This window comes from Aulonocara sp. 'chitande type north' Nkhata Bay, linkage group LG3 (genome assembly GCF_057382095.1).
Source record: "Aulonocara sp. 'chitande type north' Nkhata Bay isolate Kocher_YH1m ecotype deep benthic linkage group LG3, A_spYH_male_GT1.1, whole genome shotgun sequence".
NCBI classification, from domain to species: Eukaryota; Metazoa; Chordata; class Actinopteri; order Cichliformes; family Cichlidae; genus Aulonocara; species Aulonocara sp. 'chitande type north' Nkhata Bay.
In genome coordinates this window covers 24,366,789-24,437,158 of record NC_141346.1, presented here as the reverse complement: position 1 = coordinate 24,437,158, position 70,370 = coordinate 24,366,789, and the positions used below count along the sequence as shown (strand labels likewise).

Here is a 70,370-nt window from a genome sequence, read left to right as displayed (position 1 = left end):
TCACCCGTTGCCTACTGGTGGTGGTCAGAGGGCCCGGTGGCGCCTGTGTCTGGCAGCCTCGCCTCTGTCAGTGCGCCCCAGGGTGGCTGTGGCTACAATGTAGCTTGCCATCACCAGTGTGTGAATGGGTGGATGACTGGATATGTAAAGCGCTTTGGGGTCCTTAGGGACTAGTAAAGCGCTATATAAATACAGGCCATTTACCACAGCTGATGAGCTCTGATTGTTTTTTGTTTTCTTTCTTTCATCTTTACTGTCTGAGAGAACCTGAGCTATAAGCTGATTACTTTAAACACCCTTCGTTAATCATCTGCTGCACTTTATAAACATCCAAAACAAGGTGATTTACATCTCTGGATTTTTAAAGCTACAAATAATTCATTAAGTTTAATGTTAAACTTCCTGCTGGTCAGGACTCGATGTTCAGTCTGTAAAGTTTAGTCTGATTTGTGATCATGTTTTCAGTTTAGTGCTGAGAGTTGCGAGTGTAAAAGTGTCCAACGGTTTTGTTAATTTTTATTAAATCTTTGGATCGTTTTTAAGTCTTAAGTTTTACATTTACAGTGTCTTCACTGTGTTGCTGAACAGACAAACAGGAACTTTAATGCTCCATGTTCATTATGTGTCACTGTAATTAAGTAGAGATGTCTTTTACTACCGAATGTAAGATAGAAGATGTAAGAAATTATAAAATAAAATGAGAGATGATAAAAGCTTCACTTGTTTTACTGGAGATGAAATGTTGATGTTCACCTTAATTCTGACTCATCTTTTCAGTGCAATACCAGAGCTGGACACTAGAGGCCACCTTCTGATTTCTGTTTTAAAGCAGTAAACGTTGTCACTGATTTGTTCCACACATGAGTGTGAGTCTACGCTTCCTACGTACAAACACGTCTCTGCAGCCTCTTTGACTGCTGCAGTCAGTGGGAGTTATTGTTAATGTCCTGCAGGCCTGTAGGGGGCGACAAACAGACTTTAAAAGTAGCTACAGTCCTCGAGGCCTGGAGTTCGACACAGTGACAGTGATCAACTTCCTTTTAAAGTGTTTTGAATGAGCGTTTTGTCCATCACCATCAACAGATACAGCAGTCCCCTGTCAATCACAAGTTAAGCAGGCCTGTCCTCATGCTCTTTACTCTGATGGGACCATCGTTACCAACTGAAGGTCATGTTGTATCAAATGCTCCTTTTATCTGTTGCTCATGAGGAAAATAAATTACCAGACAAACTAATTAAAAAAAAAATACAGAGAAAATGACTCTTCTCTCTTTTTTAGAGTCGAGTCTTCAGGATCTAAAGTTTGGAGATCAGTGACAGAGATTTGATTTTGACAGTCTTGAGTTTGCATTCATAAACATTAAAACAAATCTTCTTAACGATGCAGAATTCACTCGGCTCCACAGCTTCAGGAATAATACAGGATGGATCTGTATTAGGTTTGTTTACAGCTGGAGCTGCAGAAACCTATTTGCTGCTTTTTTCTAGACTTGGGCATCACAGTTTGATCAGAGTGTAACTCTGACTTGTTGAGATATTAGCATTACTTCTGTTACAGTCTTATTTTATATTCATGTCGCACAATGAGTACTGTATTTCCATATTACATTATTAGTCACATGACGTCCCAGCTGTCACAGGTAGGACTTGCCTACATGTAGCTGCTGCCTCAGCCTGAATTGGCTACACTTTTGTTGATTGGTGCCACTCATGTTTTGTAAAGATCACGTGCAGATTATTTCCCTGAAGCCTTCAATCGACTCCTCATATTTTTATTTTGTGCCGTACCTTTATTATTTTACTTGGTAGTAAACAAGTGTGTTTGCAAATTTGGTGACGCTGTTTGTTCAGCATGTAACTTTGATTTGTTACGATCTTAGCCTTACATCCATTATTGTATTTTTGCTATAAATGCTAATTGTATGATACATTGCAGGAAGTCGGGGCCGAGCGAGCAGCTGATAACTTTATAGCGAGGCCGCCGCTGCTTCTCTGGGCTACGTTTACAGAATATTCCTCTTTGCCTTGTGTTCATTTTACTTTTGCCTTTTTCTTTGTGCTTTTTGCTTTGTTTGGCCTTCTCACTGGAAGTTGGAAGTTTTAGAATAGCGGTTGAGCCTTACATGCAATATATGGAAGCCTGTTAATGTATTAAATTATTAAGTTAGATTCAGTGAAGCTGTCTGCTCTAAACTGAAGGAATTTTTTTTTTGTTTGTTCATTTGCTTTCTGAATGTTTTGATTTGTAGATTCTCTTTTGTGTGACACCACTGAAGACTGAAGGAGGCCCTTTTTCTAGCTGCAGATTACCAGTGTGTTTCTGCAGTACAGTTAACCACAGAGGGTGCATTTGCTTTGGAGTTTAATTACTTTAACAACTTGTGTTTCTTTTATTCAGAAGCTGAAGGCCAAAAGTGGAGGCAACTGTGTGCCTTGGTGGTGGGACCACCTGTGCGCAGTGCTTATTTATGCACTCTTGGTTTGAGTGTGTGAAGATGAGCTGCATGTATGAGTTGGTGATCTTTCTGGACCTTCTCATCTGGTAATCCACAGCTCGGAATTGTGCATGTACAATCAGTTCATTGGTTCACTTATTTCGTATTTTAAACAGCTGTCAAAATGTTTATTTTACACTGAACCACATCTGTCTCAAGTATAACTGACCTGTGTGCCTACTGGCAGGTTTTTGTGCAGTTTTGTTTATTTATTATCTATATTATCTTTAATTATAATTTGCACAGGACATAAACGTCCAGCATTTTTCACCAGCAGTAAAACACCTGTGAGGAGTTTCCTCCACCAAAGCTTTTGTTTTATGTCAAATACAGCTTTTCTCCAATGCAATCATATTTGCTGTGTCAAAAAAAACAAAAGGGGAATAGATTTAATAATACTAGTGACTCAGTGGTTAGTAAGTGCATCAAAGCAAGAAGGTCCTGCAGAGAGATAAAGAGTGATGACATTTAACTTTAAAATTGTTTCAGTAAATGACACAGAAAGCAGCGGCCTCGATCATCTACATCAACAAGATGAAACATGTGCTGCTGTAACGTTTTCATTCCTGATGAACACAAACTCTTTCCAGTCTCACTGACCCTCACACAGTCATACAGCATGTTTACTACTAACCTGCTGACTGTGCAGAGCTTTTCCTCTCACTGTTACTGTCAGTCTGTGTTGTGTTTGTAAACTCTTTATATTGTTATAGTTTTACAGTTTTATGTTCTTTGTCTCGCTGCTGTCAACTTTAATGTTCTTGTCTGTGATTGGTCAGTTGCTGCCAGCTACACCTCCTTCATGTAAATGTGTTTGCAGCTACACTGACATCAGTGACCAGCTTAATGTCACTTCTCATCAGGAAGTGTAACTCTGACTTGAGTCTCAGTGCTGTTTCTGTTCTCTGTGTTTTTTCAGTTTTTGGGTTTTTGCTTGTATGGTTTAAATAAGTGAATTTTCCTAAAATTCAGACATGATGACAGCCTAACATTGACCATCACTGCAGGCAGGAGGAGATTATTGCTGCAGTCTAACTACAGTTTTTTGAGGATGATGTTTGTCAGAAAATCCACTTCTGCTTCACTGACTCAGCAGACTGACACACTTTTTAAATTGAATCAAACATGTTCTGGTTTTCAGAGACAATAATAATAATAAAAAAAAACATTATCAAAGATGAATCATTCAAAGTCTAAGATCAATAAGTTTTATATTCAGACATTCACACCAAGAATCTGTTTTTATCAACACAAACTAACAAGCATAACTCTTTACTGATAACTTAACAAGCAGTGAAAACTAAAGTAAAACTATCACATTTCTCAGGACTGAAGAAATGTAGACTCCACTCAGTCTCACATTCAAACCACCAAAATCTCAGTTGCAGTAATGTGGGTGGAGCAGTTCAACAACAAACTGCAGGTTGGTACCAGAGCCAAAGCTCCGTCCCACAGTCATTATGTTCTTGTACTGATCTGTGTCGTGTCCTTAAACTCGCTCTTCTGCTTTCAAGGTAAACAGCTTTTATTTAGAATCACTCTCAGTCACATTAGCAGCTGTGTAGATTATAGACTATCACAGCTGATCAACTAGATTGAATCACATGTTGGTAAATTAATTAAATTCACTGTGAACATTTCTTCTTTGCTGTTTGATGTGTCAGTGACGACAGCTGTCAGCGAATCACTTAAACGGAGCTGAAAGGAGCTGAAAACTGTTGCCTGATGTTTCTCAGGCAAGTTCTGCACTTTTAGGAGCAACTTAATTCTGTTTAACACTGACATTGAATTTTATTTTCAAAAATATTTCTAGAAATTTGAGGTTTACATCTGTGTGTTGAGATTTCATGGAGTGATTAACTGTCTGCAGGCTGATTGTGAAGAGGAGACGTGTACTGACTTCAGGCTTCAGACTGTGGGCTCGTTCTCGTCCATCATCTGAGCAGTCATCATGGACTGGTTTCACTCTGTTTCTCTGTGGAATTTTATTCTCAGCTTGGGTTTTGTTAAAGGTTATTTGTTAAATAACTATAATTAACTGATGAGTAGGTTTTAAGTATTGATTCAGTTTCATGTGTTGAATATTTCCAGTGTGACTTTTTTAATGTTCACATGTAATTTAGAAACCGTTTATTTCTTTAGTTTAAAAAAGCATAGCAAGTTTCCCGTGACAACGAGTAGAGACACTTTAACTTCCTTTAACTAAAGACCTCAGCAGTCATGCATGTAAGAGGAAACAGTGAACTCCCTCAGTTCACATAAGTGGAAGTGAAAATACTGATCAAACCATAAACAGTAGTTTCCATTTTTCATGTCCACAGTGAAGAGTTTTGCTTTGTTTCTCCAGCAGCACAATCCTGAAACAGTTTCAGAGTCTCTGTGTTTCCAAACTGAGCTGATAAATGTTTACAGTAACATCTGTGTTATTAGTTGATGTTGAGCTCCATCTGCAGGAGGGACACCGTTAAAATGTCACCAGTGTTTAGTTTCTCTCACATTTATCATGTAGCAGATCTCAGTGGGAGTGGATGTTTGCTGTGGATGTTTATAGGCTGAAATAAATAAAATAAAAATAATAAAATAAAATAAAAAAAATCTGATTTGTGGTTAGAAACACTTCGAGTGGGCAGTAAGACTGAAATGAAAGCTGAGCTCATAAGATCCACCTGAGCAGCCATTTTTGTTTTGTGTTTTAACTGTTAATGCTTAGTTAATACTGATCATTATGGTAGTTATAAGGATTTGTTATGATACAGCAGTGAGGATAGAGTTTAAAATCTCTCTCTATATAAATTATAACTGAATGTTTTTTTTTCACATTTTCACATTTGATATAAAAAATATATTTAAATCATCATGAAGCTGTTATGTTTTCATGTAAAACAGGACATGATGTCATGTGATAGTATGTTTGGTTTTTTGTTTTTCTCGAAAAATGAACCAGAGTATTAGGAGATAAAATAATAAAATAAGGATTAAATAACAATAATAAAATCCAGAAATATTCATACTGTATCAAACACTCGCCTGATTGTTGACTTCAGTATTCCCTACAAAGGTGAGCTGTCCTGCTTCTTTCTACTTGTTAAACTGCAACTCAACACTGGAGCTGCTGTCTGCAACATCCCGTGGCTATGAAGGCGTCTCTGAAGTCTCTTTGTTGGCCTTACAGCTGATCGAGAGGAGCAGAGACACTGTTGTGTAAAAACTCAACTCTAATCTAACCATCATTCTGTGCATTGTTCACAAGTTAGAACTGGTCTAAGATGCTGCAGATACTCTACAGAGCTGAGTTAACATAACAATATATATGTACTAATCCTCAACCTCTGACGGTCTACTGTTGATTACAGTAAATGGACAGTGTGACTGTCCCTGAGACAGTTAAATAAAGGTGTTTGTTTTTTATGTTTCTGTGATAGATTCATGTTTAAATTAGCTCATTTATTTGTTGGAAAATGTTAAGATTTATTGGATAAGATAATAAAAAAAGGTATAATTGATTAAAACTTGTCTAAAATATGTGGCAAAATAAGGGTTTTGTTACAGGTGTAAAGTGCTGTAAAGTTTGTCTAAGGTAGAGTTTCTAATGGTCACATGATCATAGTTTAGCTGAGAGGACAACCATGGCAATTTGGGTCTGAACAGAAGTTTTTTCTTCTGTTTCCACAGTCTCTGAAGAAGATGAGAGAGAGAAATAAACTAAATAAACATCAGTATGATGTGTGGCTATTGTTTGAAGGAGCCCTGCATCCCTGTGATTAGATTTGCAGACATGATTAAAGAAGTTATGAAGCTTTTGGTTAGAAAAAGCTGCTGAACTGATAAGAGATGAAGCACGTCTTTATTTTAGACAAACTGATTACACGTGTTGTCTTAAGCAGGATTTGTGGTCCAGCAGAGGCAACACTGTTGGCTCTGCCTTACAGGGCAAAGTTACAAAAAAACTCATTTTTTTCTGAATTGTTTTTTTTATTTCCTTTTAGTTTCAATTCACATCCAGAGCAGATTTTCTTATTTCAACTTAGTTTTTATTGCTTAAAAATCTTTCATTTTTATTGGTTAAGTGCTACTTTTATTTATTTTAATTATTTTAATTTATTGTTGTATACAGGGCAAATGTCAGAGACAAGATATAGGTAAACCAGTCGAGGTGCTACAATAAAAACACTGAAGTTGATTTCACTATAATAATCCAGGATTGTCCAGGCCGCCTGCAGTGACATTAGTTCTCAGCAGAGCTACGCCCATTCTGTGCTAAATGCGTGTCCTGGAAGAGGAAGTGAAAGTGAGTGTTTATCCCTATTGAATGTCATCTGCTTACAGTCAATCACAGATTAGACTAGTTCTCAGTCTGAGTCATTAATGACACAGCACGTTTGTGTTGTGTCATTAATGCATTTCATGTTTCTCCATTATGAAAGTTCAGAGTCACCTACTTCACCTGACAGCTTAGCTTGTTTTTATTTGTCATCAGTCAGACACATTATAATGTCTGAGTCTTCAGTACTGAACAGAAAGTAAGACAGAGCAGATTTAGTTACATGAAGCTGAGACTTGGAGTTTCTACAGAAATAATTCAAATACAAAGTAATTTAGGTGGTGCATTAAAGCACGACAGGCAGGAGGTCTTATGCAACAAAAATACGCTTTTTATCAATTCCCGTCATTACCTAATTCAGTATAAAATTGTACACAGGTTACATTACTCAAGGGAAGGAATTCACAAAATTTATCCAGACTGCTCTCCCTTCTGTGAAAAATGTATGACACATTATGGAAATCTGTTACATAGTTTTGCACTTTGTCCAAGGCTTCAGAGTTTTGAGTGTAACATCTTTACCTATCTGTCTAATATTCTTAAAGTCAAGATTGATCTAAATCCAACAGTAATTACCTTTGGGATCTTTAAAGAAACACAAAGCTTTACAACATGTTCAAAAAAGTCTTATGTCATATGCACTGATCATTGCAAAGAAACTGATCCTGCAGCTTTGGAAAGGCAAAAAGGTTCCTGCACTTCACCTTGAAAAAACAAGATATACCATGAATGGCAATGTTGTTTTGCCTTGTTTTGTTTAGGGAAGGGGGGGGGGGGCATATGTTCTATTAACTTGTAACAACTGTGATACTTGCTTCTAATAAAAGATATTTGAAACGAAAAAAACAAAAGGAAAGCATGACAGGCACGCAAGCGTCACATTGAGATTTTCCCTTACTTATTTAGGGGGACTTCATAAGCATCTAACCCCACCCTGAATGCAGTAGGCGGAGTCTGTTTTATATAAAGAGCGAGTGAGCCTCAAAGGTCATTCATTCAGAGCAAAGCAGTCAGGGACTGATCGGACTGCAGCTTTCCAGAAAACTTTCTTCAGTCAGAAAACGGAATTTTTAATCATCGATCATGTCTCTGAACAACTTCTACTTTAAGGACTCTTCCTTTTTCTCACTCCGGACTTTTCTCCTGTGCTCGACTTTGTTCGTCTGGACCTCTGCACAAGGTTACACTGAATTTTAATCACATACTGGGGGGGGGGGGGGGGGGGTGAAAAGCTGAATTGAGTATTATCAGCTGTGCTGTGTTGTCCGTCACTAACAGTGTGACAGCTGTCAGTGAGTTACTTTAAAACCGGAAGAAGCTTAAATCGAGAAGATAGTCAGGCAGGTTCTGACTGTGTGAAGCGACTGCTCTCAGTTTACAGGTTTGTTTATAACGGACACGATGGAGATGATTTATGGCATTATTTTATGCCATTGTTTTTGTCCCTCTATTCTGAGTGCATGAGTGCAAGTGTTGCATTTTGAGGAGACAATTATTTTTGAGTGAAGAAAATTCATTTCTGCGTGCAAATAATGTATTTCAATGTTTGTTATTACACACACAGTAACAGCCCCTCTCACTTAGTTGTTGGCATTTGCTCTGCTCTGTGCTGACAGACATTAGTGGACCTGGTCTCAGTGTGTCCTTCCCGCTCTCAACATCTGTGCTCCCTGCACGCTCAACTCTTTCTGTACACGTTATAAATGCTCCACAAACCAACCAATCATAGATTTGGATGCAAAATTTCTGGTTGGCTCTTTTGGTTTCCAATCAGCTGGCTAGCTACTGAAATGATTTCAGTACGTTTAACTTTTTGTCTGTTTCCAGGTGAGGTTCTGGTGATTGGTTCAAATCTTCCAATCATCGCTGCTCCGGGTGATGATGTCATCCTGCCGTGTCACCTGGAGCCCACGTTCGATGTCCAGGGTCTGACGGTGGAGTGGTCCAAACCCGACCTGAAGCCCGACCTGTCAGATGAGTACGTTCACCTATACAGACATGGAAAGGAGGTCCCCGACATGAAGATGGCCTCGTACTTCAGGAGGACGGAGCTGTTCATGGACGACATGAAACACGGGAACATTTCACTGAAGATCCTGAACGTGTCGGAGGAAGACAACGGCAGATACAGATGTTTCATCCCCAAGCTGCGGAGCAGAGTGAAAGCTGCTGTTGTTGAACTTGTAGTCGGTGAGAAGATTTGTTTTGGTCATGTTTGGGGTTGAAAAGTCAAAGACTCTGATTTGTCTTTTAATTTTTTTTTTGACTGTTTTGTCTTTTAGATCAAAACTTTGCTAAAACCTCAACAACAGAGACGCCGCTGCAAACTCCAGATCCTCAGGACACGACTCCAACAAATGGTGAGAACACAGTCTGTTATGTTCCCCTAAAAAGGTCCAGGGGATGAGGGGGAAAGTAACAAAAGGTGTCAAAGTTGGGGGGGAAAAGGAGACAGGGAGGCAAAATGCTCAACGGGTTTTATTAATGATTCTAATAATAACCGAACTAAAAGAGATGGACAAGCTGCTATCACCTTTTAAAGGAAGAAAACAACAAAACTCAGCTGTTGGTCAATAAACTGAAAAGCAAGTTAAAAAAAAAGGTTAGTTACCAACCTGCCTGTTTGGTGCCCTGGGTGAACACACCCTCTACTTATTCTGATATTTTATTGTGAATCCTGTTGTCAGAACCATACTGAATTTAACCAGATAAATATTTTATATAGTGTGTGTGTGTGAGAGAGAGAGTATGCAAATGGATAACAAACAGCCAATATAATTCATCATACATTGAGAATAGCAGACAAATCAACGATATACCTCTTCCAATAAATGGCAAATTAATATTGGGCTGAACACAGTCAAAAAGATTCAATAAGCCACATCAGTGTCTACTGTTTACTATCATAGCCAAGTGGCTAACAAAGGTTAACAGAAGTTTTCACTATTCCTACTAATGAATGTTATCTTGTTTCGGGATACATAATACCTGCAGTTATCCAAAGACACATCTTCTTACATTCATCTTTTGCTCGTTTCTCCTCTTCTTTTCTCTACTTTTCTAAACAGACCTGATGGCTTTGATCTTTTCTTGTCCATCTTTAATCAGTAATTTTGCAGTATCAACATCCAACCCCACAACACAAATTAACAGATCTACACCTTAGTGCACAGATTCGTTTTTTTTTTTTTTTTTTTTTTAACTGTTCAGGAGACACAGCACGGAGGAGACCATTGTTTGACAATCAGGATGCAGAATATAATACGCTGTTAAGAAAGAAAAAAAAAATCTGTGAAACGGCGAAGCCATGAAAGGTGAAGCACGTTATAGCGGGGGACCACTGTATCCAGAAATAGATGCACACCTATACGATTTATGGTAAAGTGAGCTGCCTTGTATGTACATGTGTTGAAGTTTCCTTGTTCATTTTCTCTGAGGCTGAGGTTGGGGATGGCTTTGTAAGCATCTGGAATGTTGGTATACCAGGTCCAGTGTTATAGTATATTACCTCATCGAAAAGCTCACAGAATCCAGGCAGGACAGCTTTCAGGCTTGCATGGTAAAAATCTCCTGCCACAATTACAGCACAGTACGGGTGCGTCGTTAACTGTTTATTAATGGCTAGCTTAGCGTCAGTTTGTGGTGGCACATAAACTGCTATTATTGTGATTGCTGTGAGCTCTCTTGGCAAGTAGAAGGGTCTACACCGGGGTGTCCAGGCCTCAAGAGCCAGTGTCCTGCAGGTTTTAGCTATCACCCTGGGTCAACACACTTGAATCAAATGATTAGTTCATTACCAGGCCTCTGGAGAACGTCAAGACATGTTGAGGAAGTAATTTAGTCATTTAAATAAGCTTTGTTGGATCAAGGGCACATCTAAAACCTGCAGGGACACTGGCACTTGAGACCTGGCGTTCAACACCTGTGGTCTACACCCTAGACCCCTACTCTGCTACAATACACTGTACCAGCATATATTCTATGTTTGGACAGCAGAGGGCAGCATTAACTGTGGTGTTGTTACACGGGTTATTGTTCACATACACTAGCAGACCTACTCCACGTTTCTCACTGGACTCTTTGTTCCTGTCCACTATGAAGGATTAGTTCATTACCAGCCAAGTCTCTGTCACAATCATAGCACAGTAATCCAAACAACGTGAGGTGATCCGCAGTTGCAGGTCATCCATCTTGTTGTTTACTGACCATGAGTTGGTGAGGAGGAGACTTATAATAGCAGGTCTGTAGGCGGTTAGTACTTAGCTCTCAGCCCCGCTCTCTCCCCCCTCTTCTGTTTCCCATGCCTCCCTCACCTGCGCCACTTCAGATGTTGTATTGTGAAGTTGGAGTCCCTATTCCTTTGGATCTCAGGGGGGATTGAGTCCCAGTCACTGTTGGGAAAAGTGTGCAGGTTTGTGTGATTAGAACCGTGAGCAGTTCAGTTTTACTGTACTGCTCCTGCTAATTGTGAAGTGTAAGTGAAATGAAATACACAAGATAAAAAGAAAGCTGCTAAATTGTGGAGAGTCCCAGGCCGCTGCAACTGCTCGCGCCACGATCTTGCAATTGTTATTTTTGCCACCTTTCTTTCATTTTTTGCCATGTTTTACTCTTAATATCTGTCCTACTAACACTGATATCCATATCCAACAAAGGTCGGTCTCTTTGTAGCTTCCTTTCCTGTTCTGTCTGCCTTCATCTCCCTTAACTCCATGATGCACTGGTACCCATAAGAAGGTGACCATAAGCCCCATCATAGTAATTCTGTATAATATTTGCTGAACGTCAATCAGAATGTCAGGTCTGCAGGTCTGAGTGACCGTCTTGCAAACTAGGCAATGATGAACTCGAGTTGGAGCATATCACAGATCTCAATGGTCTTTCATCTTCAATCCACTGGACTGTAAACTGTATTGAAACCCTTTTCCCCATGTATACTGATAAACAGTCACTAAAGCCTTTCCTTACTTTTGTGTTAAACTCAGGAACAATAAATGTTATCCCACTTTGGTTGGCTGTATTCCTTGATGCATCTGTGTATATTTTGACATAACTGTAACACTGATATGCAGTGTATGTGAGTTTAAGATAAAAGCCCTATCCGTGTTCTTTTGTTCAATAGTGTGAAATCTAATACCGCATTGGGGAGTATCCATAGTGATAGCTCTTCATAACTCTTCAATTCTCTTTTTCTTTTGCAGCAGGGTTGAAAAATTGTCCTTTATGCATGATCTTGACCATATCTTTGTAGACTTGCCCAGTGGCACTAGTTCACCTTTCTCTGCCCTTAAGTATTTTTAATTGCTGATAGGAGTCAGCTGTACAAAAAAGGTGGCCCCTAAGGCAGGCGATATGGCAGGACAAACCCAGACAAGGTCAATTTCAGGAGGAGACCTGTCTAGGGTCGTAACACAGTCCAACTTTTCTCTGCATCATTTCTGTTTAGGTTTTTGTGTAATTGTGGTGACCTTGTCTTTTTTTTACATCAGCAGGTCAATCCAGGGTCCCTGTGGTCGTCGTTGTCATCACCTTATTAATAGTTTGGGCTGGTTTTGCTGCATATTTCTCTCGCCACATTTTAAAAAAACGAAAAGTAAGAAAGAAACACACAACCATGTTGTTGCTTCTTGTGTCATCAGAATGACTCATCACTCAACTTCTTTCAACAGAAATATCCAGAGGATGAAGACACACAAAAACAATCACTACCAGTCTAGCTGCCTTGCTGAAAGGAATGGTAAATGGACTGGTTCTTGTATACTGCTACTCTGCTTGAGGAAACTACACACTTTAAACTTTCACCCCAGAAAAAGACTCAAGCTGCGTCCAAGTTATTTATTGAGCACTTTCACATAAATAAAGTGTTATACAAGAAATGATCCTCCCTGATCACCCACTGGACCAGCTGTCTCTGCGTTCGTCATGCTCAGGGTTTATCTGATGAATAGACCAATGAATGTGCAGCAATAAACATTAGAAACTGATCTGACCGGAATGTCTGGTTTGCAGTAACTTGTTAATCATTGTCTCAGTTTTTGTTTCCTGCTCGGCTCCAGCAACTCGTTTCACTTTGACAGCGACAGTTTGGATCACTGTGTCGGAGTCTGGGGTCTTTATCTGTGGTAAGTCTTCTTTTTATTTGTTTGCTTTTTCTGGGGTTTTTTTTTTTTTTGTTGTTGTTGTTTTTTCAGTCAGGTGACAAACAAACAAGAACCTTATAACAAAACATTAAAATTTGTGATGAAAGACTGGGATTTTTTTTACATGTTACTGAATGCATTCTGAATAAAGTCAAACTGTGAGCACATACACATGTCAGCACATACTGACAGGTTCTTTACTGTTTTGTGATTTCTAGTTCTTGGGTAAGTCATGTTTCATGACGCAGTTTGTTACTCCCGTCCTGTGTTCCCTCTGTTTAGTGTCAAGTCTGTGCCTGTCGTGTGTTTCCTGTTTTATTTTGATAGTCCCTGTCCTGTGTGCAGTGAGTGTTTCATGGGCCACCATTAAACACTTTTCTTTAATGTATTTGCCAAATAAAGATAAAACACAGAGCTGACTGCAGCGGCATGTTTCTTTCTGTCATGACAGCTACATACACACAGACTACTGCTGTTTACAGAGTGGGTGGAGTCAAATCACATGGATTGTTTCGGTTTCTCCTTTGAAAATGACTCTTTAGCACAAACTCAGGAGCCCAGCTGTCTGAAAGGACTAAAGATGAAGCATGTTTACTAAAGTTACTAAACTTATTCTAAGATTAAATTGAGCATTCACCTGTCTGTGTTGAACTGTGACAATCATCAGTTAACACGACTTTTCAGCTGTTTTGGGGGCAGAGTCAGTTTGGTCCTCAGAAATAATCCTTAAAGTTTGGAGGTGTTTGGTTAAACTCATCATTGAGTCATCTGGTTTGTTCTGCTCTCTGTCAATCAAAGCTAGAGAGCTCGCTTTTTCTACGTTCAAAAGAAAATATAATTTTGGCTCAAGGGGAGGGAGCACTATGCCAAAGACTTGTGGTTCATGCTGACATTTATGCTCAATGTTATATCACTTATTCCAGTAATGTTGTGTTGGTGTCTCATGGTTATTGTTCCCAGCTTCCAGTTCAGGAGACAGGATTGGATTGGATTGGATTCAGGAGTTTTAAGCCTAATCTTTCAAGATTAGGCTTAAAACTTTCCCTTTTGCTAAAGCTTATAGTTAGGGCTGGACCAGGTGACCCTGAATTGCCCCTTAGTTATGCTGCAATAGACGTAGGCTGCTGGGGGATTCCCATGATGCACTGAGTATTTCTTCTTCAGTCACCTTTCTCACTCACTATGTGTTAATAAACCCTGTGCACGAGAAAATGCTAACTTCCTGTTTTAAGACCAAATGTAGAGTTTTACATTTCCGGTAGCTTTATTTTGCGGTCAATCGCTACTGCAAAGGTGGACTCCAAAATCATGTCCAAAATACAAAAACGGAAAGATCGCATTAAGTTACAAAGAGCAGAAGGTGGGAACACTCACCATTGCTGTGTCATAAAAAAAAATCAAATGATTGATTTTGATATTTGAAGAGTGTAGATTGATTGGTTGTTTACATCACTCAACAGAAGCAGAACTGCATCACAGAATCAGAAGCACATCTCTGTATAGTGTCTGTGAAGGTTCTCAGTCATCCAGGTCATCGTAGTCAAAGGAGCTTGCAAAGAAAAGCGTCTGGACTTCTTTAAGTTGCTTGAAGACATTTCACCTCTCATCCGAGAAGCTTCTTCAGTTCTAAGGTCAAATGGTGGAGAGTCCCACTTCACAAGTGCATGGCACAACACAGAAGAGCCACCTCCACAGGACAAGACTCAGCAGTCCATCTGCATCTTAAGGATAAAGGACACTCTTTCGAGGATGCCAATGTTCGCATTTTGGACAGAGAGGACAGATGGTTTGAAAGAGGAGTGAAAGAAGCCATCTATGTCCACTGTGAGCGACCATCTTTGAACAGAGGCGGGGGTTTACGACACCAACTCTCTGCCATCTATAATCCAGTTTTGAGATCCCTTCCCAGACGCCTTAACGCCCACTCACATCCTGGGCCATCTGACCTCAGGAATTCGCATGATAAGGTGGGGCCAGGTTTCACAATGAACACACCCGAAACTCTGGCTGATTGGGACCCACACCCAGTTTCACACCTTGGCTCAGGCGATTAGAGGATCATCAGGGGGTCCATTTGTCCCTCTGTGGGGGGTCACTCCCACTAGGTTTATATCTGGGACTCTCCACCATTTGACCTTAGAACTGAAGAAGCTTCTCAGATGAGAGGTGAAACGTCTTCAAGCAACTTAAAGAAGTCCAGACGCTTTTCTTTGCAAGCTCCTTTGACCATCTCTGTATAGTGACAGTTCTTATGATTTAAACAGGCAAATGTTCAGGATTCAAACTACAGGTGAACATTAGTGAAAGCCAGATGTTTCCCCCGTAAAGTCGATATCAGCTAGAAATTTCAAGTACACACCTACACAGCATCAACAAACCATGAATAAAAAGCCACAGGATATAAAAAAAATAATAATGAATGATTGCTGGTAAGTGTCTCTATATATTAGTATTTATGAAGGGTATGTTGTGATTTACCTTCAAGATTATACAAATACTGAGAAATGTAAAATTTGAATCCTTTCTCTCTTTTGCTCTGAGGCGCAGGACAAAAAATATTGACAAATAGATTAACATCATGTACAGATATATCCGGTAAATGCCCAAGACATCATGAGAAATGTAAATCGCCGTTTGATTCATCCATTTAGTTGACTTGTTTTCGAAAACCCGACTGTAAACAAGGCGTGAATATCACACTAGAAACGAAGCGCCCTACAGGAGTTTCCCCACCGGAAGTAGCATATGCTAAGGCGCACAGACCTCTCTACACTGAATCCTACTTGTTATTAATCTCTCTTCCACAGCATGTCTGTTGTTCCTTCTCCCACCCCAACCGGTCGCAGCAGATGGCCCCGCCCCTCCCTGAGCCTGTCCTGCAGAGGTTTCTTCCTGTTAAAAGGGAGTTTTTCCTTCCCACTGTCGCCAAAGTGCTTGCTCACAGGGGGTCATATGATTGTTGGGTTTTCTCTGTATGTATTATTGTAGGGTCTACCTTACAATATAAAGCCTTGAGGCGACTGTTTTTGTGATTTGCCGCTATATAAATAAAATGAATTCTATTGTTTTGAATTGAATTGAATTGAATTAAATTCAATTGAACTGAATTGAATGTGTATGCAACACAGATATAAGTGAAAAAAGAAAAAAAGGTGGAGTCGAAAATAAATAAATGCAATAAAATATGTTAAATAACTGACATGTCAGCAGACAAAAAGCGCCAAGAAACACTGTAAACAAACATACACTATCTCACAGCATCTGTGGGTGTGGGGAGTTTTTGTGTCACAGGAATAAAAAAGAAACTGAAAAAATCCATTTGTCATGCAAATTAAAAAAAAAAAAGTTGCTTGCAAATAATGGATGTGCTTTATAGCTTTTCTTTTTACAGTATGTTAGAAATGGATTATAGTGAGAATGACGTTGCTTCTCATTGAAAGCAGATGTAGTTTTTAATTAGATATTAATAATTAGATATATTAGTTTGTTTGTTTGGTTTTTTTTTGGGGGGGGGGGGGGGGGGGGGTTGACAATGATGGTGATCTGCCTGGACAAAAACTTCCAGGCTGATTTTTTTGTCTCAGTACAAGCCTGACCAGAACACATTTAAAATCATTGCCCTCTGTTATGTAATCAGTGATGATCTAAATGTCTCTTTACATATAAACTATTTTTAAATCGCTTAAACACTGAAACAGCTTCTTGAATGTGACTTCACTGGGACTGAACCTGTTTTCCTGTTATTGTTACAGAGTGGAGGAACTCATTGATCAACAGTACATGATCTGCAGTCTGGAGATGATGTTCAGAGTAGACAGATGAAGAAACGCGCCACAGAGAAGCTCTGAACTTAAAATCCTCGAAGATATTTTCTCTTTTGTTTGTTTGTACTTGAACGTTTTTTAAGAAAGCAGCACTTATTTCCAGTGCTGACTAAAATATTTATTTGAGGTAAGATTTCTTTAATGTTGTTAAAGGATCAGAAACATTAACATTTAGAATAAAACACATGATGTTATATTAGACTGCTGGGCTGCTTGCTGTGAGATGCAGAGAGTAACAGGAAGCTTGTTTTGCTTGTTGATTTTCAGAGTAAAGAGTGATGGCTCTTCAGGAGATCAGTGTGATCTTCACACACAGACCCTCGGCCTTCTCTGCTGCTGTGCTGCTTCTAACACTCGTCCTCTGCAGAGGTGAGCAAAAACTGCTGAGCATTTAAACTCATCTATGATCAGAGCAGACACAGATCAGGGTATATGAATTATGATTATTTATATTTTGTACTGTTTACTTTTTGTTGTTTTGTGTAAACAAATAAGGAAAGATTGTTAAAAAATAAATGTGATTCTAGGCATCATGATTGTTGAAAACAAAATGTTGGAAACGTAAAGCATCTTTAGCAGGAGCCAAAACAACAAGGAGCAGATTATGGCGTTCTGAATAAATGGACAAATATGACAGGCTGTAGTGGGGGCCTTGAAGTTCTTTAGATTTATAAAAGAAATGACATTTAATTTATTCCTGTGTTTCACAGTTCTGAACTTGTATAAAGTTGTGAGAGTGTCTGCTCCTCTCTGTCTCCTCAACAGGATCATTTGTAGTGGATGTGACACAGAGCTCCTATCAGGCAGAGGAGAACCACAACATCACACTGGAGTGGACGTTCACCACCAAACCAGACACGTCCATCTCAACACTGGAGATCCTCTGTTACATGAATAATGATCATAAACACATAACTCTGTATTATCTTCGTGGTGGTGTCGAGTTCTCAGAGGATGAAGAGTTTTCAGGACGAGTCCAGAGTGACAAAGACGCCCTCAGAGAAGGACGAATCAGACTCCAGCTGTCCAGACTCAGGACTGAGGACTCGGGTCTGTACCTGTGTGAGGTGGACACAGGTTATGGCCGCGGCTACAACAGCTGCAGAGTCACCGTCTCTGGTAAGACAATTCATTTATACACATGTGATCACTGTGAGCTGTTAACGTCAATCATGGTTCAAATCTGAGATAAAATTGGTGTGTATAATTGTTACAGGCTTTCAAAGTGATGAACACAAATCTTTAGTTTCCACTTTCATAAAAACTGTGTCTTTATAAATATCCTGTTTGATTGATGGAGTTTCAGACACCAGCAGCTGTAGCCCCACTTTCACTGACTCGAACATGAACTGGATCTTCTTCACTGTTCTAGAGCTGATGTTTCCTTTTGGAGCATTTTTAATAGAATTACCAGAAAAACTGTGTAGTTAGAAAATTACATCCATAAACTGCATCACACAGACACACACCTGCTAATTAGTGCTGAGTACAGTAACAGACATATAGGAAGTCTACACAGAGATGATATGAAACTATCCATGGAGACCAATACTGGTTGATGTAGAAGACTGTAAACATGGTCATTTCTGCTTTAAGTTGGACTTTTTAACACAAGAGTCTTTGTGGCTTCCACACACGTGAGGCTAATTCTTCACGGAGCTGCTGGTCCAGGTAACATCCCTGAAGGAGGCCTCAGAGTCTGAGTCGACCACAGAAATCCACAGTGTCCAACCTCAGTGACACTGTTACTGAGCAGCTTCATCAGGACATGTGAGGAAACCAACACTGAAGAGCTACAAACTGTTTCTCTCATCACAACAGTTTGTTTGTTTTTTGGTTCTTCATTGTTGGTTTCTTGTTTCAGTTTTGTAAGTTTCCACTTGGTAGAAATAAAACTGTGAGCAACTTAATTCACTGTCATAATATTAGATCATTTTCCAATTTATTACAAAGAATTTTTATTTTATTTTATTTTATTTCAGAATCAAGACCTGGGAAGACAGAAACAACTCAGCAACCTGGAAGTCTCCAACCACCAGAGCTGAAGGACGAGACCAAAGGTAAAAACAAAATAACTTTACAGTTTACAAAATCACTCATTCATTATATTGTTTATATACAGTACAGTCAGGAGATATGGGCCAAATCAGAGAACTGTATTAATTTACGAGAACAGAAAACACTCCCATCCAGTTTTCTAGAAATGGATTTAGTTCAGTCTTAAAATAAAGAGAGTCTAAGACTAGGCCTTCATAAGTGAAACTGAGTCTATATGAATAACAAAGTAAAATCCTCCCATAAACCTGCAGCTCTTTCAGGTAAACATACTGAGGTTCTGCTTCAAAATGTCAAATATCAGTTTTATCCAGTTCTGGGTTTTGGGGCCTCGAGTCTTTCCTGGCTGTCATTGGGCAAAAGGCCCGATGTAACCTGGAGGTCACCAGACTGTAAGTGGTGATAAATTAAATTCTCTGTGCATCAGAAACATGTAAATAAAGTCTGGTGTTCACCTCTCACAGTAATACTGGTTATTTAATGGTTAATTCCACTTCCTGTTTTTAAAATGTGCTCGTTTATATCATTAACACTAAATTATGTGTTTACTGTTTTTTGCACCTTAGGAATTTCTTTGTCAGGCCGGCTAGCAATCGTCGGGGCTGTATTCATCTGTATCTCTCTGATCTCATGGGGATTTATGTTTTATCAGAATTGCAAAGAACACGTAAGTCTGTCAGAAAAAAAAGTATTGTCTTTTAAAAACAAATGTTTACAGTTTGTGTCAGAATCATTTGCTCTGTGACATTTTAAAGTCTCTTAAACTTTTCATATTCAGTATAACTCAGTGAGTCTTTGGATTTTCTTTCAATTTCAAACAGAGTTCTTGATGAAGACGTTGTCAGCATATGGACCTTCTAGTTCAGTTTCATGACAACAGCTGGAAACTGCAGATCTCAGACTTTGAACAGAAACTCTTCATAACATCATGATTATAAACCAGATTTGAAGTTTCCAATTCGATGCTGTTCAGTTGGCGTCAAGAACCAACAGAGGGAAAAACAACACAAACAACACAAAAAAGATTTAAATTCAGGACTTCAGTCCAATATTGAAATCCTTCAACTCATCTGAACTATAAATATCCTGAGGTGTTAAAATAAAAACAGGATGAATTGAATTTGAGGTAAAACACAAAACAGCATTAACAGGATAGAGCTTCATGTTTTGTGTTTACATTGTTTAATACACTCTTGTTGGCACTTTTGTTGACAGTAAAACGGTTTCTCTACTTTTTATTTGTCATGTGTGCTAAAAAAGTAAAGTAAGAAAACTAGTTGGACTGATATTTACACTCGTGTCTCGTTTTAATGCAACATCAAAGCAGCAGAAACCTCAGTGAGAAGAACTCTGACTCACATAAAGATTCATCAGTTTGTGACATTCAGAATACAACTAATCACCAAAGCTGCAGATTCTGTGTTATTAATGTGTGTTTTATGGGAGAAACTGGATTTTCTTCTTAGATTTTCCAGTGTCAGCTCATCAGTGAACTGTTCCTCTCACAAAGACTCCAAGACCTCGGTCAGGTTTATGTTCCCAATCCAAAGTTTTTCCCAGAATAGAGCTGCTCTCTGCTGCAGCTGATCCATGTCCTGTGTCTAACCCTCGATCAGAGTCCAGTGTAGAAATACTCCTGTTCTTGTCGTTGTATATAAATCTTTGTTCTATTTTTTCTCTTTTTAAAAAATGTTTACTTTTGTTCTGTTGCCTGAATTTGTCATCACTCGGATGTGTCCGTGTGTTTATTTCTGAGTAACTCTGTAAGTTTGTCTTTCACTGTCCAGCTCTGCCTCTTGTGTGCTGTATCTCTGCACTGCACACAGCTGTGACAACAACTCAGTGTGAAACACCTGGTTAAACGATGGACATGGAAATATTATCATTTATGCAAAACTATATATAATATATTTTGAATATGTAAACAAAATTAATATAAAAGAATTTAAATTGAATTCAACTGAATTCTGTGTCAAGAAGTTTTTACATCACATGAACATTTAAATATCACAACTCTGACTTCCTGTAACTCGTCCTCCAGTCTGGAATAAATACAACCAATGACAGACTTAAATCAGATTTACACTATGAAGGCTGATGGGGTGATGTCATAATTCCAGTGTGTCGGCTGAATGGACATCCAACACTGTGAACATGTTAATTTGAGAACGAGGAGATGTAGCATTCTCTGACTGATACCACAGGTGTATCTGTGAGGCTGAGGTGTAGCACTGACAGCTGTCAGTAATGTTTGTAAAACACTGCTGTCCTCCTACATGGGAGCAGCACAGACACAGGCTGTATCCCAATTCAGGGTCTGCAGCCTTAAAGGCCGCATTTTAAGGCCGATTACGTCACAGCGACGCGACGAAGGCTGTCCCAATTCGAAGGCTGCTCGAAATGCGGCCCGCAAATGCGTCCTTCATTTCCCTGAATTTTAAGGACGTGGCGGTGTAGACTTCGTGGCCCAACATATCCCAGAATGCATAGCGCGGCGGTGGGTGTGGATAATTTTGCCGAAAAAATAAACGGCAGATGAGGGGCGCCCGAAGAGTAAACTTTAAGTAAGTACTGGATATGCACTTATTTATGTGCAAATGTTTAATAACGAAGAACATTAAACATTACTGTTGGCCACATGCCGGCAAAGTTATGTGACATTAGTGACGTTTGTACTAACTTGGTTTTAAAGCCTTTACTTTACAATATACGCCGTTCAATAGCTGAGCTTAATCTTACAGAGAATGATCAAAGCTCATGTAGAAAGAAACAAACAAATGAACAGATTTTCTCCTTCATTTCTGTCAAACAAAGCTGTATGAAACGTTTCTAGCTGTTAGTATCATGGTTGCTAGGCAACCTGGGCAGCGCAACGGAGGCTAGACCGTCCCATTTCACAAGCCTCGCACTTCCGGCCTTAGCGGCCCTTGAGGATCGTTGAGGCTGCGTACTTTAAGGCTGCAGACCCTGAATTGGGATACAGCCACAGTCACAGGATAAAAGATGGATGTGAGATGATATTTATAGGTTTATATGAGAGTTTGAAGCTGACTTGGATTTAAAGAGGTTGGATGTGAGGAATTAGAAGCAGACCTAAAGCATCCTGACTTTATTGACTTATTTTGATTCTAGAGCCCATAATTTGCAAAATAAACAATTATAAATTTCAAAAATTTTATATAGCAGCACCTGGAGATCATGAAGTCACCTGGAAAGTTTATAATGAGGTCATAGTGAGATCGAGGCTCATTCTGTCATAGACTTCAATATAATCTGGTCTGTTTTTCAAGATAAAGGAGTCTCCCCCTGCTGGTCATTAAAACAAATCCAGGTTTAACCTTTCAGAGCTGAGTGTCAGTCTTTAACAGTGTAACAATGAAACAGACTGAAGAAATAAATCAAAACTTCAATTTCCTTCTAGAAATGTGTCCATGGTAGGAACTGAACACATTTCAGAGTTCCCACCATAAAGGCATATGCTAAAAAATATTACTATTAGTATTTTTTTTCCAATACCACATACACAAAGGTGAAATTCATGTGAACCCCGGACGAACTGCAAACGAACAGATACAGAAAAAGATTATTTATGTGAATATGAATTTAATCAGATTTCTGAGGAAAGTTTACACAACATGACACTGAAAAAAGGTTTTACCAGAAAACTAACTTTCATGAGGCTCAGATTCACGCATGCGCAGATCACCAAGTCCTCCACAAGAAGTTCTGATGTTTGTTTATAAACACTCCCCCACGTGGCTGAGAAAACACAGTCGTTACATCAGCTCCCATGGATACGTTCACTCACTTTTAATACACAGAACCTGACATTACAGGTAACATTCTCAGATTTTCATTAATGTGTTTCATTTATTCTGTGCAATAGTGTCATTGTTTTCTCTGTGGAGTGGAAAGTTTACATCATTATGAATATCAGAATGTAGTATGAAGGGAAATAAGTGTGCAGTGCTGAGCTTGAAACTTTAAAGTTTTCTGTTTGGTGACAGAGGCTGTTTTGACCTGTTTATTAAACACATGACCTGCCAGGACCAGGTTATGTCTGGATAAATGACTGGATAAATCCACATTGTTAGGTCTGTACTCGCAGACCTCGCTAACTCAGAGACTTATCCCCGTGAACAAAGCAAGACACTCAGAGCTCAGTCCATTTTAACTTGAAAAGGAAGCCAGTCCAGTCAGGATCCCAGAGCTTTAAGCTCCTCACCTGATCCCAGACAACTTCAACTCCAGCCTGTTATTCAGTAAAAACAGTTAGAGAAACACCCCATTGTAAAACCCATATGGTGTGTCGTAAAAGCTAAGGCACTGTGTTTGTGTGTATGTATGCATATGCGAGCATGTGAGTGCGTGTATGTGTGTTTGTATACGTGACTTCCTGGTTACACGTGTTTTAAAAACATCTAACAACACCAAAGGGTTATCTCCCTTCACCCCGTATATGGTTTAATCCCTTTAACGGTCTATACAAGGCACAGTTGAGCCCATAAATGACAGGAAGTGAACATGCCTTACCTACGGTGGCCCTGAGAGGCCAAACGGACTGCAACTTCAGAAAACACTTGCAAAAAGAAAAACACTGCAAAAAGAAAAATGCTGAGTGATACCAGTTGCAAAGAATTTTGGATCCACCTCCACCATCCAGAAAATCAACAACTGCAAATCATAGCATGCTGGGGGGAAAGCAAAAAGAAGTCAACTAGTATGTGTGTGTTTAGACAGATTTGAAACAAAGTAAGTTCCAAGGCACGTTGAGTCGGCGGGAAGCTGAATTACAGTTTTCAAAGACCTGACACGGTGCTTTGACAACTTGGCAATCCTGTAAAATGTTTGTCACAATAAGAATCCCCCCCTACATTACACAAATCAAGACTTAGATATAGATAAAAGTATAAAGTGTCTATACATTTGGATTGGTACATTATGAAGTAAAACAACAGGACCTGTTTAAAACAAAAATTGTCTTAATTCAGTTGCTTTCTACATGCTAAGTACAAGGAGAGACCTTGGGTCCTTGAAAATATTGCCTGAAAAAAAGCATGAATGCTGAAATCACTTTTACTTGCATAGACTGTCTGCATGTTCAGGGACCTTTTACCCAAAGATTAATAAGGTTACCCTCAGACACACAAGGTGCATATAGTCCAGCACAAAACCTGAGACTAACTCCACACCCAGCTCATTCAGAGGTGACACCCCAGCGTGGTGCTCTTTGTATGCTATAGCACGAAAAGTCAAACTGTACTTTGATTACTCCAGGCAGTAACAAACAATAAAACCACACAACCCTTGCTGCTACGCACTAAACTGTCTGACAGCAAAATTAAATCAATATACAGATATTAATAACATATTAATGTAATAATCTGACTTTTATAAGCAGCCATAGTCAGCAAATTCATAATGAAAGCAACAAACAGCTCATGTTTTGATGAAACTGCAAACCCTCCTGGCCATTAATCACATAAGCTGTACATGCAGGAAACAAAGGCTGTTAAGGAGCACAAAATTAAGACAAATCCAAGACATAAAACTAACTACAATAACAGGTTGTATGCACAAATAAGGCATCAGTGAACACTTAAAAATCTTTAGAAATACAGCTAAATAAAAAAAACGTTTTCTTCAAATAAATGTGGAGATTCTAGCTAAATATATATCACAGAAGGAATTCTGATAAACATTAACACCGCTTAAAAACAGAGGGCCACAGCATGAATGAACCTTAAAATGAAACTGAAAAATAATATTGAAACTGAAATAAATGTACTGAAAAGGTTTGTATTGAAAGTGAAAAAAATTGATACTGAAAAAAGATTAAATGAAAATGTGTTTTACAACCAAGTTTTCACACTTACATCTTTTTTATTCACTTACAATTCTTTTAAATCCATCACAGTGTGATATTAAACTGAACCATCACCTGATGGAAATGTTTATTATTAAACTTCATCTGTTTGAAGTTTAACAGGTACACGTCCCTCACTCAGAACAGAAAAGCAGATGCAACAGATGCTCCTGCCTTGGTTTGAAGACACCTGCATTCATACTTAGAAAATCCATCTGTACATGTCAGTAAGTGTCTCACATTATCATTATCTTCATTGTCTTCATAAACTAAGCAGAACAGCAGGAGACGCAGACCCGTGTTCGCGCCTGGTTCCGGTCTCCCGCGTTGGTGTATCTGAACCTCTTGATGTAGCAGAAGATGAGCCAGACGATGGAGATGATCATCAGCACGATGAAGAAGATCGATACGAACACCACCGACGTCCTGCTCACGTACTTCTGCAGGTTCCTCGTCCTGATGGTGATTGTCATGGTGACCGTCACATTTCGTTCCAACAGCGATACGATCTCGCGGCCTTTTGGCTCCGGGATCATGATGGCGACGACCTCGCTCGCACCTGAAGATGAGGACAGGTGAGAAGCACTTTGATGGACACTGTACTTTTTACATAAGCTATATAAATAAATATTGATTGATTGATTGATTGATTGATGTCATCATTTTGGCCTAAAATATTTGTCAATTAAAAAAAAGGAGTAGAACTCCAGGAGCAACAACCACCAATTACTAGGAACAGGAATAGGTTTCAAATATCAAGATGAATAAAAAATAAATCTACATTATTGAAGCAAGGATATTTAGTGGGCTTATATTTAAAAATCCAAAACACTTCCCTTCTCCTTTCTATGTCACTAGTGTGGCTTTGTAATGTAGTTCATGTGGCTCTAATCCAGCGGTCCCCAAACAACTCACGGACAGTACCGGCCCGTGAGTTGTTTGGTAGCGGGCCGTGAATTCATGGCATCTAAATGTGGGTGCCACAAACGATTATTTTGATAATCGACTAGTCACCGATTATTTTTGCGACTAATCAGATCATCATCCATTGGACATAAAACGTTCAGCTTATTGCACCAGCAGCATCTGCTCTTATATAACTATCATTAGCTTACAGCTTTAAGTGTTTAAGGTATGTGCTAACTAAAAAAAGATGATAGTTTATTAAATTTTAATGAAATTTGCAGATTGTTTCGGTGAAGTTTAATAAACTCCTTGCTATCTAAAATATAACAGGACACCGGAGTATATTCTCGAGCATCTCACACTTCTGATAATCAGCTGTCTGCTTGACGTTTATTCAGCTGTGTAAAAACTATAACTTTAATCTCAGCCAAACCGATTTACTCAGGAACAAATAAAATACTAAAAAAAGCCAAACAATAACATTTTAAGTTATCTAAGTGACTCATATATCATGTTTAACCTGAGCAGCAAAAGATGGCGGTGTGTTTGAAAACAATTTGCCGGGAGTCCGGTGTTCTCACGGCTCTAGTGACCTTGCCCCCGGCTCGCTATCGAGCTAGTGGGTAACAGACGTCTCCGAAAACATCGGAGCGCTTTTGAAAGTATGTGGTGTCTTGATAAACTGAGCCGATATTTGAGGTTTACACAGCTACATTCTCACCTGAAAATATGTTAAACGTTTAGAAGAAGAAAGTGTGTACATTATTGTACTTTATTGAGCCCCGTGGGGAAATTGCTCTCTGCATTTAACCCATTCACTCAGTGAAGCAGTGGGCAGCAGTGTGTAGGGACGGTACCTTGCTCAGGGGTACCTCAGGGTAGCTGTTAAGGGGAATCGAACCCCCGACCTTCCGATCATGGGGCAACCACTCTACCTACTGAGCTATCCCTGCCCTTGCTTTATTTTGTGACCCAGAAAGAATAATAAGAGTAAAGTTAAAACTAACTAGCTGCCGCCATTTTTGGAAACTGAGCTGGGCTGCGCTATGAATTCTGGGACACAGCTTCTTCTTCTTCTTCTTCTTCTTCGGGGTTTAACGGCAGCTGGCATCCTTGTATATGCAGTGCTGCCATCTTCTGTTTCAGTCCGTTATTACACTCTTAAATCCTGCTACTTATTCCTGCGTCTTTTGTGATCTTACAAAGCTTCAAACGACGCCTCGACTATTAAATTAGTCGTTGACGATTTTGATAGTCGACGTAATCGTGACTAGTCGACTAATCGTAGCAGCCCTAGTGTAGGCCTGCCAGGGATCCCTGAAGGAGTTTCCAGCTGTCAGAGAAACAGCTGTTACTTCACTCAGCAGCAGAGCGACTCAAAAGAACACCACTTACGGTGCTACAGAGCAGTCAGCCCTGTTATGCAACTCAGCGCTAAGTCGTGACCAACGTCAAACGTCACATGGAGTTTCTCTGGACATAATCGAATGACAGGAGCCTGTTTTCCATAATCAGTCACTGTGGATGCAGCGGGGCTGGGAATCCCTGATCCACACGACTGTTTCTGTCAGAGAGGCACTGTGTGGATGACGGCCACTGACAGCATCGTTTAACAAATGGAAATAAACTGATAAAGAAGCATCACAGACCTTCAGTCAGCAACTCTGAGAATATCTCTGATTTCTATCTCTTCCAATTCTATTTCTGGGAAAAAGTCTTCTTGCTGGTTATGAAGAGTGTAAGTATCTTCCCCCTTTAAACAATGTTTCACCTCCGGTTTGGCAGCGTTACACCTGCTGATTCCCCTGCAGCAATGTGAAGCTTATTCACACTGCCCAAACCCACCGAGTGAGCACAGTCATGATATCATTTATGTCATGTGTTTTCCACGATCGCTATGAGACACAAATGGTCAGACTGTAAGTGTTAACACATCTTCTTATTTCATTCCCATCACACAAAAACACTAAGCAGTGCATGCCTGTTAAATTTGATGCTTCCCACACCAATGTGCAACACACTCGCTGTGATCTAGGGAATTATGCATCACATCATCAGTGTTACACTTTATTCTGCTTCAGCTGGAAGCTGATGAAGGCCTTTCAGGGAATGTGTTGTTAACTCAAACTGGAAACGTAAGGCTGGAAACCTGTTTCAGAAATCCTCTGGATCGTTCCATGTACCATGTGTTTTTACACTTCCCACAATGCTCACTCTTGTGCTGCTTGTCCAGCTGCTTCACCCTCAGCTCACTTCTCTCCTCCTCCAGCAGCTACTAAAATAGGGAAGGTATGCTGAGATGATGCTTGCTGGCTGTGACAACCAGCCTCCCTTGAACACACTGCTGCACCCCTCCCCTGCAGCCGAGCCACAAACTACACTCCCCCAGAGACAGAATTAACCAGCATTGATAAAAGAACAATTTTCAAGGAAACACATTTTCTGGGTGTCTTCGCTTGTTATCAGCTCCCAACACACACTATTGATACATTTCCACACATGAGTGTTGTGAACACAGACCTCTCTACATTACCTGGGAACACTGGGTTATGTTTTAAATCACAAAACACAAACAAGGTTTATTTGACAGTTTCAACAATTTACTGGGCAAATTTACATCCAGGACAGAGAAATCCCTGCCTCTGTCACACAAAAAGAGGACAATATATTTAATCATAACATTGAATCATAATACCAAAGAAATAAACTGTTGGTAGATCCACTTTTTACACTTGAATCCTCCATCAGTGAAAATCAAACTCAATTCCAAAACAACAAATTCAACATTCATATAAAAAATCCAACCCTGCAGGGATCAAACATCTGATCAAACACCAGGGTTGGACACAGACTTTCTAATCTGACATCACAAAGTTATTCTGAAGCTGTAAATCTAATTAAAAACTCCCCAAAACTACTAAGAGAAAACCCTTAAAAGGTTCAATGATAGAAGAAAAATCCTTTGCATATAAAATCAACAGAGGTTCCTGATAAACAGACTAATAAATGAAGAATAACTGAACAGTTTCTGTGTCATGAGTGAAATTTCAGTGAGTATGAATCATCTCCAGGAGGTAAAAAGGGTTGGAGCTCAGCAGCAGTCAGAAGAGGAAGATGAGGTGATGAAGAAGAGAGTGTTGACTTGTTAAGTCTAAATGAGACAATTTCTTGCCCCAACACACCAACAGGTGAGACCAAAACTGAGTCAAACCAATGTCTGGTGTCAGTGTGTCTATGTTCTACATTTAATTTATACCCGACACCAACTTAACCTGTACACACATCTACATTTTCCACTCAACTATTTCTCAGTGTCCATAGTAAAGCAGTCCCCAGTGTGAGTGCTTCACCCTGCCCAGTGAGAGTGGCAGCAAAACAGTGCCTCCACAGATGGGAGAATTGTGAAAGTGGGGAAACACAACTTTAAAATTATATAAAAATACACTGCTCAGCAAAAAGTGGTTCCTCTAGTCTAAACTACACAATTTCCAAATAAGGAGAATCTGGGGACAGTTTGCATATAACACCTCCTTGGACATAAAACTAGATGACTCAACACATCCCTTATAACAGAAATACCTCGTCAGTTGGACTTTTTCCATGACGTTTGTATTAAGAAATTAAGATAAACATTGTCCACGTCACCTTTAATCCCCATGACCTTCTACCAGTCGTCCATTGAGAGCCTGCTAACCTACTGCATGACAGTATGGTACGGCAGCTGTACTAAGGTGGATAGAGCGAGGCTTCAGAGAGTAGTCAAGACAGCACAAAAGATCATCGGCTGCCCTCTCCCCTCCCTGATGGACAGTTATTCCTCCCGCTGCCTCAGCAGAGCAGGAGACATCATCAAGGACAGCTCCCACCCTGGTTTCAACATGTTCAGCCTGCTACAGGTGCATCAGCACAAAAACCCACAGACTCGAAAACACTTTCTTCCCTAAAGCTATAACCACCCTGAACTCACACATGCACCGATAACACAGCCCCCCCAATTTTTTTCTTCCCATTTCCTCTAAGAACCACCACTCTGCAATACCAATCCTATGTATATATATTTTCCCTCTGTTAATGCTTTCCATATGTATATAGTGCTGCAGAACTTTGCCTCCCCCCAGCATGTTTGCACTGAGTAGGAGATGCTCTGTATGTCATTATTGTGACTATACGGTTGTATAAAGGCATTCTATTCTATTCTATTCTATTCACCCCAGCAGCAAACTACCCAACTTAGAAAAGCTCTACAAAGCCTCCTTCACAGAGGGAGGAAATCGAGTTAACTGCGCATTTATTGGGGTGAATAAAGCAGAGCATCATCTACCTGGCATGGTGATGGTGTCGTTCGTGTTGGTGGAGCCCACATTAAAGATGACCACCGCAGAGGCGTTGTGGGCTGCAGCGTGGCGGATCTTGTCCTTGTAGGTGCAGTTGCCCCGGGCTATGAGCGCCACCCAGGCCCCGGCCTGAGCGGGCACCGCGAAGCGGGTGTTGGGGTCGCAGGCCTGGCGGTCGAGCGGTGCTGCGGGCAGGACCAACACCCCCTTGGCGTCCCGCTTCGGAGAGTGCTCGCCATATCGCCCGCACTCCGTCTTCTCGGTGCGCAGCTCCGAGGTGGCCGGGTCCACGTAGGTGATGTTGACGAAGGCGGTGTACCACTCCTCCCGCTCGGCCACGGTGAAGTCCAGGCACAGCAGGTGGACGAAGCAGAAGGAGAGCAGCCACGTAGACCCGCCACCAGCGAGCCCGGGGCCATGACGAGCCTCCCCGGGGTGAGAGCGAGCTGTGTGTCGGTAGGTCGGAGGAGCCCGGTAGCTTCAACACTGGAGCCTCCTACTCCACCATGCTACAAGGCAAAACCACCAGGAGCATGTTTAACTCGCTTATACTCCCCTTTGTTCACACCAAAGAAAAAAAATCTGTTTTTAGCCGCTCCCCTCCTCTACTCTCGGGCTACCTAGCAGCAGACGCCTGTTAGCAGTCTCCATTTCCAGCCTCCACCGTTAACTCGATGAGAAACACCCACGAAAAACTCCTAAATGCGCACAACTGAAAGGAGAAATCACCACAGGAGTGACGCGACGTGAGCCCACCGAAGTGAAGCACCAGGCGGTTGGCTGTTGTGCCAAAATTGAAAATTTTCTGTGTTACAAGTTAAGACCTAAGATTTGTCATTCCACCCAAATCCACATTCATCAGAGCTCCCTGCTCTGCTGATATTCTTGTATGCAACTGCGACATAAACTTCTCCCCCTCTCCACTCCACCTCCCAGTAACAAGGTCCAGTCAGACTCTCTCTACTCAGGACCTGAAGCCATCCAGTGAATCTGTCTGGATGATCAGAATAAAACTGTTGCTGATTCATAAATGTTACTTTTCTGTTCCCCTCAGATAATAACAGACGTCTGTTTGCTGTGTTTGGATCCAGTGGGATTTCATGTGAACATTTTAAGAATCCAGCTCTGGTCTTTGGCTCTGGTGGTGACAGTAAAACATCCTCTTCAGTGACTGTCAGTGAGATGTTTGTCCATTCCTCTCTCAGAATGTCCTGTAGTCTATCTCTGGTCTCTGACACAGCTGCTGTCACATCCTCAAAGTAGCTCAGAGGACGAATATTGATGCTGGATGAGTGTGTAGACTCACTGAGTGCTGACAGTGAGGGGTAGTTGTGTAGAAACTGGTTGTGATCCTCTGTGTGTGAGAGCTGCTCCAGCTCGCCGTCTTTCCTCTTCAGCTCAGCGATCTCCTGCTCCAGCTCCTCCTGAAGCTCTTTGACTCGACTCACTTCAGTTTCCTGCTGGGATCTGACCTGCTGCTTCACATCAGAGCTTCTTTTCTGGAGGAGACGGATCAGCTCAGTGAACATCTTCTCACTGTCCTCCACTGCTTTATCAGCAGAGCCATTGATGGCCTCCACCTCCTGTTGAAGCAGCTTCACATCTTTCTCTCGCTCCTGGATTCTCTGCTGGATGTTTAGTCGTCTCACCTCGAGCTCCTTCTGCTTCTCAGTCCTTTCTGCTGCAGCTGGGACTGTTTCATGGCCTTTATGTTCATCAATTGTGCAGAGATAACAGATACTCTGCTGATCAGTACGACAGAAAATCTTCATCACCTCATCATGACGAGAGCAGATGTTGTCCTGGAGCTTCTTGGAGGGGGCCACCAGCTTGTGTTTTTCAAAGGCAGGAGACTCCAAATGAAGCTGAATGTGTTTATCACAGTAGGAGATCAGACACACCAGACAGGACTTGATGGCTTTCAGCTTCCTCCCAGTGCAGACATCACAGGCCACATCTTCAGGTCCAGCATAGCAGTGATCAGCTGGAGCAGCTTGGAGTCCAGTCTTCTTCAGCTGCTCCACTAAAGCTGCTAACATGGTGTTTTTCTCCAGGACAGGCCTCGGTGTGAAAGTCTTCCTGCACTGAGGGCAGCTGTGGATTCCCTTCCTGTCCTCTTCATCCCAGAAACCTTTAATACAGTTCCTGCAGTAGCTGTGTCCACAGGGAATAGCCACCGGATCCTTCAGTAGATCCAAACAGATGGAACAAGAGAAGGTTTCTCGGTCCAGCTGAACTCCTTTCTGCGCCATTTTTCCTATCAGTGTCAGTGACTGTGTGAGTTTCTCTTCCTTATAACTGAAACTAGTCTGAGCTCTGATCTCAACAACATGTTTCTGCAGTGAATGGAGCCTGTCAGCTCTTACACGTCACCACATGTTGGTCATCGGCAAACTGCAGATCTGAAGGGGAGGGAACGAGGAAACACGTGGACAGAGAGGAGGTGCTGTGTTTAAGAGCAGGAAGAAGAGGGAGGGTTATCAGGCTGTGCTTCACTCCAGGAAGAGGAGCAGTTAGAGAGTGAAACTGTGTGTTTAACCCTTTTATTTACTGCTCACTTCAACTTAAGCTTGTTAACACTTTCTTCTATATAAATAAATAAATCACACTTTGTGTGTTTTTCTTTCTGTGATTTGAGATCATCACATTTTTATTTTATAATTTTTATATGTTATACGCACAAAAGAGCACTTTTTAAATGTTCAATGTTCAGCTGGAAATGAATGTGAAACTTTGGTGATGATCTCAAATCACAGAAAGACACAAAGTTCTGCTCTCTAGGTGAACCAATCCTTGTCCACCTTCCTCTTGGGCAAAAAAAAAGTACTGCCTGGAGTACCCAGTGTTGATTGTCCCAAAAGAAATAAACCAACAAAACTTGAAGATCATGTACCACACCAGGAGGGGGTTCTATACAAGCTAATCGATGCCATAAACAGAAGTGGCCAAGTTATTTATAATCAACACTCTCCCTCTATATGACATTTGGGGCAACAGCCACCTCCACTTTTCCAATTTTCCCCCAACTTTCTCCACCACCCCTTCCCAGTTCTTACATTCTGTAGCCTCATCTCCCACGTACACACCCAGATACTTCAACCCTCCCCTTTACCATCTCAGCTCACCTGGAAGTCGTGGGAGCCCAGTCAGCCAATCACCCACCGCCAGAGCCTCACTCTTAGCCCAATTCACCTGTGCAGCTAAAAATCTGCAAAAGTTCCCAACAATTATTCCCAACTTATTCACATCTTGGTGACTCCTAACAAATACAATAATATCATCAGCATACGCAGACAAACTAAAAGACATATTGACATCAGATAAAACCAACCCAGTAATGGATGACCTCACATTGTGCAACACTGGTTTGATAGACAGAGCATACCCGACAGTGGACAGCCCAGCCTAATGCCTCTAGTTAATTTAAAAGGTTTACACAAACGACCATTTATTTTCAGTACATTTTCAATTTCCTCGTACAAAACCATAATCTTAGCGATTAAACCAGAGCCGAGACCAAACCTTTCTAGCACACTCCAGAGGTAACGATGCTCAACTCAGCCAAAAGCTTTTTCTTGGTCCAGAGAAATCAGATCAGTATCATAACCCAGTGAACTGGAGACTTCCAAAACACCTCTAACTAATGACACATTGTCGACAATAGACCTACACAGCACACAGTAAGTTTGCCCTGGATGTAAAATTTGATCCATCACCATCTTCAGCCTGTTTGCCAGCACCTTTGATAGCAACTTACAAATATTAACATTATTAATCCCCTCTACGAAGCGAGAAAAACGTGCAGTGTGTTAAGCTTGAAACTTTAGTTTTCTGTTTGGTGACAGAGGCTCTTTTGACCCGTTTATTAAACACATGAAGGTGAATACATGACCTGCCAGGACCAGGTTATGTTCGATTTAAAATCGAGTGAATAAATCCACATTTTCACTGATTCTTTTGTATACAAGTTTTTTAGTACGATCGATCTTATAATGTGACTAAAGCTGCTTCCACGGGCTGTGTGACGTTTAACATGCAAACGTATCCAGTTTAAAGTGTCAGAACTCCTGACTGCTGTGAGAGCGGTGCTTCTTCCAGGTTGTAGTAACTGTGTTGCTTCAGCCACTCGCAACATTGCGATCATAAAGCTAGTAAAGTAGTTCTAATAACAGCTCGAAATTTAACTCTACTCAATATAATGTTAATTTCAAAAAGGATGGTTGGATGACTTGTTGTAGAGTCTGACAATGATTCAGAATGAATGATCCCAGTTTTAATTATAATGCACATATTTTAAGATGAATCCTTCAGTTATCAAACCTGAGGCAAAGGTACTTTCCAGAGTTAAAGACGTATTTGCAGCAAAGAAAGTAAAATGTAACACGTGGAGCATTGTTTCAGTTTCTTAATATCCGCATAGAGACAATATGTTTCACTTTAAGCAATTAGAGTAGCATTATTCAGTACAGACATTAAAAAATAAAATCATCACATTGCTGACTGGAAAGTCCTCCAGGGCCTGAAGCAGCAAAGCAGCCCCAGAACAAACCTCAAAAGTTCATCTTTTGTTAGTCCACAGAACATTTTCCTAAGAGTCTTGCTGATCATCATAAAGGCCTGCAGTTCTTTACATGTTGTTGTCGGATATTGTGACCTCCTGGATGAGTCATTAATGCGCTCTCGGGGTAGTTTTTGTAGGCCGAACACGTCTGTGAACATTCACCACTGTTCCATTTTTTTCTCCACTAGTACATAATGACTGTCACTGTGTTGCACCGGAGTCCCAAAACCTGAGAAATTACTTTTTTAGACTGAAAGATGTTTGTGTTATTTTTTAAGCTCTTTTAGCACAGGTTGGATTGTCTGCTGCAAAACTGTGTTTTCAAATTGGCTTCCCAATATTAAAAATAGGTAACAGTAAAAAAGAAAAAAGAAAAAACAACAACCTGGAGACATGTTAGATTAAAATATTGTTTGGGTATTTAATATAATTTAATAAATTCAACACAGACAACATTATTCTGTTGTGATGATCCAGGAAGATTAAGTGTGGTTGATCAAAGTACACGTGTGTTTTATTGTTTCAGGAAGCAGAAGACAGATGAAGAAGGAAGTGCACGAGAGGCTGAAGCTCAGCATGCTCTTTCTGTGTTGACCCTCAGTCTCCATTGTTGTTTTCCTGCTTCTAAAACTTCTCTCATGCAGAGGTAACATTTATAGCAGCACATTTGAGGTTTTCTGTAAACCTTTAAACGAATTTAAGGAGGACTTGACTATTTCACAATTTCATTTCTATCTTTATGCGACAAACTGAGAAGCCATATAAAATTCAGTGCTTATTTACATATCTGACACGGCCTTCCAGATTGTTCCCAGAGCATCAGTGAAATATCGGATCTGTTTCAGGTTATTTTCAGGGAGGACCTCTGCAGCAAGTGGTGGCTCTCCTGGGTGATGATGTTGTTTTACCCTGTTCTCTGGAACGTCCTGTGGATGCTTCACAGCTGCAGCTGGAGTGGGCGAGAACTCACCTGACACCAGGATTTATCTACATGTGGGAGAAAAATAAAGAAAATGTGGACGACAAACAGCCGTCATATGTTGGAAGAACCTCACTGTCCTTTTATAAACCGGAGCATGGAAACATCTCACTGACTCTCTCTAAAGTACAGCTGTCTGATCAAGGACCGTACAGATGTCTCATTCCAAAGCTGGGTCAAAGGTCACATGTACACCTTATTGTAGGTAAGTGGATATCTTTGTAGTACAAATACATAATAAAGTCAGTTTATGGTCCTGACTGCACATTTCTAAATGTACAATACAGTGTTCCCTCCTTTATCGTGGGAGTTACGTTCTAAAACTAACCTGCAATAGGTGAAATCCGTGAAGTAGCCAGCTTTATTTTTTAATATTATTATAGATGTTTTAAGGCTGTAAAATCCCTCACTACACACTTTATACACTTTTCGCAAGCAGGCATGAACATTTTCACACTTTTTTCTCTCGTTTAAACACTTTCAAAGTTCAAACCTTTGTAGAAAAATAAGTCCAGTATTATAGAGCGAAACCAAAGGAACCCATGTTGCCTTTGACGGTGCAAGACGTTTCATCGACACTGTTGTGTTCGTTTGGGAGAAAACTTACAAACATACTGTACAGCATTTCAGAGTAACACTGCTAACAATAGAAGACTTATGTAAATTTGACAAGCTGAACGCTTTCTGTACTGACAGGAGACACGGCACGAGATTGATTGACAATGGTCTACAGCCAATCAAGACGCAGAACACAATGCACGGTAAAAACAAAAAAAAAAAAAAAAAAGCACCATGCAAAATTGCACAAAAAAAAACCGCGAAACAGCGATACCGCTAAAGGTGAACTGCGTTATAGCGACGGACCACTGTATTTCATACTTCTGGTCTTCTTGCTTCGGTGTATCTAAATGTTTGACTGGTGTCACACATGCAGTGGGTGAATACATTTTTCCTTCCTCAGCTTCAGCATCTACACCCGTCATGAAGGTGATGTCAAATGTCAGCAGCAGGGTGGTGTTACAGTGTGAGTCTGCAGGCTGGTATCCAGAGCCTGAGCTGCTGTGGTTGGACGGTGAGGGAAACCTCCTCTCTGCTGGACCTACAGAGACCCTCAGAGGTCCTGATGACCTCTATACTGTCAGCAGCAGAGTGACTGTGGACAGTGTTGGGAAGGTTACTTTTAAAATGTATTCCATTACAGATTACAGAATACATGCCCCAAAATGTATTCTGTAACGTATTCCGTTACGTTACTCAATGACAGTAACGTATTCTGAATACTTTGGATTACTTAATATATTATCATGCTTTTTACAACAACGTGAATGTACTATTGCTGTGTGATTTATTACTATTACTGAAGGTCCGCGACTCCAAACTGTAGTAGAGGGACCTCTGACTAATACGGCGGGGTCCCTGTCGGCTCGTAGCCGAAAACTAGCTTTACTTTGTTGTGTGGGTCAACTTTTCTTGCGAGAGACAGAGACAGGGGTTGAAAGACTGCTCGAACGGAACTTATTGTTTTCGGAGGAAAACACGAACACGGTGTACAGTCGAGTCTTAATAGCTTACTTACAACTGGGCTCGTCAGGCACTCTTCTTGGCTGCAGTGGTTATTATTATATTTACATGCTTCCAGCTCCCGTTTTTGCTCGATGACAACTCGTACCTTTCCACTCGCCTTTTTCTCCCTCCTCGCGCTCACAGACCCATAATGTGTATGGCAGTCCATTCTCCCTGCAACACGGACTACACTGCCCATGATGCTACATTCTTTAGAGCTATGCTTGTAGCATTCTGCCTGTTAGCTTAGCACAACAACAACAACAACGAAAAGGCACTCTCTCACCCAGGAAACACACAGTCGCAGAGAGAGAGAGAGCGTCGCCCTGTAACCATGGCAACCGTAACGCTGCCGCCTGGAACAACAGAACGTAGCTGTCAAACAAAACCCAAACAGTCCTGACCCGCGACAAAATGAAACAGGAAAGTACCACAGTGTAATCCATTTATTTCAACAAAGTAACTGTATTCTGAATACCACCTTTTTAAACGGTAACTGTAACAGAATACAGTTACTCATATTTTGTATTTTAAATACGTAACGGCGGTACATGTATTCTGTTACTCCCCAACACTGACTGTGGAGAAGAGACACAGCAACAACATCACCTGCATAGTCCAACAGAGGAACACCAACCAGAGCAGAGAGATACACAGACATGTTCCAGGTAATAATGACTCACATTCAGAAACAAACTATTTCATTATTTCTATCATTTCTGTTTTAGGTTTTAAAATATTTTTGCTTTCTTCTTGAAAGTGATGTCATCAGGGAATCTGGATTCATTGTCTTTACCATCATTTTTTTTTCTCGCATGGTTTTTCTTGTTGTGGTTTTTCTGTGGAAGTTGAAACAAACCCAAAGTGGTAAGAATTTTATTTTATGTACTGTAATAAAGCAGAGTCTGAAACTTAGGTTTGCATTTAATTCAGCAGGTAGCTGCTGAATTTGTAAGAATCTGTAGGTTTGCTCAAAAAAAGAAGTGGACAGTCTCGAATTTTATGGCAGTTTCATTTTAATAAACAGAGAGAGAATTACAACCAAAACTACAGACATAAAAAAACATTACATAAAAGATATAAATGATCTTGCCAGTTATTGACTGACATAAGTGTTTGATCCACGAATAAAGCATGACCTAGTATTTGGACACTTGCTGGTGAGTACAGCGCTAAGACATTTGTTGTAGTTGGTTACCAGGGCCGTGCAGATATGTTTGAAGGGGCAGGTGGTCAACCGCCCTCTGCACGTGCCTGTTGGCTACCACGTTTGCAAACATCTCAACTGCCTCGTTTGAGTTTTGGACGAAATGCATTCTGGGATATTTGCCTGGGTTTGGCTACAGTGGCTAGCGAGCCAATCGGAACAGCCAATCGGAATTTTTTCATCCAAGTCTGTGATTGGTTGGTTTTGTGGCACAAATATAACACTGTACAGAAAGAGTTGAATGTGCAAGAGCAGAGATGTTGAGGGTGCGAGCAACACATTGCGAGCGGGTCCGCAGAGATCTGAGAAAGAGCAAATGCAAAACCTGAGCGAGAGGGGCTGTTATTGTGTGTGTATATGGATAAGAGCAAACACCGAAATACATTTTTTGCACGCAGCAATGATTTCTGTTCACTCAAATTTAGCTTTTCTTCACTCAAAATAAATTTCTCCTCAAAATGCAACACTTTGTAAATGTTTTTTTACAGGGGCTCAAAATAGTGGCACAAAAATAACGCCATATTTATTGGCTTTATTGAGGATTATTTGTTAATAGATATCAAGTAAAATGGAAGTAAAAGTTCAGTCTGATCTTAAAATATGAGTTTCATGTCTGTGCGTTGAGATTTAACGGCATTATTTACTGGTTATCTCACTCCTGAACCACACCCTCCTCTCCTGTTTGTCTCCTGGTTTAGTTGTCCAATCTGACACAGATGCACTTTTATACCTGTGTCCTGTGGCTGTGTGGTTGGACATTTGCGTGACGTGTTTTTATTTTTCTTTCTTCTTTAGAGTACCAGAGTCTCTGAATGCCTCCATTTGAAAGCGGGTTGCTGCCGACCCTCCATGGAGGGGTTTCCCTCTGGATTTTCATCCTCTGCTTCAGTTTTATTAAAGGTAAATGAATTTCTTTTTATCAGACTCTACTTTGAGTTCATTTTGTATTTAACTGGTAAGTAATACTAACAACTATTTTCCCCATTGAAATGTTTCCAGTATTATTTTTCTAATGATTACATAAAATTTAACAACCCTCCCATTTTCTAAACAACCAACGAGACTGTCAGGTTACATCAGAGACTCAAGGGAAGTAGGTTGCATTTTTATGCAGTGCACAAAAGGAAGACTAGATGTCTGTAAACACCTGATGACTATGTTAAACACAGCAGTAGTTTGTGTTTCCTCATTGTTCATGTCCACAGTGAAGAGTTCTGCTTTCTTTCTCCAGCAGCACAATCCCGAAACAGTTTCAGAGTCTCTGTGTTTCCAAACTGAGCTGATAAATGTTTACAGTAACATCTGTGTTATTAGTTGATGTTGAGCTCCATCTGCAGGAGGGACACCGTTAAAATGTCATCAGTGTTTAGTTTCTCTCACATTTATCATGGAGCAGATCTCAGTGGGAGTGGATGTTTGCTGTGGATGTTTACAGGCTAAAATCCTTCTAATGTGACATGTTTTCAGAGCTCACATGTAAATTACAACCATCCAGTTTCTTCTTCATGATTTCAAAACATCTCGGTGAATCAAGTTTCCTGTGAGCTGTTTAAATTGACTTTAGATTTTGGTGGATGATCAAACTGTGGCTGCTTAACTGTGCTGACTGCAGAGATACTGAATAAGTCTGATCAACAGATTCATGATGAAAGTCATGGAAACAAAATCATCATCACAGTTATCTTGGTCATCTTCATTTCACTGACTGTGGAAACAAAGTGGATTTATTCAAGTTTAAGTAGCTCATCAGTTGAAAATCAACATTTTTTGTTTAAAAATAGCTGATAACTATTCGCTGATAGCTGCCAACATCTGCGAACAAATATAATTCTATGAAGTTGTTCTATATAGTGTGTAAATGTTAATATAGAGCATTATTAAATTTATTGCTAATGCAATCGTATGGAACATTGACTTCTAAAGGAAATTTTAGATGGCACTCGTCATCAGAAAGGTTGCGGACTCCTGGTCTACAAGGACTGGGTCACTGTCCTCGTGTGGACATTAGAGGAACTGCAGCTGTGGATTTTATGTGAAGCAAATATAAAAGTATTAATTTCACATTAACCTTAATATCTCTAAAAATCAGCTTTAAATGAATTAATTCCCTTTAAAATATAAATAATTCAAATTCAGTGTTTAGTGGCACATATTTTTACTGTGACACATGCTGTAGGTGTGGCTTGTTTCCATCAGTGGCTCTGGAAACACCTTTATGTTGTAAGCACACAAGTTGTCATGGGGATGCGGCCCCATTTGTGAGACTGCTGTATTATTACTTAGTATTCATTTATATGTAAAGTTTGTTCTTATTTCAGAACCACAGGCGACAGAAACAACTCAAGCAGAAAAGAAAGAAAAGCCTGAATTCTTCATAACTTTTATAAACATTATGATCATGCACTCACTATGTCGTTATGTACAGTACAGATAGACCGGGTGATAAATTCGCAGCTGTATGTTTTCACAGTAAGGTAAAACAGTTTATCAGACATGGATTAATCCTAGTCCCAGACTAAAAGGAGCACTAGGATTATTCCACATGTGTGTAAGTCTAACAGAGACAAAGTTTATTTTCTTCTAAGTTTTATAAAAGCTGTAAATATAAGATAATCAGAGCACTTTTAACAGATTTTAGTTTTATTTGTGTCACAGTTTTGAAGTTTGTTAAACTTGTAATATTCAGAATAATGCTGAATTTTAAATTGTCTTTCAGTGTTTAAACAGAGTGACTCCTCCTCACACACAGAAGTGTTGATGGTTTGATGAAGAAGGTTTAAACGTTAATGAAAGCAACACAAAGTCAGGAGCAGAGAGGTCCTTGAAGCTGCAGATCAGACTGTAAAGATTAATTGTTGAGGAGGAAGAAGCAGATGTGAAGTTTTCAGAGTGACAACAGTATAAATGTGGGACTAGAAGGAAGGACGAGAGCAGCCTGATGTGAACAGACGGAGCTCTGATGTTTGTCACAAACTGTGCAGCCGACCTGGAGCTACAGGCTGGTTTACCTGAAACCTTCAGACTGAACACACAGAGCTCCAGCTGTGAGCTGCTCATCAAACTCAACACGTTTGACTAAATACTGAACGATAGACTCTGATCCAGGGTCAGTGTTTAACATTGCACATGTGCACAATGTCAATGACAAAAAGTTTCAATTTTGTGTTTTGGAAAATGTTTTATTGGTGAGTAGGGCTGCCACTAACAATTATTTTGATAGTCGACTAGTCACCGATTATTTTTGCGATTAATCGACTAATCAGATCATCATCCATTGGACGTAAAACGTACAGCTTATTGCACCAGCATGCATCTGCTCTTATGTAACTTAGCTTACAGCTTTAAGTGTTTAAGGTATGTGCTAACTAAAAAAAAAGACAAGATGATAGTTTATTAAACTTTTAATGAAATTTTCAGATTGTCTCTGTCAGGGACCCTGGGTCTGAGCGACCCAGGCCGCTAAATTTGGACACAGGTATGAAACCAGATGCTGCTTCTTCTTCTTCTTTGGGGTTTAACAGCTGGCATCCCTGGACATGCAGTGCTTCCCTCTTCTGTTTCAGTTGGTTATTACACTCTTAAATCCTACTACTTATTCTTGCGTCTTTCAGGATTTTACAAAGCTTCAAATGACATGTCGACAATTAAATTAGTTGTCGACATTTTTAATAGTCGACTAATTGTGGCAGCCCTATTGGTGAATATGTTTTTTTTGCACTACAGTGTTTAAATATATGTTATATTCTAAACTATGCAATATATTTAACCTTGTTAATATAAAGTAATTAAATTAGTTGATCCTTTATGTTTCTGTGAGACTGAAGGAGACAAACTTTGAAGTCACTGATGCTTGAAATACTTCCCATGGGTGGTGCAGCAGATACTGGACAGCACATAAAATGTTCTGAGAACTTCAGGGGTCTCATCAAGCAGCATAACTGCAGATCAGCCAGTAGATGGCAGCAATCTCCTAAATCAAGACCTGCTTCCACCAACTTTGATTTTTATTATGATTTCTAAATGGTTTATATTTTGTGCAGTAGATTGTTTTATGGTAACAGTGTATTCATAACAAATTGAAGAGATGTTCATGCTGTCTGTATTATTTCATTTTTTTATTTTATTTATTATTTAAGTTTATTTTTTTTCACGTTTCACATCAGCTGCTGATTACTGACAGACATCCAGCTGTTCTGTCACATCTGTTTACTGAATGAACTTCAGCTTCTGATGAGAATGGGCAAGGATTTCAGTCTCTAGATGTGCAAAGCTGGTAGAGACATACCCCAAATGACTGGCAGCTGTAATTGCAGCAAAAGGTGGTTCTTCAAAGTATTGACTCAGGGGGCTGAATAATTATGCACACCCCACTTTGCAGTTATTTATTTGTAAAAAATGTTTGGAATCATGTATGATTTTTGTTCCACTTCTCACGTGTGCACCACTTTGTGTTGGTCTTTCATGTGGAATTCCAATAAAATTGATTCATGTTTGTGGCTGTAATGTGACAAAATGTGGAAAAGTTAAAGGGGGCCGAATACTTTTGCAAGCCACTGTAGGCTTTCTTGACTTGACTTGACTTTCTTACAGCCAGACCTCAGTCAGTCAGAGTTGGTACAATGACATCAGGTACAAAGATAGTGAGCACAGTGACTCCCCAAGGCTGTGTGCTCAGTCCACTCTTGTACACGCTCTTCACCAGGATCCCCAATTATACATCAGCGGGATTCTGGTGGAGAGGGTGAAGACCTTCAATATATTTACAGAAGACCAATTATGAGCTATTGAGCCATCGGCCCCCGGGGGCCAACCCCCTGAACTTATAATAGCGTATAATGAACTGTTCCTTGAGCTCCTGTCTTGTTGGTGGACATTTGGTTTTGGACTGTTCCCTGTGCTCCTGTGCCCTTGATGGATATTTTGTTTTGGACCCTGGACCCCAAAGGTTTAATATGAAGTTTATTACACAAAGATGTTTTAGTGTTTTAGTGCATTGAGTTTTTAAGACTACAAAGCTCTTTATCTGAATGCCAACGAGATGTGGAGTCACCGCCGTCTTCCACCCAGGAACAGCTGAACTGTGAACTTTTGTGCTGTCGCTCCCACGTCGACCTTCTGATCTCTATGGACACTGCCTCCTTGGACTCCAGCATTTTTTTGTTTGAACTGTTTTTGTATATTTCTGGACTCAGTTTTGGAAAGCTGTTGGCTTTCAGCCCTGATCGTGTCCGTGCCGTCGGGTGAGAAAGGCGACATCTCACTGATTCTGATGTTTTGGCAGGTCCGCGCTTTGTGTTTATGCCCTTTTTGCACTGATGCTATCATGAACTAGCTCTGTGCAGGCAGACAAGGACCCAAATGCAAAACTCATGAGCATGAGTCCAAAACTGAGAAGAAGGTCGACGCAGGAGCGACAGCACAAAAGTTCACTGAACTTTTGTTCAGTGAACTGCAGTTTCAGACACTCCTACAGCATATGACAGTTTTTTGTGTTTGTTTTTTTAAACACGTGTTTTCAAAATTGGAGTTCAAGTTATTTTTACTTCCAACAGTGTTAACATACTACACAGGTCATGAACAAGATTTTTTTTAATTTTCATTGTAAGTGGGCTAAAGCAGTTAATTAAAAGTAGTCTAACATAAATGTAAATGCTGTAATTTGATTATTTTAATAAAACATGTAACTTGGATGGATTTGATGCTGGCGTGACCACAGTGCACACGTCTGCTGTTGCTCACAGTGGTCCAAGGGATCGCTCAGGGAGTTTGTGTATTCGCTCAGATACATGAAAAATTAGAGGGAACATTACCTGGGCTCCCTCTTTACTCTGGCAACTGGTACAAAGATAACAGCGCACAGTCGTCATCAACAGTGTGTGATACAACTGCACATTCAATTCTCCATCTTGGGATTATTTTCTTTTGCTGAGGCATGCACTGTGCAGCGATTTGGGACCTGGAGTAACAATGGAGTTGCGGTATTTGTCCACATCAATTTTGAGGAAATTCATTAAGCTGTTTTCTAACTCTGTTAGACTACACTACACGCTACTATGTCACTGGTGATTACAACACAGCTTCAGTCATACTGTTTCATGACACGGGGCACAAACCCAGTAAACCTCAGTCCCAGAGCCGCAAACAGGAGGTGTGGGACTTTAGCAACTGGATAAACCAGAAGAGATCTGGGAATGTTTTTGTTGTGTCCTCATGGCGACCAATGACACGCCCCAAAATTACGCATGACGTCTTAATAAGAGCGTCTCCCTGACAGCCACTCAGCAGTCGCGTTTAGGAGCGGAGGAAGTCCGAGTCGCCCCGTCAGTCTCTGCACTTGTTGTTATGTCCCGGCTCAGCTCGTCTTCTTACACTTTTCCACTCTGGACTTTAATCTTGTTCGGCTTTCTTAATCACACCTGTTCAAGGTAAACCGATGTTTTACTTAAACTCTGCTTTCAGCTTAAAGCTAACTTTAGTGGGTACTATGACTGTCGTGTCTGCAAGGAGTGGGTGAAATAATCGCTGGTTTGTCACAGCAGGTTGGTCCAGAGTTAAACTATTCTCAGCTATGCTGCAAAATATTACTGACGCCTTTAACTTCTAATAGCAGCCCATGCACTTTGAGTGGAAGAAGACTGTGTCATGATTTATGATGTTAATACATATTACAGTAGCTAAATCATAAACATTATTAATGACCAATAAATGATTTATGGTTTCCACTGCGGGTAAAAAGTCATATACTGTTAGTCAACCCCTAAAACAAGACTATAAAATGTGATGTACTGCCAGAGTTCAGTCAGCTACAGTCACTATCATTGCTTACAATAATGATATTACACACATAAAATATAGCTACAGTATAACATGGATAGACAGGATTTAGTGAGCTGCAGTCTATACTCCCATGATATCCCAATATCATGTAATAGAGATTTCAGACACATATATTTATTACCGTAAGGAAATAAATCTGCAAACATAAAATCTGCTCAGAATTATTTCTGGACAACAGCTTATGTTTTAAAACTTACATTCTTCTTTCCTCAGTCTGAGGATCTTTGTTCAAAAGCAATAATAATGACAGATGTGTCTTGTACTGTAGATTGTGTGTCGACAAAGTTGTAAAAACCCCGATCTTCCACACAGTCAGAGGCTGCAGGTCATTTGCAGTTATTTCAATGTGAACTGCTCTGGGAGAATCACCCCAGAGACTCGTGCTGAATGTAGAGCACAGAAACTAAAGTAATGATACCAAACTTGATATGATACGATTAATGTTCGGCTCATTCTGTCCGACTGAAGCATTTTTTTTCTCTGCTGAGAGGCCAAGAATTCATCTATGAACTATTTATGCAAATTATAGTATAGAATGTGAAGTTATACTGTTGGCTGCTGTTGCTCTGTTATTGGTATCTCAGAATGGTTTATACCTTATTGTAATCTGTACTGATCTGATGCCATGCATCAGCTCACCTGTGTTTGTAGTGTGCTGAAGAACAAATGCTTTTACAAGCTGATCAGACCGGAGCGTCTGGTTTCACTCACTGTCATACTCAGCTCCAGCAAACTCCCATAATCTTGAACAAGCAGAACTATAAATTATTGATGCATGCCTCAGTCTTCACTGCTGTTTTGGTGCTTGTAACTTTTCTGTCCTAGAGATAAATACCTATACAGACGTCACTGGGTTCAACTGAATTCCAACCATTTGTTTAAGCTTTTCCCACTAATGTGCTGTTTATCAGAGATGAAGACGTCAGCTGCTCCTGCAAACACAGTTGGTAAAATCTTCTCTGCTGGAAAACCGTGATGATGTTTCCATGTAACAGAGGTTCAGTCAGTTTTACACAGAATTTCATTTAGAAAAGAAAAACTTAGTTTTTTTTAAATCCAGCAACATTTGATTTTTGTCTGATTTTGCCAGATTTGACCACACTTTCCTGTTCAGAATAAATAAAAACAGATTTATGATGGTTTGTGGGGATTTCTAAAGCATGTTCCTGTAAATTATCTCTGCATGCTGCTCACTGTGTTGTATTTTTCTGATTTCAGTTTAGTTTTCAATCGTTTTAGAGATTTTTAGGTGTTGCTCAGGATTCCCCTCACTCTTGAACTTAGTAGATTTCTGTTGGTTGTTGGTGTTGTTGCTCGCAGCCACCAGCTAACATTAGTAGTTGGTCAGTATCGTAGCGGCTGACATGCTGCTGAACATGCAGCATGTCTGTGTGTTGAGATGTAACAGTTATATTTTTGTCTGCAGCCTGAATGTGAAAATGAAGAAGAAGATCTGGATCCCCACAGATTGTTAAGTAGATGACATCATGGATTTCATGCCTTTCCTTGTGGTCCCACTGTGGACTTCAATTCTTCACTTGGATTTTGTTAAAGGTAAATAACGTTTCTATTGCGTTCTAGTTCATTGCTATAGCACAGACTCTGTGTTTATCTTATTTACTGTATTTCCATGAATGTTAGCACACATTTCAATAAACCACTGCATCCATTTCACATTTTCCTACAAAGAATTGAAAGCAATGAAATGCAGCTCAATACTTCCACAGCTTTGTATTCACAAGCTGCACGGTTTATTTCGCAGACCAAATTTAATGCTGGGATATTTTAATGTAGTCCTTGCTACTGTCTTGCTTAACATAAGCATTCCTACCAGGTCATGAGTATTTGGTCTTATTTGGAACAAGTTCTGAATGTTGTGGGACAAAGATTTATTTGCTGCTTTGTACATTGTGCAGTTCTGACGTCAACCAAGTCTTTAAATTTAAGAATATTACATTTGAGGAAAAGTGGATTTGCTGGTTCTCTTGAAGTGGTTTTACTTATTATCCTTATTGCTCTTCTTTGCAGAATGTATGTGTTTCCCCACACTTACACAATATATAATTCAAGGAAGTCTAATGGGACAATACTGCGTGTGTACGTATGTGTATATATATATTCTATTGGTCGAATATGTGTGATTCCCAAATATTATCAATTTTGTTTGTACTCAGTTTCAATGTTGATTTATTATAGTCAAACCAAGTTTGTATCCTCAGCAAACAATAAGATTTTCAATTAGTTTGAAATTTCACATATATGTCAGTAATGTACAATATGGACAGGAGCATGTCAGGAAAAAAAAGTTCTGATGTTGTATAAAGTTGTGTGTCTGCTCCTCTCTGTCTCCTCAACAGGATCATTTGTAGTGGATGTGACACAGAGCTCCTATCATGCAGAGGAGAACCACAACATCACACTGGAGTGGACGTTCACCACCAAAGCAGACACGTCCCTCTCATCACTGAAGGTCTTCTGTATCCTGAATAATGGCCATAAATACTGGACTTTTTATCATCTTTTTGATGGTGTCGAGTTCTCAGAGGATCAGGACAAAAAGTTTTCAGGACGAGTCCAGAGTGACAAAGACGCCCTCAGAGAAGGACGACTCAGACTCCAGCTGTCCAGACTCAGGACTGAGGACTCGGGTCTGTACCTGTGTGAGGTGGACACAGGTTATGGTCGCGGCTACAACAGCTGCAGACTCACCGTCTCTGGTAAGACAATTCATTTATACACATGTGATCAATGAACTTGAGATAAGAATGTAAATGTTACACCAAATGAACAGAAGATTATTGGTTTCGTTTTACAGCTGTACCAGGGGTTATATTTCTTTGTTCTTTGTTTACATTGACTCGTCATCATGTGCTTGAATCTGATGGTAATTAGTGTGAATGCTTTATTATCTTTATCATTATTATTATTATTATATATTTTTTAAATGGTTTCTTTGAACTCTACAGCTTTTGTCTTTAATTAGTTTAAAACAAGAGTTGGGCACAAGTTTGAATTAATTTTGATCTTCAGTAAACAAACTGTACAAAGACTCAAAGATCATCAGTTTGATCTGTGGGAAAATAAGCATCTTCTTGTTACTTGTCACTGCAAGTTTGTGCCATGTGTCTGTCACTGTGTGAGGAACTTAAAATGTGACGATAATTTAAAAAGAAATTCACATCCTGTTGAACTTTTTATTGACTTTTGACAAACTGAATGCTATTTGATTAAAGACATTAGTACCAACTTGACATTTCAATGTCGTTCTGTGGTTCAAACATCAAACTGCAAACACTCTGGTTGTCAAAGGAGCTTGCAAAGAAAAGCGTCTGGACTTCTTTAAGTTACTTGAAGACGTTTCACCTCTCATCCGAGAAGCTTCTTCAGTTCTAAGGTCAAATGGTGGAGAGTCCCAGATATAAACCTAGTGGGAGTGACCCCCACAGAGGGACAAAAGGACCCCCGATGATCCTCTAATCACCTGAGCCAAGGTGTGAAATTGGGTGTGGGACCCAGTCAGCCAGAGTTTCGGGTGTGTTCATTGTGAAACCTGGCCCCACCTTATCATGCGAATTCCTGAGATCAGATGGCCCAGGATGTGAGTGGGCGTTAAGGCGTCTGGGAAGGGATCTCAAAACTGGATTATAGATGGCAGAGAGTTGGTGTCGTAAACCCCCGCCTCTGTTCAAAGATGGTCGCTCACAGTGGACATAGATGGCTTCTTTCACTCCTCTTTCAAACCATCTGTCCTCTCTGTCCAAAATGTGAACATTGGCATCCTCGAAAGAGTGTCCTTTATCCTTAAGATGCAGATGGACTGCTGAGTCTTGTCCTGTGGAGGTGGCTCTTCTGTGTTGTGCCATGCGCTTGTGAAGTGGCTGTTTGGTCTCTCCAATGTAGAGGTCTGGGCATTCCTCACTGCACTGTACAGCATACACCACGTTGTTAAGTTTGTGTTTTGGCGTTTTGTCTTTCGGGTGAACCAGTTTCTGTCTGAGTGTGTTGCTGGGTCTGAAATACACTGGGATGTCATGCTTGGAGAAAACTCTCCTGAACGGCAAACTCAACATCGAAATTTACCGGAAGCCCACACACACGGACCAGTACCTCCTCTTTGACTCCCATCACCCTCTGGAACACAAACTTGGAGTAATTAGGACCCTACACCACCGGGCAGAACATGTTCCCTCTCAACCTGAAGGAAAAAAGAAGGAACACACACATGTAAAGGAAGCACTCAAAACGTGCGGCTATCCTAAATGGGCGTTTTTAAAGTCAGCAAAGAGGCACAGAAAAGAAGACCAGACACCAGCGAGGGAGGATAAGAAGGACAGACGCAACAACATTGTCATCCCCTATGTAGCCGGTGTATCAGAAAAACTCAGGAGAGTTTTCTCCAAGCATGACATCCCAGTGTATTTCAGACCCAGCAACACACTCAGACAGAAACTGGTTCACCCGAAAGACAAAACGCCAAAACACAAACTTAACAACGTGGTGTATGCTGTACAGTGCAGTGAGGAATGCCCAGACCTCTACATTGGAGAGACCAAACAGCCACTTCACAAGCGCATGGCACAACACAGAAGAGCCACCTCCACAGGACAAGACTCAGCAGTCCATCTGCATCTTAAGGATAAAGGACACTCTTTCGAGGATGCCAATGTTCACATTTTGGACAGAGAGGACAGATGGTTTGAAAGAGGAGTGAAAGAAGCCATCTATGTCCACTGTGAGCGACCATCTTTGAACAGAGGCGGGGGTTTACGACACCAACTCTCTGCCATCTATAATCCAGTTTTGAGATCCCTTCCCAGACACCTTAACGCCCACTCACATCCTGGGCCATCTGACCTCAGGAATTCGCATGACAAGGTGGGGCCAGGTTTCACAATGAACACACCCGAAACTCTGGCTGATTGGGACCCACACCCAGTTTCACACCTTGGCTCAGGTGATTAGAGGATCATCAGGGGGTCCATTTGTCCCTTTGTGTGGGGATACTCCCACTAGGTTTATATCTGGGACTCTCCACCATTTGACCTTAGAACTGAAGAAGCTTCTCGGATGAGAGGTGAAACGTCTTCAAGCAACTTAAAGAAGTCCAGATGCTTTTCTTTGCAAGCTCCTTTGACTACGATGACCTGGATGACTGAGAACCTTCACAGACAAACACTCTGGTTCTTACGTCGTATATTTTTATCAACTGATTATGACTCTAATGATTTTTGTGTTTGTCTAGATGCAAACTTTGCTGAAACCTCGACAATGGGAACGCTGCTGCTTTCCCAAAGCCTCCACACTCCAGATCCTAAGGACGTGATATGTGGTGAGAAGACGGTCTAATTTTTTTTCTGCGTCATCCCTGTTTGGGGTTTTGTGTATTTGTAGTGACCTTCTTTTGTTTTCTACATCAGCAGGTCGATCCAGGGTCCCCGTGGTCGTCGCTGTCATCACCTTATTATCAGTTGTGGCTCTCGCTGGTTTTGCTGCATTTTTCTCTCGCCACATTTTTCTGAAGCTAAAAGTAAGAAACAAACAAACACAAACATGTTGTTGCTTCTTGTGTTGTCAGACTGACTCAGTACTCTACATTTTTCAACAGAAGCATCCAGAGGATGAGACACAAAAACAACCACTACAAGTCTAGCTGCTTTACTCAAAGTAATAATGGTCTTAATGGAGCTGAGAGTGTTAGAGATTTATCTTTGCTGGATCTTCGCAGTCAGGTCAGGGATTCAAACCAGCAACCACACTCAGGTCCAGCAATAAATTTAATTTATTTTTTTGAATTTAATGTAATCTACCCTACAACTTTGTGGACCGGGGAGCTAAATACCAGATTCCTCCAAACTTCAAGAATTTTCTATGCATCATTTTTGTTTGGTTGAGTTTTTGTGATAATCATTTTTTTTATATGTCTTTAGTTGGTTTATTTACTGACTGACAACCTGGCTTATTCACCTTCTTTTAACAGAAGCATTTAGAAGATGAAGATTTTTCTGGATTTATTGCTTTTGTTTGTCTGTATAAACTTTGTTGTGCCATCAGTGTGGTCATCACATCATAATGTTTTATTACTGTTGTTGTATTTTATTTATTTATGCCTGATGGTAGTCCAATTTTTTTTTTTTTGTGTTGTTTTTTTGTTATTGTACTGAATGAAAGTTCTGTTTGTAGTTTTTGTACATCTGTTGGGTTTCAGGGATATTAAAATGCACTACAGGCTTTTTCAACTGATTCCAATTCTAAATCAGAATCAGAATACTTTATTAATCCCAAAGGAAATTATGGGTTACAGCATGTGAGTTAACTAAAGTGCTTGAACTGTTCAGATTAAAGTGCTGGATGAACATCAAATCTGCATACATGCTACTACTGCACATTCACCGTGTGTGTGCTCAGCCCCCCTCCTTTTTTTGCACAAGTCGAGGAGCGTGTCAGGTTACATTTCCCTGTGTGTTTTGTATAACTATGAATGTGACAAATAAAGAACCTTGAAATCTCACTTGTGGTTAGAAACACTTTGAGTTGTCAGTAAGTTGTTTTGGTTTCTTTTTCTTTTTCTTTGGTCAGAAGTTTTCAAAAACACAAGTTACACAAAATGTTGTATCACCAGAACACCACACAGCCAATCAGTAACAAGAAAAATTATGATAATAAAAAATTGAACACAGCTATTCTAAGTTAAAGCCAAGGAATAACATCAGTTTTAAGATATGTTTCAAAAACAGCCAACAAGGGGCCAGCCTAACCTGGACAGGGAGATCATCAGTTTGATGCGATGACTGAAAAGACTCAATGATGCTGGTTCTCAGTCTTGTTTTAGGGACAGACAGGGGCAGCTGGTCCATGGACCAAAATGGTGGAAATATGCATATTTGACGCCAAAGTTCATCACTAATGGAGTACCATATGGCTGCAGTGGGCCCAGGTCCAAGAGAGAAGCGGCTCACACACGGAAACCACCGGGTCTGAGCACAATAACTTTAGTTTTACTTTCATTGAAAATAAAAAAAATAATTAAGGCCATCTGTGCTTTGATGTCTTTTAGACAGTCCAATAGTGTTTTCAGGAAGCTGACATTATTTCTCTTTTAGGCATATATAATGTGAGGGTTCTGAATCTTTCTGAAATGTTAAAACCAACAAAATGGAGACATAACTTTCTTAGCAGCGCCTTTACTCTCCGCACACATCAACTACAACAACACTTTCTGTGCACAGCCCCCATGAGACTTCACTCACCACTCAGGAGTCAGAAAATCAATGAAACAGGTGATTGCAGAAAAACCAACGAGGTAGAGTCAACACATACTGAAATTGAAAATACATGAACACTCAAATATGTATATTTGAGTGTTCATGATGCAAATGGGTACATAACTATACCCCTCATAGACACCTCTGTGCGTTGTTTCCAAGCTCCTAAGACCACATTCAATAAACACACATCCATTCACAAATAGATGATTAAGGAATGTAACCCTTTATGTAACCCAGACTGTCTATTTATCTTTATTAGGCTAATGTTTAAACTGTTCACATGCTGGTGACTTGTTTCAGTTAGTGGTGTTAAAACCTCTTGAAATTTTATTTTTGTACTGCATGACTTATATGAAGTATAGTCTAACCATCTGTAACAGATATACACACACAACAGGGATTTGTTTGATCCTGTTCAACCAGTTTCAGCTACTTTGTCAAAAGAAGACTGGGCGATGCTGACACGACGAGCCATTTCTCACAGAACTTCCTAACACAGAATCATTTGAAAAAAAAAAAACTGAAAAACTGAAAACAAAACATTTTAGTAGCGAATAAATTAGTAGGGGAGACCGGGGATAGTTGTAACGTGGGTCAGTTGTAACACTTCCAATTTCTCCAATCAGGGCTAAGTTTCAAATGATGTGACTCATCCTGTGCATGCCCAACTCAGTTCTGCTATCACATGTGAAAAATCAGCACATTTTGTCAAACACAATTTAACACGAAAAAAAGTAATTTGTATGCCAAAAAGTAAGTTTTTCTACTTAATTTCAATTTCTAATAGCATTATCTGCTTTGCAGTTAAACTCATCAAACTTAAATTATGTTATTTGTATGTCTATGGGGATATATTCTGTGTAGGTCTTTAGTGCTAATGTTTTAGCTGTTGGCTGTAATGTTAGCTAGTTCATGGCTATAGGAGTCTGGGTTAGTTGTAACAATAATGCAGATGTTACCACACTATTACTTTAACTTATATTAAACAAGTTTGTGAACGCCATCAGCAGAGAGAGGTTCACTGGTCGCTTTTGTATATGCGGTTAATGCCATTGGCAACACAATTCCTCCACTGTTTGTGTTCCCACACATACATTATGCAGACCACTGTGTCAGAGATGAACCAGTAGGAAGTACTGGTAGTGGAAATAAATCAGGATGGGTGCAAGAAACAGATTTCCTCATCTTTCTGAAGCACTTTGCAAACCACACCAAGGTAAGCCATGATAAAAAGTAATGGAATTGTGATGCTGGTGAACAACTACATTTTTTCAGCTTCATTGTTATGTTCAAAATTGGTGCAAGAGTTGTAGGTTATAATGGCCACTGAGCCAATGAGGCCAAACTCAAGGAAGACCAACCAAAATTAGTGAAATATTCAGTTGCAGAAATTTCCATAATTTGTCTTTTTTGGGGGGTTGGGATATGTTCAAAAGCTAGATTTCTGCATTCTGTCACACACACACACAGCTACATAAATGGCTCTAAGTGCATTCATGTGTTGAATAAACAAAGATTACACGTTAATGTTTTGTTAGTACCCTTATTTCATTGTGTTACATTTTACCCCAGGATATGTTACAACTAACCCAGACTATGGGGTTAATTGTAACCTTTCACTCTTTGTGTTTGAGACCATACCATGCAATGGGTAATTGTGCTGCAGAGAAAATAGCTGCACTATTTAATAGCCGAGACATGTAAATACTTTGCATTACATTTTGAATCCACTACCTTAAAAGAGCTCCAATTTACAGACAGAAATGTCAAAAATGTTACAACTATCCCTGGTCTTCCCTACATGTAACATGGTAACAACATAATGATATAACACTCTGACACCTCTGTTATTGACAACGAAAGAGTGTGTTTACAAAATGTCAAATCTTTGAGCTTGGATGAGACTAAAAGTGCAATATGCAGTAAAAAAACAAACAAAAAAAAAACGGTCTGAAGATAGTTCAGGTTGATAAGTTGGAGAAATGAGGTATTGAGACAGCAGCTCTGTGTATTCGTTCTCTTAAGGTTTCAGGGAAACTGGCCTTTAGCTCCATTAGGACAACATAAGCTGTCCACCTGTTAACTTCAGTCCTCAAACTGAATGAGAAGATCCTCATGCTCAGACCTTCTTCATCAAGTTCTTTGCACTGGTGTGTGAGGATGAGTCATTCTGTATGAAACAAATCTTTAGGAAAAAGAACCATCATGCAATGTTTTTTAACACATGTGAGCACTGAAAACATTAGAAAAGTGTTAAGTTTGTGTGTTTTCCGAGACAGTCATTAAAAACGGTCACAATAAAAATCATTCAGACCTAAACTCTTCTCTAATATCGACATGTTACAACTTCAGAGTCAGCGCCATCAAATCAGTTTTAAAGAATTTAGAGAGAAACATGTTAATGCAGTGTATGGACGGCACACTGGCACACTGAAAAGGAAACAAATATTTTGATGTGTTCACCTGTTGCTCAGGTGTGGAAGAAAGCATATCATGTTTTTGTCATGGATGTGCGTGGGTGTGCATTCCCATGCTCTGAATCAAGAGATAAGACCTGTAGATTTTTCCCAACACATCAACATCCAGACAAGAAGACAAGAGTAGCTGGGTGAGCAATTACAGACATGCAATCTACAGGCTATTAGATCTATTAATAAAATTTGGAGGACCCAAATCACTGGAGGCAGGTCGAACAAAGAACAAGTGAGATTTTAGAAGTGTAGAAGGCCAGAAAACAACAAATGCACAAAAGAAGGAGCACAAACAGGAGCCTCAGTTAAATTGACAGAAGGAGCCAAAAAGACATCAAGACAAAGACGTGGAGCATAACTGCATGAGAAACAGAAGGCGGAGTCACAAATAAACCAGGAAGTAAAAACAGGGAAGCCACTACCCAGACTCCAAACCTGAAGTCTGTAATGACAAAAACATTATTTCAGAAAAGTTCAGGAATGTCATTCAGTGAGGTGGGGATCAGTTTAGCATACACCTTGGTGACTTATGAAGGTGTGTGTATTTGTTTGTTTTTGTTTCCTGGAAACAGGAGAATTCAACACTATTGTCACCATGGTGAAATAACAACAACACTTAGCACATAGCCCCACCCCTCATATTTATGTCTGAGCCATTCTTAAAAGGTTTTGCTTTTACTTTTAATTGGGACATGGTCATTTCACTGACATTTTCAAAACACATGGTTTTTTGACTAAAGGAGACCAATGTGATCAACAATATGGAGGACCACAAGAGCCACGCACATCGAAATGGAAAGAATTCTGTGCTTAATAATTAATTGTAGAATAAATTCTGCATTTGTAAATTCATTTTCGAATTCCAATTTAATAAACTGATTTTCAAAATGCTTTTTAAAATGGTAATGCAGCACCTGGTCCATGAGACGTGGAAAGTGGTGAGGGGCTCTGAACAAGCAGAATGACAAGGCCATTTGTTCCTTGGACTCTGAAGATAAGGGAAACTGCCAAGAGCCCTTGATCAATCCAGCATTATGAAATTCACTCTGGCACAGCTGGCTGCTGGCAGAGCCCGCAGGCATGTCACTGCAAACCCCTCTGACCTCTGCTCGGTGGTTCCTGGGTAACCCCTCATCTGGGGCTCTTCCCAGGAGGGTGGCATGGTTACCGTTTGGTGGTCCTCCTTGGGTTCTCGTACTCTGGGGCCTCTGGATGTCTGGGGCCTGGATCTCCTCCATACCTGCTTCATGTCCTCAGGGACAGGGCTATGGCTCCCCTCCCCTACCTTGAGGAGATTGCGAACCTGGAGAATTGGTGTCAGGAGAACAATCTCTTCCTAAACGTCAGCAAGACCAAGGAGCTCATGGACTAAAGTCTCTGTTACTGTAGTGAGTGCTGCTCTTCAATTTTAACCTCTAATCTGTTGCAATAACGTTTTAAACAAAAATATTTAATAACAAAGTCAGCTGCAGTTTGAACAAAAACACAATGATGCTGATGTTCACCATAAAAACATCATACAGGCAGAACTCTGCAGACTTTAGCGAGACAGTAAAACATCACAATAAAGTTTAGTAAAAAAAAAAAATGTTTCTGTAGTTTCATGTGGTTGAAACAAAAGTCCAGAAAGTCAGTTTCTGCTTCAGTGACCCAGCAGACTAACAGTTAATCCAACAATGAAGCTTTTCTTTAAAGTGCTGAGAATCAAATATGGTTAGGTTTTAAGACACATGAAAAATCAACAAATAAAATCATAGTTTAAGATCTATATGTTTTATATTCAGACATTCAACCAGAGACAAATCATTAATGACCAAACAAGTTTTTTATCATTTGTGATGTGATTCACTTTGCTTTCAGTTCAAGTTTCAAAAGAGTGTTTTTACCACAACAAACCTTAAACAAAGAAGCACCATTTTAAAAAAAAGAACAACCAAGCAGTCATTAGTTCCTGTATTTAACTAGTTGTTTTTATTGACATTGTGAAAAGGCTAATGCAAAGAGGAAATGTAGACTCTGCCCAGTCTCACTTTCAAACCGCTCGATCTATTAAACTAACTTTCATCTCAGTTTAAGTTACCAATGAGTGTTTTTACCAACCACAAACCTTTGCAACAAAAAAACCCCCAGAATAATCAAATAGTCATCATTAGTTCATGTTTTAAACTCGAGTTGTTTTTCATGACATTGCACATCAGCTGACGAAAAGAATGACAAAATTACTCTGCTCAGTTTCACTTTCAAACCACTCAATTCCCAGTTGAAGGTGGAGGAATTCAACAACAAACTGCAGGTTGGTACCAGAGTCAAAGCTCCGTCCCACACTCATTATGTTCTTGTACTGATCTGTGTCGTGTCCTTAAACTCGCTCTTCTGCTTTCAAGGTAAACAGCTTTTATTTAGAATCACTCTCAGTCACATTAGCAGCTGTGTCGATTATAGACTATCACAGCTGATCAACTAGATTTGATTCACATGTTGGTAAATTAATTAAATTCACTGTGAACTTTTTGAAACTGTTTGAAATTGTAGCTTAAAATGAGTGACTTCTTTCTTTTAAATTTAACGCCTTTACTGTGGTTTATTTTCAGTAAAAATCAAGTATGATCGTATAATCAAAGTAAAAGTTCAGTCTAATCTAAAAACACAAGTTTTATATGTGTGTGTTGAGATTTCATGGAGTTATTATGTCTGCAGGCTGATTGTGAAGAGGAGACAGAAACCAGCCAAATCAAGATGTTTCACTCTTCAGACTGTGATTTTGCTCTCGTCCATCCTCTGTGTGCATCGTGGGCTTCTTACTCTGTTTCTCTGTGGATTTTTATCCTCTGTTTCGTTTTAGTCAAAGGTAAATAAATCTGTTTCTGTGAGACTCTACTTTTAGTTCACTTTAAATAATTATATTTAACTGATAACTAAACTGTATGTGTTGATCCAGTTTCACATGTTAAAAATATTTCCAATGTGACTTTTTAATGCTCACATGTAATTTATAAACCGTCTATTTGTCTTTAATAATCACCGAGGGGACAGAGTGTAAGATTCCACCAAGTTTCCCGTGACCATCATTACAAACAGTTTAAGTTCCCTTTAATTCTCTTTGGGACACATTGAAGATTGTGAACTCTCTCATTGTGCATAGAGCAGCAGAAGGGAAAATCCTGATGAAACTATAAACAGTACTTCCTGTTTCGTCATTTGTGAACTTTAATTTGAATTCAAAGAACAAAATCATTAAATAAATGAAGTCTGTTGAAGCTGCCACAGTATGTCAGAGAGTGAATCTGGACGTTTTGCAAGGTTGAAAAACTGAACCAGAACTGAACCAGAAACTGATCTCAGAAAAATGAAACACACTTTAATAGTTGATCTTGTTTTAATAAGTAACTAATAATGAACTCCATTAATGGCACGACTTTAATAAAGGCGCCCAGCAGCAAAGCTCTCTGATGGTTTCATTATTTCCTTCATTCTGAGGAAAAATCATTGTTTCATGTTTGTCACAGCAGAACTTCATCAGATTGTTGTTGTTGTTATTGTAGTTTGTAGATGTGTGTTTGTTCTGTGTTATATGCAGCTATTGATTTAAAAATGCAGTCAAGGCTTTTTCAAGGTAGTCTCAGTCAAGGTAGATTCTGTCCACTTCAAAATAAAAGAGAACATCACAAGCCTGATACCTGCATCCGAGAAGCTTCTTCAGTTCTAAGGTCAAATGGTGGAGAGTCACTCCCACTAGGTTTATATCTGGGACTCTCCACCATTTGACCTTAGAACTGAAGAAGCTTCTCGGATGAGAGGTGAAACGTCTTCAAGCAACTTAAAGAAGTCCAGACGCTTTTCTTTGCAAGCTCCTTTGACTACGATGACCTGGATGACTGAGAACCTTCACAGACATATTGCCGTACATTTTGGGAGGAACACCCTTCAACTGGTGCGGGAGTATGAAAGGGAATCAAGGAAACTAGCGGATTATAGGAACCATCTCCGTTTCAACCTAAGATGTAGACAAAGCAGAGTTGTTCCTAAGAGCCTGCGCCTTGGATCCACTGTCAGGGGATACAGAGCAGACTTGATTCTACAGAGAGCACAAAATCACCTTTTAAGTGAAAGGATAAGACAGGTCCATTTCACCATAGATGCCCTCCAGATCAAGATCAGCCAGACCCTGCAAGAACTGGAAATCCTTCTACCCTCTCCAATCTTACAAGAGGTTTACAAGTTTGTGGACAAGGCTCAGCGGGCCCAACACTCTAAAGGAAAAGAAAGACAGGAAATTTCACACCTTGCTTTCAAAAACACACACTACTCATCCTGAATCTACACAACCCAGAGAAGAAAACACACCTGAAGTCAGTCAGGAGAAATGGGTTAAGAACTTTTCAGACAGGAATCTCACTGAACCTGAAAAGAGAGTATTAGCCAAAGGACTCAATTTTGCCATCTCTCCACAACAGTTGCCCATAGTGGACCTCATCACAGCCACGGAATCTGCCATACGGATTAATAAATTATCACAGACAGAAGCAGAGCAAATCAGGATGAAAGTCTCAGCCACGCTCTCCAGTGCCAAAGTCCCTCCATCCAACCTCACAATACAGGAAAAGAAGGCCGTTGCTTCCCTGAGCAAAGACCACAACATCACTGTTTTACCAGCTGATAAGGGAAGATGCACCGTGGTCCTAAACACTACAGATTACCATGCAAAGATCACTACTCTCCTCAGTGACGACAATACCTACGAAGCCCTAAAGCGAGACCCCACAAGCAGCTACAAAAAGAAAGTTATAGCTTGCCTTCAAGACTTTGAAAAGGACAAAATTATTGACCGCCTTACATATCACCGCCTTTACCCAGGAGAAGCCATACCCTGCATCTATGGACTTCCGAAGATCCACAAGGAAGCTGTCCCACTCAGACCCATAGTCAGTAGCATAAACTCGGCCACGTATAACATTGCAAAACACCTTGCTACCATCCTTGCGCCTCTCGTGGGGAACACCCCACACCACATCAAGAACTCCACTGACTTCACCGAAAAGGTTCAGAAACTTACCCTGGATCCAGATGAAACCATGGTGTCCTTTGATGTAGTCTCTCTCTTCACTTGCATACCCACCACGGAGGCCGTGGAGACGGTCAGAAAACGATTACAAGAAGACAGCTCCTTGGAGGACAGGACCAACTTCACACCCGATCAGATCTGCACACTGTTAGACCTCTGCCTCACCACTACATATTTCAAGTACAATGAAGGCTTTTACAGACAAAAACATGGCTGTGCCATGGGCTCCCCCGTGTCACCTATTGTAGCCAACCTTTACATGGAGGAAGTGGAAAGGAAGGCTCTTGGCTCTTTCAAAGGAAGAGTACCCAGCCACTGGTACAGATATGTGGACGACACCTGGGTCAAAATCAAGACACAAGAAGTGGAATCCTTCACTGCGCACATTAACGCTGTGGATAAAAACATCAAGTTCACCAGGGAAGACACAAAGGACAACTGTTTGCCTTTCCTGGACTGCGCCGTGCACATTGAAGAGAACGGCAAACTCAACATTGAAATTTACCGGAAGCCCACACACACGGACCAGTACCTCCTTTTTGACTCCCATCACCCTCTGGAACACAAACTTGGAGTAATTAGGACCCTACACCACCGGGCAGAACATGTTCCCTCTCAACCTGAAGGAAAAAAGAAGGAACACACACATGTAAAGGAAGCACTCAAAACGTGCGGCTATCCTAAATGGGCGTTTTTAAAGTCAGCAAAGAGGCACAGAAAAGAAGACCAGACACCAGCGAAGGAGGATAAGAAGGACAGACGCAACAACATTGTCATCCCCTATGTAGCCGGTGTATCAGAAAAACTCAGGAGAGTTTTCTCCAAGCATGACATCCCAGTGTATTTCAGACCCAGCAACACACTCAGACAGAAACTGGTTCACCCGAAAGACAAAACGCCAAAACACAAACTTAACAACGTGGTGTATGCTGTACAGTGCAGTGAGGAATGCCCAGACCTCTACATTGGAGAGACCAAACAGCCACTTCACAAGCGCATGGCACAACACAGAAGAGCCACCTCCACAGGACAAGACTCAGCAGTCCATCTGCATCTTAAGGATAAAGGACACTCTTTCGAGGATGCCAATGTTCACATTTTGGACAGAGAGGACAGATGGTTTGAAAGAGGAGTGAAAGAAGCCATCTATGTCCACTGTGAGCGACCATCTTTGAACAGAGGCGGGGGTTTACGACACCAACTCTCTGCCATCTATAATCCAGTTTTGAGATCCCTTCCCAGACGCCTTAACGCCCACTCACATCCTGGGCCATCTGACCTCAGGAATTCGCATGACAAGGTGGGGCCAGGTTTCACAATGAACACACCCGAAACTCTGGCTGATTGGGTCCCACACCCAATTTCACACCTTGGCTCAGGTGATTAGAGGATCATCAGGGGGTCCTTTTGTCCCTCTGTGGGGGGTCACTCCCACTAGGTTTATATCTGGGACTCTCCACCATTTGACCTTAGAACTGAAGAAGCTTCTCGGATGAGAGGTGAAACGTCTTCAAGCAACTTAAAGAAGTCCAGACGCTTTTCTTTGCAAGCTCCTTTGACTACGATGACCTGGATGACTGAGAACCTTCACAGACATATGCAAACTATCATGTTGTCCATGTGATCCCAGACAGGAAACAAGACTTTAACAAACAGCTGAGGGAATCTTCTTTTTTGTTGTTGTTGTTGTTGTTGCTTTGTAACAAAGAATATTCACGTAACAATATCATCTACTTCTACCGTTTTCTTATGTTTCTTTGCAGGAAAATCTCATCTGGTGTGTCCATCTCAGGTTGTAGCCATGCTGGGTGATGATGTTGTTCTTCCATGTCAGCTTAAACTTGCTGTTGATGCTAATTCTGAGACTGTGAACTGGATCAAACCTGGTCTGGACCCAGATGTCGTCCATCTTCATAAAGATGGACGGCTGGTGTTTGAGAACCAAAATCCATCTTATCACTTTCGTACACGAGTCTTTGTGGATGAACTGATCAAAGGAAACGTCTCGCTTAAAATATTCAAAGTGAAACTCTCTGATGAAGGAACGTACAGATGCTTCATTCCCTGGATACGTGAAGAAGCTTCCATTGTTCTCACTGTTGGTGAGTCTAAACATTTAAACAAACCTGATTTAAAATATAAAGAAGCTTTATAATCAGTGGAAAGATGTTTACAATTCCTTCTTCCCCCTTCATCAGCTTCAGCATCTACACCCATCATAAAGGTGATGTCAAATGTCAGCAGCAGGGTGGTGTTACAGTGTGAGTCTGCAGGCTGGTATCCAGAGCCTGAGCTGCTGTGGTTGGACGGTGAGGGAAACCTCCTCTCTGCTGGACCTGCAGAGACCCTCAGAGGTCCTGATGACCTCTATACTGTCAGCAGCAGAGTGACTGTGGAGAAGAGACATAACAACAACATCACCTGCAGAGTCCAACAGAGGAACACCAACCAGAGCAGAGAGACACACATACATGTTCCAGGTAATAATGACTCACATTCACAAACTATGTCATTATTTTTGACATTAGTTTGTCACATTCATTTTTCCCTCTAGCGGTAAAATCACACACACTTCCTCTAATCCACAATATGGTTGGTTGATTTTGTCCTTTAAGGTGAAGACATCAGAGATGCCACATTAATTATTACTGTTGGAGCAGCTTTCTTGGTGTGTATTATAGTGGCATTTGTTACATGGAAACAGAAGCAAAAGCAAAGTGGTGAGTCAGAAATTTATTTTTAGTTATTGTCAATATTATCTGCAATAAGTGATCACAATCACATGTGTAAAGTGTATAAGTAAATTGATATGTCATTTGATACAGAGGAACAGAGGAACACCAACCAGAGCACAGAGACACACATACATGTTCCAGGTAATAATGACTCACATGTAAGTCTTGATGCGTGCTCAATTATCCAGGTAACTAAATCCCAAATAGTTGATTCTGTTCATCTGAACGTAGCGTTTTGTGGGAGAAACGTTTCATCACTCATCCAAGTGACTTCTTCAGTCTCAGCTGACTGCAGGTTTCCCCAATCTTATAAACCAGAGGTCCCCAATCCCAGTCCACGAGGGTCGGTGTCCCTCCAGGTTTTAGATGTGTCCCTGATCCATCACAGCTGATTTAAATAGATAAATTACCTTCTCAACGGTCGTGTCCAAATTCATGGGCTGCATCCTCCTGAGGGCACATTTGTAGACCGATTACGTCACAGCGACGCTGTCCAAATTCGTAGAATGCAGCCGACAAATGCATCCTCCTTTTCCCCGAATTTGAAGGATGGGTCAGGTGTGTCCTTCGTAGCCCACCATATCCCAGAATTCATAGCCAAACTCCAGTTTCCGGCAAGTTTTAAAATTACTGTTATTAATCTTTCTGGGTCACAAAATAAACTTTTAACAGGCGAGAATGTGGGTGTGTAAACTTGAAATATCTGCTTGGTTTATCAAGATATCACATATTTGCAAAAGTCCTTCCACGTTTTCAGAGACGTCTGCTACCCACCAGCTCAATAGCTTGCCGGGAGCTCGAGGGTCACTGATGCGGCTGAGAACGGCACAACTCCCGGTACATCATTTTCAGATCACTGCGGACTTTCGCTACTCAGGTTAAACGTGATATATAAGTCACTTAGACAACCTAAAATGTTATTGTTTGGCTTTTTTCAGTGTTTTATTTGTTCGTGAGAAAATCGGTTTGGCTGAGATTAAAGTTATTAGATTAGATAAAATAAAACTTTATTAATCCATTGGGTGGGTTCCTCTGCAGCCCATGAATTTGGACACGACTAACACTCGTGAACTGGGATTGGGGACCCCTCTTATAAACAGTACATTTGCATAATGACTGAAACCAGCCAACTGAATGAACAATGGGCTGTGAGGTCAGTTCCTTGATCACGTAAGGAAAAAAAACAACTTTTTTGCCTGTTTTTTTTTTTTCTACTTTGAAATAACTTGTGACCAGTTGTAAATTTTTTTAAATCTTGTTAGACAATATAAACCATATCCACTGTTCACTGTATCAGTCCTGCTGTAGTGGTTGTTTGCTTGCTGAGTATTCCTGTTGTATTGAAGTTGAAACAAAAGAAAACTGGTTCTTAATCAATTTATCTTGCATCAGATACATCTATATGTACAGGTGCTGGACATTTGACAATTTTGTTTTTATGTAAGATTCGATTTCCCTTTTATTCACTTTGTCAAACTTTAAATGAGAACATCAAATTCCTGTGACACTGTTTAATGCAGCTTCCTCATTAGCACATATTTAAAAACCTTAACATTTTTATGGGGATTTCTTCTGTACTGAAAAATGCTGGAAAATCCTTTCAACCCTTTAAACTTTGATGGTAAAATTGAAGTGTCGATGATTCATTTTCTGATTTACATTAATACTACTCTGTGTTTTCAAATTTAAAATGATGTAGTCAACATATTTTATAATATACTGAATAGGTGTACATCTTTATTGCTGCAGTTAAACCAGGCTCTGATTAAGGCTTAATGCATTTCTATTCCTGCGAAATGACCTTTTTTAAACACTGTTATTTAAATCACTGTTTGCATCACAAGTTATTTCCTGTGGGGAAAAGAACCATGATTTCAGCAAATGTACAAGAGTAATGGAGGAAGGTGTTTTACAAGGAAATCTATTGTAAGGAATCAAAAACAAAAGGAAAAATTACTGAAGAGGAGCCCCATCGAGGACTATATTTAAAACTGACTCAAAACCTCATTATAATTTTACACACATGTGTTTGTTATTTAAGTGAAAAAGAAAATGAAATAATACTGTTTTCATGTTATTCTATTCATATTTCTGATCATTACTTTTTACACTTAATTACAAGATTACAGCAAACGATGTCCAAGTAAATATTTATATGAATGGTAACTCTGTCATTTATTTGTATTTGTAGACCACATGAACGATGGAAGTGAACAGACAGAAGAAGAAAATAAGGACATAACTCTCTTTAATGACAACCAGACTGTAACATCAACACAGGGGCTGCTGGAAAGTGAAAAAAGGTGGCACGAGTCATTTCAAAGATTCGACTGAATGGCCAAAATGACTTTTTCAGTTATGACCCCTCAGTGCCTGTTTTATGAATTGTAAAAACAAAAAAAGAAATCATTTTTATTCCTCTGCTTTTAAGTTTGACTGAGTGATGTCTTCTCACCTTGTATTTATTGTTGTTTTTATTTGTTGATCTCTTTTTTGATATCTGTTGTTTTAAAATCAGTGCTCTATAAATCAAACTGAATTTGACTGAATTTATTTTCTTAGTGTTTATATAATCGTACCACTTCTCCCTTGTTGGTCATTTTGTTTGCGCATCAAAACAAGTTGCTTTTTGCACTTGAAACCTTTTTTTTCTACAACCAGTTGTGAGTGTTGCTGCTTGTAGATCTGTCCAAGAATCAGGTGTAATTCATAAATAATTTACAAGTAGAAATTAGGGGTGCAACGATATTCGTATCGATACTGAACCGTTCGATACAGTGCTTTCGGTTCGGTACGCATATGTATTGAACAATACAACATTTGTAATTTATTTTATCAACTTTCCTTCTGACGATGCTGTCTGTGTTGAGCGCTCAGTGAATCTGTGTTCGACTACTCCGCCTAGGCTGCACTGTCGAGCGCAGATCCACTGAGTGCTCAACACAGACAGCATCGTCAGAAGGAGGAGCGCAGGGCAAGCTAGCGAGACAGATGTGAAGCTCTCCTTGCAACATGGCAAATTGAACCTCCCCCACCCTCATTCAGATCTGGCGTTTGGAATTATTTTGGTTTTCATGTGACATATGACCCTGAAGGTAAGCGCTTCATGGACTAAAGTAAAACAGTATGTTGGATGTGCCATGCAATGCTCAATTACATGGGTGGGAGCTAGTGTGTTAGTGCAGTTAGCTCGTTAACGTGTTGGCCGTCTAGCCCCACGCACGGGGCGATCAGGGGTAGCTCGTTAACGGAGATTTGCCTCGTTATGGCGTTAACGTCATTTCAACGAGATTAACCTGAAAGCACTAGTGGGAACACAACGAATATGGCTGCACATTTACGCCGACATCATCATCGTGCAAAGACAAGTGGAAGCAGACGAAAACAACAAGCACGCATGCTACAAACTTTACCAGAGTCATTTAGACAGCCGTTAGCACATGATTCTCCTTATGGGGACCTGATATGTTTAATATGCTGCTGAGAATATAGCCCAGAAGAAGCGAATAGTATAGCTTTTATTTTGGAAAGAGCCATTTCTCTGTAATAAACTCTCTTTTCCAAAGATGAGTGATTCCTCAATCAGATACAGGGCTCACAATATCGCTAGCCCGAAGTCCTGGGGCTAGCGATTTTTCCAGTCGGGCTACCAAAATCTATCTCTGCCCTGCCCGTCGGGCTATCGTAGGAAGGAAAAATATATGTCAATGCTTTTGCATTCTTTCGGAAATGTAGCTTCTTACCATACTCTCACACGTTGAAAATAAGGACACCTATTTTCAAATGCTGTATATAGACTACTGTTCAGCACTCAACACTGTAATCCCAAACAGAGTAGTGGGAAAGCTTTCCACTCTTGGACTTACACCTCCCTCTGTCACTGGGTCCTGCACTTCCTCACAGGCAGACCTTAGGCAGTCAGAGTTGGTACAAGGACATCAGGTACAAAGATAATGAGCACAGGGACTGTCCAAGGCTGTGTGCTCAGTCCACTCCTGTACACCCTCTTCACCTATGACTGCGTCCAGCAAACACCACAGGAGTGTGAAAGCAACGTCAACCACACTAAAAAAACCAGCTTCTATCCACAGGCCGTCAGGCTACTGAATCACTGACTTATTATCAAACTGTGATTATCTTTAACCTGTAAATCTGCAATTTTGTTTATTTATATACAACATAATACAACATAAACTATTATATTATGTTATGTTATATTATATTACCACTGTGACACTGTTGCAACTACTTGAACTTTAAACTCTGACTATACCCACACATAAGCTACAAACATAAGCACCTTTTTTACTTTATTTATTATTTTCTGTGCTCAAAATTAAGTTTATTCTTTATTTTAGTTAGTTGTTTTTTTGTTGTATGAAGGGAAAGTAATTCTTACTTGTAAAGTAAGAACTTCATTGCCATGTGTAACCACTTGTGTTTTGTGGTGTATATGACACTAAACTTGTTGAATCTTGAATCAACATCTTCATGGGAAAAACTCATCAACTTGCTCCTTCTTCTTTATTAACATGGTGACTTCTCAGATTTCTTGGATTTTTCCTCACATCTACTATGAAGTAGCTCCTCACTGAGATAATGTGGCCACATTGAACATTCTCACAGTTATGTGCCAAAAGAACTTCTAAAGACAACAAAGATATAAGATTTACAATAAGATGTCCATCTCTTACTGTGTTTTGTCTTTTGCAGACTGTCAGGAGTAGTGTCGTGAATGAGAGAAGGAGGACCCAAATGCTGGACTCAAAGGTAGGTAGGTGAAGGTGGATGTTTATTGCCGATGGAGTGAACAAACAGAACAGAGGCAGGAAATGGCTGGCTGGACGGCTGACTGAATGAATGAATGAACGAACAAAGGTCTGACTGAATGGCTGACTGACTGAACGCAGGCGGAAACGATAACATCAATGACACGACAGTGAACGAGTAGAAACAGAGGGCTTAAATACACAGACTGATGAGGATGATAATGAGAGACCGGTGAGTACACAGCTGAACATAATCTGGCTAATGACACAAGACGAGCTGACACAGGAAAAGCAGGAAGTGAGAACATGGAAGTGGCAAAATAAACTGAACATGAACAAAACTGAAAACACTGGGTCACCGACCCAGGAACCCTGACACAGACAATGATCAGTCGTCAATCAAGCTGTTTTTAAACAGCCCCTTTTGAACATTTTTTAAAAACAGAGTATTGACTGAACCAATGTGACAAGATTAATAAAAAGAATCGTCTTGGTCTCTAACACCTACACAACAAAGCGACGATTAAAAAAAATGTATTGTGGATAAAAACTGTGGTTAATCTCTTGAGTACAGTTTTTATGGTTGAGTCAGTTAGAGGTCATTGTTTCAGTGGTTTAACAAACAAACAACATTCCTCTGATAATGGTCAGGTACAAGAACAGAAAACTGAGTGAAAAAGCAGCCAACATGTCCAACAAAGCTTTAGAGACCTTTAGAAAGTTTGTAGAACTATTGAACATTAAAAAATAAGTAAAATATAGTCTTGTCATTTGAAGCAAAATATACAGAACTAAATTATTCCATAACTCAGAAAACTAAAAATAAAATGTATTTTTAATGTGTTTTTTCGTGTGTTTTGATTTTATTTACTCATTGAATTTAGGTGACACTATAAAAATTAACAAATGCTGGGTGGACCTTTTTCTAATCAGCTCAAAACAAACATGGCTGCAGCATAACACTTAAACAAATAAGAGAAGTGAAGCAATGGTTCATTGGCAATGACAAAAAGTCATAAACAATAAACTCTTAATATCTATCAGACTGCTAGCAGCATGTTTAGGTTTGCGTTCACATCTACCCCTTTTTTGTCTTTGTCGCACACACAGATCATGACCATATCAGAATGCACAACCGTACGCACATTCACTTCTCTTTTCCTAACCACATTTTTTCCCAACTGCTTCAGACTCTTGCTTCACAGCTCTGAGGTCTGCACATACTTCTGTTAACAGGCATCAGATCTGATGATATCTGGGTCATTTCTCTGTTCCCGGATTTAGCTGTGGTGTGGTAAATCTGCCATTCTGATATTAAAGTGAACACAAACATGTCTGCTTTCAGTATGGAGAGAAATATGTCTCAAAGGGTTGCAAATGCGTAAGATATGATCCACAACTGTGATTAATTCATCAAATGATTTGCATACATTTCTTTCACACTGAGCATTTGAGCATCTGTGCAAAGCTATCAGCATGTTGTGAGTGAGCGAGGGAGATGTTACATGTAGTTGAAGACATTTGTGTGCACAGAAAGGTTTTTGAAAGTCCCAAAGTTCAGAGTCAAGTCCATCCTTGGATCCAAATACCTATGTGAGCTGTTTTATCAGACATGAACTGCATGAAGTCCAAGCAGCACTATTTCCTGAGTGATCACTCTCTGCAGTCCTGCATGAATGTTAAAGTGACTTCTACAGCTTTGATGTGGAGAAGCTCTGCATGTTCAGAAACAGAGGTCACACTAAAAAGTGAGAACAGTATCATATGCTGTTATTTTGCAATAAATATCTATATACTGGACAGGCTGCCTGCAGTTTGATGACAAAACAGAAGATGAAACACACTAAAAGTCACAAGAAAAAAACATACAAATAGTTTTCATGATTATTTTTTTATTTTAACAGGTGGGCGGTACCATTCGTCTCTTACATTGTTTCATTCGGACTGTCTCTCGTGTTCAGCTTTCATGGTCTGGATGCTTCAAGGTAAACAGGTTTATGTTGCGATGCCCTCATATTGATGACAGCTGTCAGTAACTTTGACAATGAAAAACTTAAATGAGTTTTTTCTCAGACAAGTTCTGCATTCAAAAGGAGCAACTGTTCTTTGTCATCGTTTAATGCCTTCATTGAGGTTTATTTGTTAATACTTATCAAGTGAAATGGAAGTTCAGTCTGATCTAAAAATAAGAGTTTCATGTCTGTGTGTTAACAAGCAGATGTAACTTAATTCACAGTGAAAATACTATTAAAACCTGAAATATGCTTGTTTCTATTAAGACTGAACCATTCTAATATAAACAGAGCTAGTACTTATATTTGAATACCTCCCCAATTGTGATATCGGGGTATAGAGCTAGCATCACACCGGCAGTAAAACATCCTTAGCTTAGAACATATACCGCACTTATACCACACTGTAAAGAACAACAACATACTACATTCTCATAGCTCCAGATTGGCCTTTTTCCAGAGGTTTCTGAGCTTATTCGGATAGTAAAATGCATTATCTAAACTTAACAGGTAGCTAACGAAAGCATGTGACTCACTCGGATTGACAGATGTTTTTCCCTTTGTGGTCAGAGTTCGGGGCCTAATAAAAGAGTAACTTATTAGCATTTATATTTAAAACAATTTAGTCTCATTAACTGGTTTGTAGTACTGAGGTATTTTCCTGTTGGACTCCGAAACACTTGACTGCCATTGGAGGGAAGATCTCACGGGAAGAGACAGGTAACACTTGCACGAGACGCAAGGTCGTCGCAAAACAAAACTGCATCAAAGTGCGCCCTTGTGACAATAATATGCTATAGTTTTAGATGATGAAAAAGGATTTTGTAACCCTGTATTTTACATCGGCATTAATTTTGGGATTTTAATGATTTCTTTGAACTCTACAGCATTCATCTTTAATGACTTAAAAATAGGAGTTGGCCCCAAGTTTGAATTTATTTGGATCTTCAGTAAACAAACTGCACAAA

The 70,370-nt window shown here is 40.1% G+C and overlaps 6 protein-coding genes and 1 pseudogene across 8 annotated transcripts; 5 read left to right on the top strand and 2 right to left on the bottom strand.

Moving 5' to 3' along the window:
* Positions 1 to 3,932: 3,932 nt before the first annotated feature.
* Positions 3,933 to 20,540, top strand: LOC147334715 (uncharacterized). 2 transcript variants are annotated; one of them, XM_086274324.1, is made up of 7 exons: positions 3,933 to 4,009; positions 4,160 to 4,231; positions 4,366 to 4,507; positions 17,546 to 17,899; positions 18,763 to 18,840; positions 19,402 to 19,502; positions 19,657 to 20,540. In XM_086274324.1, the coding sequence occupies exons 3-7, from the start codon at positions 4,447 to 4,449 to the stop codon at positions 19,663 to 19,665; spliced, it is 603 nt and encodes a 200-aa protein (XP_086130450.1). In that variant the 5' UTR covers positions 3,933 to 4,009; positions 4,160 to 4,231; positions 4,366 to 4,446; the 3' UTR covers positions 19,666 to 20,540. The 2 variants fall into 2 exon arrangements, with proteins under 2 accessions (XP_086130450.1, XP_086130440.1); XM_086274314.1 differs by lacking the exons at positions 3,933 to 4,009; positions 4,160 to 4,231; positions 4,366 to 4,507 and adding exons at positions 12,681 to 12,938; positions 16,709 to 16,907; positions 17,048 to 17,149.
* Positions 7,844 to 12,626, top strand: LOC147334716 (myelin-oligodendrocyte glycoprotein-like). The gene is made up of 5 exons (XM_086274338.1): positions 7,844 to 7,996; positions 8,644 to 9,006; positions 9,099 to 9,176; positions 12,306 to 12,409; positions 12,486 to 12,626. Exons 1-5 carry the CDS (start codon positions 7,900 to 7,902, stop codon positions 12,531 to 12,533), a joined length of 690 nt encoding a protein of 229 aa, XP_086130464.1. The 5' UTR covers positions 7,844 to 7,899; the 3' UTR covers positions 12,534 to 12,626.
* Positions 20,541 to 24,683: 4,143 nt separating the features above from the next.
* Positions 24,684 to 30,674, bottom strand: LOC147334714 (RING finger protein 150-like; annotated as a pseudogene). Its single transcript, XR_015126344.1, has 2 exons — positions 29,929 to 30,674; positions 24,684 to 25,260 (listed from the first exon to the last, which is right to left on the bottom strand). The product of XR_015126344.1 is annotated as an RING finger protein 150-like (transcript).
* Positions 30,675 to 30,717: 43 nt separating this feature from the next.
* Positions 30,718 to 32,193, bottom strand: LOC147334713 (tripartite motif-containing protein 16-like). Its single transcript, XM_086273961.1, has one exon. It carries the CDS (start codon positions 32,191 to 32,193, stop codon positions 30,766 to 30,768), a length of 1,428 nt encoding a protein of 475 aa, XP_086130087.1. The 3' UTR covers positions 30,718 to 30,765.
* Positions 32,194 to 33,489: 1,296 nt separating this feature from the next.
* LOC147334712 (butyrophilin subfamily 1 member A1-like) lies at positions 33,490 to 36,847 on the top strand. Its single transcript, XM_086285981.1, has 3 exons — positions 33,490 to 33,538; positions 35,348 to 35,686; positions 36,443 to 36,847. Exons 1-3 carry the CDS (start codon positions 33,490 to 33,492, stop codon positions 36,715 to 36,717), a joined length of 663 nt encoding a protein of 220 aa, XP_086142107.1. The 3' UTR covers positions 36,718 to 36,847.
* A 6,901-nt stretch (positions 36,848 to 43,748) lies between these two features.
* LOC147334711 (uncharacterized) lies at positions 43,749 to 51,482 on the top strand. The gene is made up of 6 exons (XM_086274465.1): positions 43,749 to 44,676; positions 46,515 to 46,642; positions 47,446 to 47,805; positions 50,331 to 50,417; positions 50,506 to 50,615; positions 50,694 to 51,482. Exons 2-6 carry the CDS (start codon positions 46,576 to 46,578, stop codon positions 50,736 to 50,738), a joined length of 669 nt encoding a protein of 222 aa, XP_086130591.1. The 5' UTR covers positions 43,749 to 44,676; positions 46,515 to 46,575; the 3' UTR covers positions 50,739 to 51,482.
* A 6,078-nt stretch (positions 51,483 to 57,560) lies between these two features.
* LOC147334710 (butyrophilin-like protein 10) lies at positions 57,561 to 64,955 on the top strand. The gene is made up of 6 exons (XM_086273988.1): positions 57,561 to 57,672; positions 61,650 to 61,988; positions 62,085 to 62,366; positions 62,502 to 62,606; positions 62,712 to 62,762; positions 64,813 to 64,955. Exons 1-6 carry the CDS (start codon positions 57,561 to 57,563, stop codon positions 64,953 to 64,955), a joined length of 1,032 nt encoding a protein of 343 aa, XP_086130114.1.
* The last annotated feature ends 5,415 nt before the right edge of the window (positions 64,956 to 70,370 follow it).

Bases quoted from the DNA above. Each gene is read 5' to 3' on its own strand.
- LOC147334716 (XM_086274338.1), top strand. From the start codon at position 7,900: ATGTCTCTGAACAACTTCTACTTTAAGGACTCTTCCTTTTTCTCACTC. The intron at 7,997-8,643 runs GTTACACTGAAT...GTCTGTTTCCAG, and splicing joins CGTCTGGACCTCTGCACAAG to GTGAGGTTCTGGTGATTGGT. The intron at 9,007-9,098 runs GTGAGAAGATTT...TTTGTCTTTTAG, and splicing joins TGTTGTTGAACTTGTAGTCG to ATCAAAACTTTGCTAAAACC.
- LOC147334715 (XM_086274314.1), top strand. From the start codon at position 17,059: ATGGCTCTTCAGGAGATCAGTGTGATCTTCACACACAGACCCTCGGCC. The intron at 17,150-17,545 runs GTGAGCAAAAAC...TCTCCTCAACAG, and splicing joins AACACTCGTCCTCTGCAGAG to GATCATTTGTAGTGGATGTG. The intron at 18,841-19,401 runs GTAAAAACAAAA...TTTGCACCTTAG, and splicing joins GCTGAAGGACGAGACCAAAG to GAATTTCTTTGTCAGGCCGG.
- LOC147334713 (XM_086273961.1), bottom strand. From the start codon at position 32,193: ATGGCGCAGAAAGGAGTTCAGCTGGACCGAGAAACCTTCTCTTGTTCC.
- LOC147334712 (XM_086285981.1), top strand. From the start codon at position 33,490: ATGCTCAACTCAGCCAAAAGCTTTTTCTTGGTCCAGAGAAATCAGATC. The intron at 33,539-35,347 runs GTATCATAACCC...GATCTGTTTCAG, and splicing joins GGTCCAGAGAAATCAGATCA to GTTATTTTCAGGGAGGACCT. The intron at 35,687-36,442 runs GTAAGTGGATAT...TTCCTTCCTCAG, and splicing joins ACATGTACACCTTATTGTAG to CTTCAGCATCTACACCCGTC.
- LOC147334711 (XM_086274465.1), top strand. From the start codon at position 46,576: ATGGATTTCATGCCTTTCCTTGTGGTCCCACTGTGGACTTCAATTCTT. The intron at 47,806-50,330 runs GTAAGACAATTC...GTGTTTGTCTAG, and splicing joins CTGCAGACTCACCGTCTCTG to ATGCAAACTTTGCTGAAACC. The intron at 50,418-50,505 runs GTGAGAAGACGG...TTTCTACATCAG, and splicing joins TCCTAAGGACGTGATATGTG to CAGGTCGATCCAGGGTCCCC.
- LOC147334710 (XM_086273988.1), top strand. From the start codon at position 57,561: ATGTTTCACTCTTCAGACTGTGATTTTGCTCTCGTCCATCCTCTGTGT. The intron at 57,673-61,649 runs GTAAATAAATCT...GTTTCTTTGCAG, and splicing joins CTGTTTCGTTTTAGTCAAAG to GAAAATCTCATCTGGTGTGT. The intron at 62,367-62,501 runs GTAATAATGACT...TTGTCCTTTAAG, and splicing joins GACACACATACATGTTCCAG to GTGAAGACATCAGAGATGCC.